Source organism: Lygodium microphyllum, chromosome 7, assembly GCF_053477565.2.
Source record: "Lygodium microphyllum isolate KBCC chromosome 7, Lygodium_microphyllum_v1.1.10, whole genome shotgun sequence".
In the NCBI taxonomy this organism is placed as follows: Eukaryota; Viridiplantae; Streptophyta; class Polypodiopsida; order Schizaeales; family Lygodiaceae; genus Lygodium; species Lygodium microphyllum.
In genome coordinates this window covers 14,948,815-15,020,903 of record NC_141141.1, presented here as the reverse complement: position 1 = coordinate 15,020,903, position 72,089 = coordinate 14,948,815, and the positions used below count along the sequence as shown (strand labels likewise).

Sequence of the window (72,089 nt, the reverse complement as noted above, 5' to 3'; positions counted from 1 at the left end):
AGATTAAGGAGAGATCAGTGTGTATTAGTGGGAGAAGTGAAAGATTAAGGATTCTAAAGATTGCTAGAAATGAAGGGAGAGGAGGAGCAAGCACCAGCACTCTCAAATACGGTGGATTATCCTTAATTATCTTCTTAATAGGGTATAAAATTTTCATTGAAAAGTGAATAAGAAATGGATAGAATGTATGATTTATGGTTGTATGCATTCATTTTATGATCTCTGAAGGTAAAATGGAAGAGAAGAATTAAAGTTCTTGCATTAAAATGATTGAAATGTAGAGAAATGGCTGAAATTAGGGTAAAATTTACATTTTTAGGTCATAAAATAATAATTGGTAAATATTAGTGATAATATTAAGGTATTAGTAGAAATTAAGTATGGATTAAGACTTTTTAAGTAAGTTCTTTCTTTGGTAGAAATCTTGAAGATAATAGAATTTATATATTATAGGTTATAGTTCAAAATGAAAGTTAAAAAGTGATGTTTAGTGAATTGTAAGTATGCAAAGAAGGTTATTAGTTGGACTATTAAGAAAGAGGATAATGTGATTTTTATGTTGCTAAATTAAATATGAAGAATATATCAATATCCACCTTAAACCTTAATTAGTACAATGGCTTAACACATTGCCATTTTGCCTACATATCTGGGGGCTTTCTAGGGGGCCATCATTTTTTGTGTGTTTGCCAAGAGAGGCAAACGTGTTAATTAAAAAGAAGCGGGGTGGTCTTGGCTGGTTTTAAATCTGAACATAAGTTAAAAAGGAAATAAATTCTAAGTCAGAGATAAGATATTAACAACAAGGAACAGAAACGGGGAGGAAAGATTTAATAGATTTTTCAATCACTTGAAAACCACATTCTCTTCAAAAGTTCAACATCCCGAAAGGGGCAGAATGATGATGATGATGGCAGGGAGGAGAAGTGATGATGACGATGATAGGAAGGAGAAGTTGATGATGACGATGATGGAGGGGGAGAGGCCACATGGCCAAGCACCTCGGAGGAGGCCTTGACGCTGGAGAGGGAGAAGAGAGAGAGAGAGAGTGACAGAGACAACGGGAAAAAGAGAGAGAGAGAGAGAGGGAGAGAGAGGAATAGAATATTCCGAGGCTTCTCCTCCCTTTCCCCTCCTAGGAGGGTGGCCACATGCACCTATCTATTCCTCGTACCCCTCACGAGATTGTCCTCCACCCCGCAAGCTCAAATTTTCCCCAATTGGCCCCTGCTAATCAAATAAAAGGTGCTAAAGTCTTGTGTGAATCGCATCCAAAGGAGACAAAGGTCGAGAACTACCCCCAAGCAGAGAATGTCATGCATAGAAGGCAATCCCGCAATGAAAGCCTTGAGTGAAGGCATCACTGCCAATCCAACTATAATATCGATTGTAAGTAATAAAATTCCAAATTAATCAAATGCTTGCCTTGATTCCTGCATGAGATATGTTAGGCTCCGTATTATGCTGCTCAAGGGTAGGTCATCGAAAGGGATAGGTTTCATCTCATATATTCGGAAGGTGGAGTTTGCAAAGCACGGATATCAAGAAAAGTAAATGGCATCTAGATGCTATGCGACAAGTTTGTACATAGCATAAGTAGCATATAAGATTCCAAGGTATTGTCTATTCTCCTTTTCTTGTATATAATAGATATGTTTTGACCTCACTGAGAGTATGTTGTAGCTTGTACGCCTGATGGATTGCATGGCAAGCAACCTAGTCTAAAAGAGAACCATTTTGTTGAAACCCTAGACATTTGTCCAAGCTCTTTACGATAACATGGATTGATAACTCATATTTAATAGACTGCGATCTTGAAGATGTGCATAGTTAGCACAAACAACAATCATAAGGGTTAAAACTAAGATGCTTTAAGATCCATCCGATAGCTACTATGTTTATCAACCCTATTCAAGGTTGGGCTAGATGCAAACAACAACTCCATGCCTCAAAAGCAAGTGGAGAGCTCAAGGATTACGAAATCATCGGACCAAGTAAAGACCAATACTTCTAAACTTGTTGAGAAAAAGGCCAGGTTGTCGATCAATGTAACTGTTCAATAGAATTTACATTCTTGCATAGTTTTATGAGACCTTGGCATGAGTCTTAGCCGAAGTGTTAAGTAAATTTTTCATAGAATTGCTCCTTGATCCCAAGGGGGAGAGCAAATATACATTGGAAAGGTTATTGCGAGTGTTCTTGCAATGTTTGGGAAAGAATAGCATTGTTTTCATTGGTTGATTGAACAATACCCTAAATGCTTCTACAATCAACTGATTGTTGGATTGTGGTTTGGATGATTATTTCAAGTCCTTGCCATTGATGGTGAGGGCTGAAATGATGAACGGGTTGCCTCTTACCCATCCCACCTCCAATCCTCACTAAGAGAACTAAAGAGGGGCACCACCTAGCCAAAGGGAGGATGGGCTAGGACATCCATTTTCTCAAAGAGAATCAAGAGAACCAAGACACAAATTTACAAGAGAGAATATATGTACTAGACACCATATTGAAATATAAGAGAGAGAGATGAGAGGAGAGGGAGACACGAGGAGAAGAGGTAGAAGAAGCTTTCCATTATGCTACATGGAATGAGAAGATGAGAAGAGAGGGAGATAATAGGAGAAGAGGTAGAAGAAGCTTACCATTATGCTACATAATAAAAGAACTCACTCATAGCTTCCCTCAAAGAGATGAGGGTATTCTAGAATGCTCTCATGGACTTGTCATTCTCCTTCCTCCCTCTTTTCTAAAAGAGAATCAAGAGAACCAAGACACAAATTTACAAGAGAGAATACATGTACTAGACACCATATTGGAATATAAGAGAGAGAGATGAGAGGAGAGGGAGACAAGAGGAGAAGAGGTAGAGGAAGCTTGCCTTATGCTACATAATAAAAGAACTCACTCATAGCTTCCCTCAAAGAGATGAGGGTATTCTAGAATGCTCTCATGGACTTGTCATTCTCCCTCTTTTCTAAAAGAGAATCAAGAGAACCAAGACACAAATTTACAAGAGAGAATATATGTGCTAGACACCATATTGGAATATAAGAGAGAGAGATGAGAAGAGAGGGAGACAAGAGGAGAAGAGGTAGAAGAAGTTTGCCATTATGCTACATGGAATGAGAAGATGAGAAGAGAGGGAGATAATATGAGAAGAGGTAGAGGAAGCTTGCCATTATGCTACATGGAATGAGAAGATGAGAAGAGAGGGAGATAATAGGAGAAGAGGTAGAGTAAGCTTTCCATTATGCTACATGGAATGAGAAGATGAGAAGAGAGGGAGATAATAGGAGAAGAGGTAGAGGAAGCTTGCCATTATGCTACATAATAAAAGAACTCACTCATAGCTTCCCTCAAAGAGATGAGGGTATTCTAGAATGCTCTCATGGACTTGTCATTCTCCCTCCTCCCCTCCCTCCATGAACTCTTTATATAGCCTCCATGAGGGATTAGATTAAGCTAATCTTCTTGATTAACATAATCCTAGATGATGTATGGCATCTTTGAAAATATGGAGCATAGTGGATGGGACAAGTCCCCACCTTGGTCATCATGCAAGAAGCCAAGGGTGGTGGTAGACAAAATAGATAAATGGAGCTAGATTACAAGAGGTGGGTGGCCAAAGCACATTATTATAATATATTTACAAGAAGGATAGAGTGGAAAGTTGGTGTGGTGAAAGAGAGAAGAAAATTGCATGTAGCCAGCAGTCTGCGCCTTCGTAACTTCAAATCCGTGAGGAATTTGAAAAAAGTTTCTTCTGCAACTTTGTAGACCAGGTCGAAACCGATCGGCCTTCGCGGGAATTTTCTTGAAATTAGCTTTTTCTTGGGAGTTATTGAGATTATAAAAAAGGCTTCCAAAAGCTGCTTTGACTTTAGTATCCCATATGTATATAAATACATATAAGCATGTGACAAAAGGGGTCCATGCTTGTAAGCTTTTGTGCAAGATCCAAATGACACCATGATGTGGATATTGACTTGTGTGCAAGGGTGAGGTGTCCTCTAATGATGGTGATAGATTCCAAATCTTAGTGATGCAGACGGGGCCCATGTGTAGTTGGAGGCTAGTCCTTTGAAAAAATCTATGCATTCACTCAACTCCTAGGTGTAATCCATTTTCATCTTCACTAAGATAACCATCCCTTTGACCCTTTACATTGACATGCCTTCTAAGAACTTGTTCCTCCCATTTGCTAGAGTTATCATAATCGAGAAGCAATGTAACATACCTAGTGCTTAAAGAGTAAACCCAGAGTGATATGGTAGGCTCTTGATAGGGGCTTTGGCCAAAATTTTGTGGTAATAATCTGGGTTGTAAAAAACCCGGATCAATGGTAAATTCATGGCAGGTGTCTATGATGACAAGTTGCCATGGGGATAAAGGAATGTTTTGTTGGAAGATGATATAGGCTGATTGCCTTGATTGTGCCTGATTCTTAATTGGATTAATTAAGGAAAAGATATTTTGCATGGGTGGATCATCTTCAAGGTCACAACCCCAGCAAAGGGCACTACTGGATTCACGGGCCGAAGGTCGAGTGGTGAAAACACCAACCATGGAAATTGTGTCTCACTCCTAGGCCACTTGGGGTCAAGTGGAGCTCTATGTTGAGAATCAGCAATCACACTCAAACAGCCTCTTTGTATGGAATCTCAGGGTCAAGGATATGCAGGCTAACTTATCCCATATGCACAATGGTGCCTACTGCAGTTTCCTACTTTCCTATAAAGCATTGTACTTGCTTCCTTTCTTAATGCAATGATAGTACTCTTTTCATTTCAGTAAAGTGTCAATGTCATTGTCCACATACACAAGATTGTGTTTATGAGTCCAAGTCTCAATCTTGGAACCTAATTCACTTGTGTAACAAACAGTGTCCATTCCATCATGAGTCTACACTTCTCCTTCCATCCTCCATAGCTTCCGGTTATGTCATGCTCTAGATCCCGCATTTCTAACGTGGTATCAGAGCGGGTTGAGCATGGCTAAGCTCTCCTCTGCTCTCTCTCAGTCCCTCTTCAACTCTAGGTAGCTAAGCTTGGGTACATGACTTCATCTTCAACTTCATTCTCATCTTGGACTGCTTGGCAGCCATAGCCACCCTGCACCCTGCCTGCTTCAAGCTCCTGGATCTCTGTCCACAGGTCATATCTTGCTGTGACTCCTTCTGGGAAAGTATTCCTATGCTTCCATAGCTCCTCTGTGTCAACTCAGAACTCAACATTTCCCTAACCACAGCTCAGCATTGCTCAAATTCTTAATCTCTGTTTTTTGGTCCACCATAGCCAGATTTGACCTGCCCACCTTTGAGCACTCCAATCTCATCATAGAAGCTGAATCATCTTTCGATTCCTTCTAGGGGATTGCTCTACACCTCAAGGCGCTGCAGTGTGGCACCATACACGACGACATTGGAGTCCATACACGACGGCATTGAAGAAATCGACAGATCTGGCCGAAATCTGCGCCCGTCTCTGATTTTCGATTCTGCCCGCCTGCACGCGACGTGATATGGTCGATTGCTATGGGGCTTTGGTAGAGCATCATGAGAGCTACATTTTCATAAAAAAAGTTTTGAAAATGGTCAACCACAGCTCCCACAATCTGTAAAAAACCAGGGCTGCCTCAGAAACCCTAAAAGTCAGCCATAGCCAAAAGCTTCAAAATCTTGACATTTTTCACTGTTTCTCTCACTGAAGTTATCAACAGTGATTTTAATCACTGAGCAATACTCTCTGAAGTTCGTTAAAGTACTGTCACTAAGATCTGAAGACATCAGCATCAAATCAAGAAGGGGAAGATCACTTGGAGAAAAAGACTTTTGTAGATTTGGTATTCATTGACACTCAGTTAGTGCTTTTTAGCACTTGTGTCTCTCAATCAATTCTTCTGTTGCTCAAATCTAATAAAGTCTGAAGTTGATTTGCTACTGTTCCCGTAAATCCAACATGGGTAAAGACTCGCCAAATGCTCGATTCAAAGGAGTCGGATTCCACACTTGGCAAACCCGCATCAAGCTCATTCTGATGAAGAAGGGTCTCTGGGCCATCACAAATGGCAAAGAGAAGAAACCGCGGGACGCGGACCTTGCAACTACTTGGCAAAAGAATGATGACAGAGCCCAGGCCATTATCAAATTGGAGCTAGACGACACTTATATCCATCATGTGGATAACTGTGAGACCTCACAGGATACATGGAAAAGACTTGACACCCTATTCGGTGCACAATCTAAATCATCAAAGTATGGTCTCCTAATTGAATTCTTCAGGCTTGAAATGAAGTCCAGCACATCACTTGCCACACATCTTAATTACATGGAAGGACTCCTAACCCAACTTGCAGGAATCAACATTAAAATGGATGAAGATGTTTGCATTGGTGTTCTACTTAAGAGCTTGCCTCCTGAATATAATAACATATCAACAACTTTAATCAACATGCCAAATCCTGAACTTGTTGATATCCAGGCATCACTGTTAGAAGAAGAAAAGAAGCTAAAAACTAAGGAAGAACCAAGTACCTCTAGAGATGAGCATGTATTATATGTTGGCAACAGGTACAAAGGCAAGAAAGATCAGCTCTTTTGTGACTTCTGCAAAAGGACCGGACACACCGAGAAGTTCTGCCACGCAAGAAAGAGATCCCAAAAGGCCTATCTAGTCGCAGTTAAAGAAGAAGAAGAAAATGAAGCAAAGGAAGAAGAAGATGAAGATCACCAAGATCGGAAGGACAAGACTCATCAGTCCTTGTACTCTCATAATTCTGATAGATTGTTTTAATAGCCTTGTATTTTCCTTACCCTAATGCTTCCTGCCATAAGCTTTGTAAACTCCTTATGTAACTTGGCATTACAGTCCCTGTACACTTTGTGAGGCCCCTGTTACAGCCTCTGGATGTCCACCATGTTTATGGTACCCACACTTAGCTTTTTCTGCAACAGCCTCTGGTGTTTTGCCATGTCTGTGGTATGCCCACACTTTGCAGGTGGTTCTCATTACAGCCTCTACACACTCTGTGCCTTTCCTAGTTGTGATTGAGGAGGGGTGTTGAGAATCAGCAATCACACTCAAACAGCCTCTTTGTATGGAATCTCAGGGTCAAGGATATGCAGGCTAACTTATCCCATATGCACAATGGTGCCTACTGTAGTTTCCTACTTTCCTATAAAGCATTGTACTTGCTTCCTTTCTTAATGCAATGATAGTACTCTTTTCATTTCAGTAAAGTGTCAATGTCATTGTCCACATACACAAGATTGTGTTTATGAGTCCAAGTCTCAATCTTGGAACCTAATTCACTTGTGTAACAAACAGTGTCCATTCCATCATGAGTCTACACTTCTCCTTCCATCCTCCATAGCTTCCGGTTATGTCATGCTCTAGATCCCGCATTTCTAACACTCTAGACACCCCTTGCCTAGTCCGGAACAGAGTTGAAGACTGCCATGAGCCCAACATCTATGGCATTGGAAGATCCTATTCTAGATAAAGGATGGAATTGTGGTGCCATGTGATTTGGACCAGTTACTTTTGCAGGGAAGAAGGGATACATAATTTATCATGTATGGGTAGGAGACAAAGATTAATTTGAAGATAAGTTAAGGAGCTCGTTTGGCAAAAAGACTGCTTGCTTTGTTTTTGTGTCGGTGCCTAAATTACGTGAACGAACCCTCTTCCCTAAAAGGCTTAATTAAGAAAGCTCATTTTGAATGTCACACATAAATGTGATAGGACCTAATTAGAAAACTAAAGCTATCAAGGGAAGTGGGCGGGCAAAACCCTGACGGATTCGTCCTACTGAAGGGTGGTCCCAGAGAACTGGGAGGCTTATCACAAGGTTACCAACATCCAAACCTTAGGAATTGTTAGGTTAGAACCCCCGATTCATGTTGTTTTAGGGGATCGAAATGGGACTGTGCCCTACTGGTAGAGAGGTCAAGTGGCACATCCTCTCATTTTCCATTCTCTTTGAACCAAGTGCAGCATGGATTTGCTTCGGCTTGGGTATCTGTGTGTGAAGTAGGATGTCCAGAACTCGATGCTAGAATGCTATCAAGAGACCTTGACCACTAGAAACTCGAATTTCAGGTCGATCCCAATGGGTTCAGCCGTGAACATTGCGTTGCGAGGCGGACTCAAGAAACCCTAGGCGATAAACCCCGTAACATTCCATGGGAGTGCTGGGCAACGTCGCTTAGATTTGTCTCTTGATGGACTGCTAAAAATGTGCATGGATAGCCAGGCATGTTACAGTTGGTATTAGAGTGAAACTTCGTAATGATGTGGGATTGATTAATGTATGGTTTGTACATATATCCTAAACAGAATAACCTAAGTGGCATGGCTTGATTGTGAGGCACCTTCTACACCCACGAATACTGACATGCAAGAGAAGAAATTCCTTCTCAAGCGGATTAAGGCACCCGAGTTTGATGGAAAAGGAATAGACGTCGTAGTGGAGGCAGAGATATGGATTGAGTCAATGGATGATTATTTCTCTGTCACAGGAACTGCCTCCAAAAATCAAGCAATGGTAGCCAAACTTAAGTTAGTTGGCCAAGCTCGGATATGGTGGAAGCAATGGTGCAAGATCAAGGTATTTTTGAAGCCGTTGTCACTTGGACTCAACTGAAAGATGCTGTACGCAGATGATACCTTCCACCAACCTACCAGACTTTGAGGATGACTGAATTCTTTAAGCTCAAGCAACTGGAATTAACCTTGGAAGGTTACTACTCAAAGTTTTTAACCCTACTAAAATATGCACCACCTATGGATATTGCGCAGCAAGTATCCAAGTTTTGCCATGGCTTAAACACTCCTCTAAACCATCATCTTGAGGCAATGCATCCAATAGACTTAGAAGATGCATTACTTTGAGCAAAGCCAATCGTCCAAGAACTTAAACTAGGCAATTGTGACAAAGAGGATTCCCGAGATCAAGGCAAGAGATGCCACACATGCGGAGATATAGGGCACATGCATAGGAGATGTCCCAACCATCGATGCTACCACTGCAATGAGCCAAGGCACGTCCAAGTAGACTACCCTGACTTAAGTCCAGAAGATATTGAGCCTCTAGAAAAATGAAGCTACACAAGTGTGACCTTCGGTTATATAGAGGAATCATATGAAGACGAAGACCTAGAACCCACTACACCTTTCCAGGATGATTAGCAATCCTAGAAATTCTATTGACATGTGATACAACTTATATTGGGAATAAACCTTACTCATGTACCTATGGTTAATTACAATAATATGAGTTCCACTACTTGAGTCATTACGAGTAGCACAGCAGATGCATGGTGGGTCCTAACCCATAGACCTTCAGCCCCATTAATACTTGTCTTCCCCAATTTTTTCAAGATGAGGGCATCTTGAGTTCTCTAAGCAGGAGAGGATGTAATATCCCCACAGGATCTCGCATAGGAACCCCCCTTTTAATTAAAAAAGACGGCGCGAAGATGATGTGGGGAAAGGAGGAAGAGGACACTGAAAAGGAAGGGGGAGTGACGATGACAATGACGGAGAGGAGAAGTGATGATGATGATGACAGGGAGGAGAAGTTGATGATGACGATGATGGAGGGGGAGAGGCCACATGGCAAAGCACCCCCCTTGGGCATAACAGCCCGTTCGCGTGATAGCTAGGAAGCCCCAAAACTCCCCGCCACCATGCAATATCACACCCCCCCCCCCCCAATAATACTCCTCTCTTCCCTATAACCCCCCCCCCCCCCCCTCGTAAGGGGAAAAAAGGAGGCCTTGATGCTAAACAGTATTGCAGGGAGAGGGAGAAGAGAGAGAGAGAGACAGAGAGAGAGAGAGAGAGAGACAGAGAGAGAGGGTGAGAGAGAGAGAGGGGGAGAAAGAGATAGAGAGAGAGGGTGAGAGAGAGAGAGAGAGAGAGAAAGGGAGAGAGAGGGATAGAATATTCCAAGGCTTCTTCTCTCTTTCCCCTCCTAAGAGGGGAAAGGGATAGAATATTCCAAGGCTTCTTCTCCCTTTCCCCTCCTAAGAGGGTGGCCACACGCACCTATATATTCCCCGTACCTCTCGCGAGATTTTCCTCCACCCCACAAGCTCAACTTTTCCCCAATTGGCCCCTGTTAATTGAGTAAGAGAGAGGGTGAGAGAGAGAGAGAGAGAGAGAAAGTGATAGAATATTCCAAGGCTTCTTCTCCCTTTCCCCTCCTAAGAGGGTGACCACACGCACCTATATATTCCCCGTACCTCTCGCAAGATTGTCCTCCACCCCACAAGCTCAACTTTTTCCCAATTGGCCCCCGTTAATTGAGTAAAAGGTGTTGAAGTCTTGTGTGAATCGCGTCCAAAGGAGACGAAGGTCCAGAATTGCCCCCAAGTAGAGAATGTCATGAACAAATGGCAATGAAAGCCTCAAGCAAAGGCATCACTGCCAATCCAACTGTGATACCAGTCGTAAGTAATAAAATTACAAATTAATAAGATGCTTGCCTTGATTCTTGCATGAGATACATTAGGCCCTGTATTATGTTGCTTGAGGGTAGGTCATCAAAAGTGATAGGTTTCATTTCATATATTCGAAAGATGGAGTTTGCAAAGCATAAATATAAAGAGAAGTAAATGGCATCTAGATGCTATGCGACAAGTTCGTACATAGCATAAGCAGCATATAAGATTCCAAGGTATTGACTACTCTCCTTTTCTCTTAAATAATAGATACGTTTTTCACCTCACTGAGAGTATGTTGTAGCTTGCACGCCTGATGGATTGCATGGCAAGCAACCTAGTCAAAGATAATCATTTTCTCGAAACTCTAGACCTTTGTCCAAGCTCTTCATGATAACATGGATTGATAACTCATATTTAATAGAATGCAATCTTGAAGATGTGCGTAGTTAGCACAATCAACGTCAGTAGATGCAAACAACAACTCCATGCCTCAAAAGCAAGTGGAGAGCTCAAGGATTACGAAATCCTCGGACCAAGTAAGGACCAATACTTCTAAGCTTGTTGAGAAAAATGTCGGGCTGTCGATCAATGTAACTATTGAATAGAATTTACATTCTTACATAGTTTTATGAGACCTTGGCATGAGTCTTAGCCAAAGTGTTAAGTAAATTTTACATAGAATTACTCCTTGATCCCAAGGGGGAGAGCAAATATGCATTGGAAAGGTTATCGTGACTATTCTTGCAATGTTTGGGAAAGAATAGCATTGTTTTCATTGGTTGATCGAACAACACCCTAAATGCTTTTACAATCAATTGATTGTTGGATTGTGGTTTGGATGATTATTTCAAGTCCTTGCGATTGATGGTAAATTCATGGCAAGGGTCTGTGATGACAAGTTGCCATGGGGATAAAGGAATGTTTTGTTGGAAGATGATATTAGGCTGATTGCCTTGATTGTGCCTGATTCTTGATTGGATTAATTAAGGAAAAGATATTTTGCACGGGTGGATCATCTTCAAGGTCACAACCCCAGCAAAGGGCACTACTTGATTCACGGGCCGAAGGTTGAGTGGTGAAAATTCCAACCACGGAAATTGTGTCTCACTCCTAGGCCGCTTCGGGTCAAGTGGAGCTCTAGACACCCCTTGCCTACAAAGTTGAAGACTGCCGTGAGCCCAACATATATGGCATTGGAAGATCCTATTCTAGATAAAGGATGGAATTGTGGTGCCATGTGATTTGGACTAGTTACTTTTGCAGGGGAGAAGGGATACATAATTTCTCCTGTATGGGCAGGAGACAAAAATTAATTTGAAGATAAGTTAAGGAACTTGTTTGTTAAAAGGACTGCTTGTTTTGTTTTCGTGTTGGCGCCATAAATTACGCAAATGAACTCTCTTCCCTAAAGGACTGAATTAAGGAAGCTCATTTTGAATGTCACACATAAATGTGATAGGACCTAATTAGAAAACTAAAGCTATCAAGGGAAGCGGGTGGGTGGAACCCCGACGGATCCGTCCTATGGCAGGGTGGTCCCAGAGAACTGGGAGGCTTCTCATAAGGTTACCAACATCCGACCCTTAGGAATTGTTAGGTTAGAAATCCCGATTCATGCTGTTTTAGGGGACTGGAATGGGACTATGCCATATGGGTAGAGAGGTTGAACAGTGCATCCATCTCGTTTCCCATTCTCTTTGAACCAAGTGTGGCATGGATATGCTTCGCGCTTGGGTATCTCTGCGTGAAGTAGGATGTCTAGGACCCAAGGCTAGAATGTTGTCAGGAGACCTTGACCACTAGAAACTCGGATTTCAAGTCGATCCTAGTGGGTTTGGTCACGAACATACCGTTGGGAGGCGGACTCGAGAAACCCCAAGTGACAAACCCCATAGCATTCCAAAGGAGTGCCAAGCAGCGTTACTTAGATTCCTCTCTCGATGGATCACTAAAAATGTGCCTAGATAGCCGATAAGTAGGCACATTACAATAGAAAAGCTTAGTGAGGACATACCCTATGGGGCTAAGGATAAGGAACTGCATGACATTCTTCGGAAGTTGAGTTTACACAAACAGGATCTCTTATCATAGAGATTGATAGAAGGATGTATTTGATAGGGAAAATCATCTCATGCCAAAGTGAATGAGTGAAAGCCAAAAGTTAGCATAGGAAGAGAGAGCTAGAAGAACATTGGAAAAGAAAATTGAGTGAATACTGTAGTAATTAGAATAATTGAACATTCAACTGCAAAATACCTTGCAAGATGGACTGGATTTGTCATTAGAAACTGGAAAAGTCACTGAAGAGACATCTTCTATTGGAATTGAGTCAGATTAAAATTGGGAGAGGTGTTAACCTCAGTTCAAGATGTGAGAAAAATGAAGCAAAAAGTGAAAAAAGAACAAAAAAAGAGAGCAAAGGCGCAGAGGCGGCTCCTAAAAGCTAAGTTGATACAAAAGCACAATTTTAGATAGAAGGCACCTCAAAAAACTCTAAAAACTCTTGTAAAAGAGCGCCAAGCTCCCTCCTATGCCATTTGTAAAGGAATAGACAGGTGTAGCCTTAAGGCATGAGGCAAGAAAATGGAAATAGGAAAAAGGACATTGCCACAAAGGCCGATCATGGAAAAAGGGATGGGCGCCCATGGAAATCTAGGCCTTGTATATAAAGTTCAAAAAGTAAATGGAAGCTCATTCTTTGGTGTGTGGCTAACAAGAGATCTCTCTCCCCTTCTTCTTCTCTTCTCCTTTTTTGTGTGCGTGTGATAATGAGAGAGGGAGATGGAGAGGGTGAGGGAGTGAGCATGTGGGAGTGAGGGATCAAGAGGGTGAAGCTCTTCACTATTCCTCCTTCTCTTCTTTTGCCTTTTCTCGTGCGCACACGGCCATGGTGGATGGAGCTTGATGGAGGAGGCTTAAGGATGCTTGAGCTAGTATCTAGGATCATGGGGCTACCGGTATGTGTGAAGGAGGAGGCAATTCATTTCAGCATCGAGGTAAGCTCACTACATTTGTAGGTTTGGAGGTACGTCTGCTAGGTGAGAGGTAGCCATTAGAGCTCACTTGGAACGCTTGAAACAATAAGCGGTCCGTGGGTCTTGGCAATCGAGTGAGAACTTCCACATTTTGGTTCCATTGCCGGGACCAACGAATTCAAGCTTGAGCACTTGCGTGCCTCATATCGAGCATTGAAGTAATGGGTTCATCCCCAAACCAAAGCTTGAGATAGGTAGGAAGTTGGGGCTTTTGATCTTCGATACAAGTAAGTATTTTGGTTGTTTAATGATTGGAAAAGAAGGGGAGATCATTTCAGTTATTTGCTTTTGATTCTTGTTGCATTTAGCGTAGGTTAGGATTAAGAAATCAGATCGGAGAGGTGTAGGGTTTACTGCTGTAAAATAGGGTAAAACAAGCACAAATCGCGGTAAATGGGGAAAAAGAGTGGTTGGAATGATTGATGTCGGCAAGGAAGTGATTGGGGATAGCAAGATCTTGCTCGAGAAGGGGTTTAAGGGCCAGCAGACCATAGAAGAGCTCATTTTTCACCCTAGCAGTGAGAGAGAGAGAGAGAGAGTTTCCATCATTGATTCGGTTTGATCTTGCCATCGGGGAGTTCTTCGCACAATTAAGGTATATCATAACCTTCATGCTATGTATTTGTTGTGATCTGGAAGTCAATGTGCTTGGTAATTACGTGGATTGTTGGATTCAACGAGATCATCCTCATCGTGACCATCGTCATGCACGACTCGGCTCATTTGAGTGGCTTGGTTTTGGTCTAAGTCCCAAACTCGGACCACTCAATCCATTCGGCCCTCGGATAACTCGGACCACTCGACTCGGATATGTATCGCTCGGCCTGTCCAAGTCAACGATTTGGACCACTTGGCCCTTAGCCAACTTGACTTGGCCCTTTTCAACTCGGCCCACTAATGTGACTCGGCCCTTGACCACATCTATTCGGTAATTTGAGCTGCAAGTTTGGTCAATGTTCCTATTTGGCCCTCGGCCGGCCCTCAGCTCTCGTCCAAGTCTACCACTCGGCCCCTACAATTTGGATGAGTTGGGCCGAGTTAGACTTTGGCAAGTTTTGTGGAAGTTTGCACCAGACCCAGCTAGATCTCAATGGTGCCAACCTTTGTGACCCAGCTAGATCTCAACCAATGTCGATAGTATTCATTAGTGGAATACAAAATGAGGAGCTTTATAAAGCCTTGGCAGGCAACTTAAACTTGCAGCAAGATGCGCTAGCTAGGGTGTTCGAAGAGGCCATTCGAATCGATGACCAATTGAAGGAGAGGAGCTTATCTAGGAACTCAAACCAAGAAGAGACCAACTCAAGAAGTTCGGAGAGAGCTTCAGCATCCAACGAGTGATCAGGCACAAGTGCCCAAGATAAGGGAAAGGCTGCAGACACCAACCAAGAATTAGCTAACATGAAAACGGAAATAGCCAAGATGCAGGAAATGCTAAGGCGACCAACGTGACCACATGTCCAATGTGTGTACTGTGGCAGGAACCACTTGCCGGCTGAGTGTCAAGACCCTAGGTCACGACCTTGTGCTTAACTGCGGTAGGTTTGGTCACAATGGTGTGCATTGTAGACTGCCTAGAAGACTTCCGTACTCACAACCATACGATCAATCTTACCTAGCGAACAGGCTGCAACAATTCTTCAAAAGGGGAGCACCATTGGCCCTTCCCGTGCCAAACAATGTTAAGCCGGATTTTCCTAGAATGGATATAAATCCTACTAGAATACCCAGACCACCTGGTCCCTATGTGACCCATCCACCAAGTGACACTCCAATCCACTACATGGAAGAGCCAAATGAGGAAGAGCCTTACGTATGCCCTTACGTCTCGCATGACAATGAGGGCAACGCAGTCCTTATGGACTATTGACCAGAACCAATGATGGCATTAGGTAGGGGGCGAGGTAGAGGCCTAGGAGGGAAGACCCAAGATCCAATCATGTGTTGGACTTGCGGTCACCCGAGACACATCTCATCATGCTGTCCTCAAAGGGAGCAACAAAATAGGGACAAGACTGACCCAAGGTGTCCTGAGTGTGGAATTACTCATCTCTTCATTGAGTGTCCAAAGCAAAAACCCTCCTCGAGTGCAGCTAACATGCCATCCATCCCACTAGGGCTATTCGATGTTGAGAATCTTGAAGGGGAGTCTACACCGATCCCATTGCATGTCATGATCCACGCACAAACAAAGCAGGCTGGCATATGCCAAGTCCTAGCAATCTTGTCACTGCCTCGAAAGGGAAGAAGAGACCCAAAGCCAAAGTCGTGCTTAAAACTAAGAGTGCCACAACGCTACCTGCTGGAAAGGAAGCCACTAACGCTGAGGCAGAGACATCAGCTCCAAAGACGAATGAAAAGGGAAGTGCTAGGATAAGGGAGTACCCCCAACCCGAAGCACCAACTAGAGGCCATTGAGAAGGTTGAGTGGGTAAAGGAGGCTCAAGAACACCTGAAAGATGCGAGGACCATCTTAGAGGACGAGATCAAGGATCTCTCCAGCATCGGCATGCCACTCTCGCCCCCTCCACCTAAACTGAGAGATGCAACTGTGCTGCAAGTGGTACCACTTAGGCAAAGCCTTAACTCTATGGGCTAGTAACCCAATCAGCACCACTGGCCAAGACAATCCAGAACAGGAAAAAGACGAGCAGCCAACGACCTCCTTTCCACTCTAGTGACCATCTCGGTGACGTTAAGCCTAGGAGATCTGCTTAGACAACATCCAATCCTATGGCAAGACTTGAAATAGTGGGTTGAAGGGTCACAAGATCAAGCAGCTGCTACAGGCCTACAAGAACATGATGCAAAGACACAGATACTGAGTTTGACATTGCACTCCATGCCTAGATCCTTGCACATTAATGCTTTTTGGGAAGGCACCAAGATGCAGCGGTCTTACCTAGGTGACACAACAAGGAAAGGGATTGTAGACACAAGGACAAGAGTTAGTGTACAGAGCCATGCAGTGCTCCAAACTTGGGGCAACCCACCTATTGAGACTGCTAGATTCAATGTCACATTAGCTAACGGAATGAAAGTGAAGCCATTTTGGGTGCTAAAAAACTGGCCGGTGAAAATTTCTAGAGTCCAATTCTCAGTCAACTTTATAGTCATGAAGGAAGTGGACTACGATGTCCTATTGGGCCGACCCTGGATGCACAATGCTAGAGTGATCGAAGATTGGGGGAATGGTCTCATCTTCCTAGGTAATAGAACAGAAGCCATAAGGGTAGAAATGGACTCCTAGAAAGTTGCACCAGTTGATCTCGATGCCATCTCTGCGATCCTCAAGGGTGATACCCAGATCAAGAAATCCTATGGGCCCCTAACTAAGTATATCCCATGTCCTGAAGACAAGCGATACTGGATGCATGTCCTTGCTACCATCGACATGCCATTCTCGGATGACAAGGAGTATGAACATGCCATTAAGATTATCGGTGAGCCCAAGGGTGCACTCTCAATACCAATCTGCATGATGGCAGGAAACCTCTGCAGAAGACCCAACCCTGTCACCTTCCAAGTGCCAACCAACTAGAGGGAGCTCCAAGGGGTGTTAGAGTATTTGACCGGCAAGCTAGCAAGCAATCCAGCAGCAAACTTCAAGCCACTCCAAGATCTCTTAAATGAACCAAGGTGGCAATGGGCCAAGATGGATATATGATCATTGCAAAGGATGAATTGCCACACTGATATAATTAGATGCTCATTTAGGATTTAGTAACCTAAAATTAGTAGGGTCTCTTTAGGGATGTATCTACTTTATCATGCTATGCAAGGTACTTGTGAAAGTGTAACTAGGAGATAGGTCAAAACTCCAAGCAAGATTGGGTGTTGCTCCACACTTGAGGACCCAACTATTAAGGATTTATTGTGTGGTGTGAATGCTAGGGTAATAGAGCTTTTGAGTACCCTTGATATATCCTACCCCTTGATGTGCCTTAGAATATCTTCCATGAAGCTCTTAGGGATCTTTACTATGGAAGAAGCTATTTCTTCCACCATCGAATAAGCATCAACATGTAGTAAATTTCCCTCTTGTTCCTCTTCTTCTTCAACTTCCACATCTTGAGTAATCACCATGTTGATTTTTGGAGTTTTTTTACTTTGCACTTCAACTTATGAACTTGGAACTACTTCTCTCCACATTTAAAGCACAATCCTTTTGTGTGCATTTTCCTAAACTTGTCATAAGGAAGAAATTGTTGTTGGAGCTAGTTTGGGTGAGTTTTGGTGCACTTTTAGCCCTTGAAATTTTTCCTTTTTTCTCCGCCATATTTCTAAAATTTTATCCCTATTTTGGAGCATAATTCCCACGTTGTTTTGAAGCATAAAAAGTGAAAAAATTTGGCACTTTTCTTAATTACTATTATGACTATTGAAACCCCTATTTTCCAGGTTGAAAATTTATCCATATCTTATAGGTTGATTGGAGGAATTAATCTCCAAACTTCTTTGTTGAAAATTCCCTACATCTATCTTGTATTTCTAAGAATAACTTTTAGCCAACTAAATTGGTTTATGCAAACTTTTGGTTGTTAAGCTCCCACCCTTCCATGACAAGGTGGGGTCAAGACAAAAGATATACTTGTTCAGCTTTGCAAAATCTAAAATGCCGTCAACATATATAGAGAGATTCAAATAGGTATTTGAATAATCTCTAATGGACATACCCCTTTGGGCCCATGCATACTATCTTCTTTGAAGTCTTTTCTTTTCTAAAGGGGAAATGAAAATATCAAGCATGCCTTGTTTGAGCTCTTTCCATATGTGGAAAAGTGTTGGCCAACCTTTCACATATATCGCCACCAAGTGTGAGCATAGCCTTCAAGGTGAAGAGCTACAAAATAAATTTTTATTTCATCACTTTGAGAATAGAGAGTGAAATACATCTCAAGTTTATTTATCCACACCTCCCACTTTCAAGGTGAAGAATTTTCTCCCTTAAGGTTGGTGATATTGATCTTTTTTTAAATACTCTTCCTCATTGTAAAATGGTTGCAAATTGTTATTTGGCTATCCATAAGAGTAGTGTCTCCATGAATCCTTATTCCACATGAATGATGATCAAAATTACACTCTTGGAATAAGGATCATCATCAAACTCTCTGACATCATCATTCATTGCTTCTAAAATAAGATCCTTCTTATTCCTGTCCATTGAAAGAAGAGTGATGTAATAGTGGATTGCATATCAGTAAATCTCTTGTTTCTCCCCAATTATAGCTCCAATCCAAGTGGCCTATAGCTCAATAGGAAGCTTATAAGGTGGGGATATACTAAATTTAAAGTGGTTTCAACTTGGAATGAAGTATTAGGTGAAATAATGACAAATAGTGTTACCTTATTATGTTGTCTGAGTGTTGTCCCAATGTATCCACTATCAATAAAACTAAAATATCTTGAACTTCCAATATTGTATTGATGAGAATTTTTTATTCAAAATGGATCTTAGTATCCCCTCTATTTAGCTATTAATATGTAATTATGGATAAATACATAATTTTTTGTAATAATATTTTGACTACTATGCAAAAATTCATTACATGTTGTCTACTACTTGTAAATATGTTGTTTAGACCTATAGGAGTTCCCTAGGTACAACAAACCTTGCAAACACCTATAGGAGCCTAGAAAGGGTTATTGGATGTGTGTGGGGATCAAGGTAGATTTGTAAAATGGTGGGTACCTATTTTGAAAACTTGTAATAACTATAGCAACATGTAGGTATCAAGAGGATAAGAAATACCCTGCACCTCTTTCACTATTTGTTCCAATGATACTTCAAGTACATGTAGCTCTTTGAATGGGATGAGATACTACTATAAAAACCACTACCAAAGATGATGTATCTACATCTAAACTTCAAATTTTTGTGGTATTTGAGACTTGAGGAGTGTGCCAAGTCCCTCCTCAAGTAGATTGATGCATCCCTTCAGGGTTATAATCAAGAAGGGAGGGTCATCTCTCTATTGTCTTCCTGACTCCTTGGCATTCGCTTTGTCCTCATGGGAATGAACATGGCAATTATATGCTACTTGGTGAACAAAATAGTGATACTATGTATTGATTGAAAAAATCTTTGAATACTTTAATGAAATACAAGTGGAAAATAGGAATTTACTGAATTGAAATGAGCTAAGGATAGGGTATTACCTTTTGCAATGACTTAATGCATTATATGTATCCCAATTCCATATTAGGTACAAAATTTAGGCAATAAATAAATACTTGTAACCAATTTTGACACTAATTTTTAGTGGATAAGATAAGAAAATATGAAATAGTCACCCAAATTGGAATGAAGGAATTTCTTCAAATAATTGCAAGAAGCTCCAATGTCAACTCACAACAATTAATGTGGATGCTTGTCTTCTACTTCATAAGGCCAAGGAGCACAAAATCCCTCTCAAATCTTCAAGAAATTGTCAAAATATGCTTGCTGTCTTGAATGTGTCATAGCTAGGGTTTCCATAAAGCTTCAAAAGATCAAGAGAAGAGAAGGAACTTGAATATAACAATCAAGAGCTCTTTGTTAGGGAGTATAGGTCCTGATTGAAGTAAAATGACGCTAGAGATTGTTTGTCTTGCTATAGATGGAGTATTTGCATGCTTAAATTTAACACAATTCATGTTGATGCATCCTTGGTCCACATGGCATAATTCATTCACAATATGGTGCTTGTTTTGTTTGGTAAGAGGTCAAGAATCATGCTAGTTGAGCCTCTCTAATGGTAGAAGCCATGGAAAAAATATATAATCAACATTGATCTATGAAAGCTTAAGAATAAGCTGAGAGAAAGAAGAGAAATCTTTGTTTAACAAAAGCAATACCTATTTAAGCTTTTTTCTAATCTTCATTAATCCCAATTATACCAAAAACTTCTAAAATGGGCCTCTTCCCATGAATTTCTAAAGTATCCAAGAACCTGTAATTTCTTCTTTAGATCTTCTCTAGGAGCTCTAAAATTAGTCAATACTAATTGCAAGAAACCCCCACTAGTCACAATTTGAATTGTACCAAGTCTTGTAACCAAATCTTAAACCCTAGTTACCTTGGATGGTGCTAGTAACCAGATATGGATTTGAAAACAACATTGCTAAGAATCAAATTCAATGTTCTGATACCATTGTAAAGAAGCTAATTTTCATAGCAAGATTAAATATTTAAAAATTAAAAGAAAACTCTAAAATGCCAAGAGACCCATAGACAAGGTAGCTAGGCTGCTATGAATCACATTACCACTTGATGCAATGACTAAGAATCATTCATGAAAGGCTGCAGCATGATATCCTCCTCATGCTATGGAGGGGCATGGAATCCATCCCAATGCCATGGTGGCCAAAGAGTATGCACACTTAATGGATCGTGGGAGATGGAAATCTCAAAAAATTGGCAAAAGATACTTGGCAAGTTACAACTTAGCCCTTTTATATCAACCCTGGACCTAAGGATAAATATTGGCTAAGGTATTAATTTGTTTTATTACAACATCCCACCATTCTTCCCTAGTATTTGAGTGGCATTCAGTGTTTGTGGGATCTTGGTGCTTGGAGTGAGGTGCATGAGAAATGAAGCTTTATCATGAAGATTGAGTAATTGAGCTTCTTCTTTGACATTAATTCTTGTTATTCCACATATTGATAGAGATACTATTCTCATCACACCATGATCTAATTCTGATTCAAGAATGTGCTTGAGCCATTGAGGCTTAATTTGGGGAAAAAATAGTCTATTTTGGCATTGATTTGGATAGCCACTACTGGCCTAGATGGAAACAAAATGGCTTGGCTTTGGATGCTCTGGAATAGATCTTGGTATCCGGTTCTAATGTATGCAAGCATAAGACTTGTATAAATAGGGGAAAGCTTTCCTTTTAGAAGTAGGCAGTTTGCTTTATTGTAAGTGCAGGGCTTAAGATAGGGCCTTAAGAGGCTCAACTCGTGTCTATAATAAAGAAAGAGAAAGAGATAGAGAGACTTGATAGTTTGTGGAGATCATAATTTCTATGGATTGTACTACAAATTCAAATTCATGAAGAGGCTATTTATGCTTTAAAAAACTTGTGTTGATGCATTTTACTCAATTAGGCTACTCATGAAATTTTTCCATTTTTTTAATGTTTTGGAAGTTACATTACATCTATTTCGTCAAATACCTTTTTATAAGGTCCAAACATTAGTTGATATAGTGAGTAGTTCGCACTTGGATGTTTTGGATTACTCTCGAATTCAAATTGCACCAAAAAATTGATGGATTTTTTATCTTGATGGATCTTCCACATAGGTTTATGATCACTTTCTAGAGGTTATGCGGGCTGAGATTCATTTGTGAAGGCATTTCACATGTACTTGGTCTTTCTTGAGACGATTTTATGCTCAAAAGATAGTCGAAATACTTGGAATAACTTTTTAAAAATTCATATGCCTTTGGGAGTGCATTGCTTGGCTTTGTGGACACTCCTCTCAATCCATTAGTCAATTTTGACATATGCTTGTCATTATGACATCTTCACCAAGTCTAAAGAATGCACTATTCAATATCAAAAAGCTTAATGGAACAAACTTTTCATATTGATAAGAGCAAATATATAGTGTATTAGTCCAAAAAAAGTAGGTGAAGCTAATTAAATGTAGTTGGACTAAGCGTGAGGACATAGATGCAAACGTATAGGAGGAATTTGATGAGTTGGACCATTGCACTATTATGCTAACACTCTCAAAGTCCATTTATTGTAATATGACAAACACAATCGATACATATGGTACATGGAAAAATCTTGATGACCTAAATGAAAAAGAAAGTGCAGCCTCACATGTTTATTGGTTGAAAAAACTTATTGATCTCCAGATGGATGAGAGGGTCTTTGATATCTAATCATATCAATCAATTTAGTATGATTTTTAGCCAATTGGCGTCTTAAAAGATTGTTTTTTATGATCTAGTGAATACTATGTTCTTATTAGTCAACTTTCCTGAGTTAGGATACTTGCAAGACTGCCATTAGTAACTTTTCATTCATGGGTGGTCTTACGAGTGCCAATGTTGAAAGCAATTTTCTCATTAAGGAGGTGAATAGAAAGAATAGTGCAGGGTCAAAGAGCTACAATGCACTTATGGTGAGAGGAAAGTCAAATGACAGGAGGAATTCTTGTGAGAGAGGTAAGTCACACAATAAAAAGGATGTGAAATTCTAGTTCTAAAGAAGAGGCACATAAAAAAGAACCATTGTAAATTGTGAAAAGAGAAGAAGGCAAATCAAGACAATGACAAAGAATGAGGAGATTAATATATGAGGCAGACTTGATGATGGTGATGTTTTACATGTATCCTCTTTGGGTGATGCATTCTTGGTTTCCATGGATAATGTCATGTCTCAAAATCAAAATCTAGATTCTAGAGCATCATTTCATGTTAGCCCACATAGGGAGTGGTTCTGTACTTATGATGCTAGAAAGAGAGGATGTGTTTATTTTGGAAACAGCTATGTATCCAACATTATTGGCATTGGGGATTTTAATTTATCATTACAAAATGGCTCTTCTCTAGTCTTATGAAATGTACAACATGTTTTAGAATTGGCAAAAACTCTGATCAGTACAAGTCAGCTTGATGATTATGGTTATAGATTGACCTTTGGTGATCATGTCCAGAAGATTTGCAAGAATTGGGATCTCTTATTATGGTGGCTAAAGGGCCAAAATCTAGTACTATGTATCCTTTGCATGTGTAATATCCTCCATCTCACCCACATGAATGAGGGATTGAGAGGAGAGGAGTTTAAAAGTAAATATTTGGATATTCTTTTTGAGGAAAATAAGAAGACGAGTCAGTCAATGAATTGATCAACTGCCACCACCTCGGAATCATCAATGCTAGCTCTCCCATTGAAATCATCACCAACTTCCATTCTATTGCATGCATGCCATTGATTAGATCACCAATGGAAAGTATCACCCCCCTAATATACAGATCAGGTAGGCCACAGACGTTGAGCACTTCAACTAGTCATTCATATAATGAGAATGAGAGAGAGGATGGGTGGAAATATCCCCTCTAAGGCTATATAATAGCCTTAGTATTATAGGAGGATAGGGGTATTATATGATGCCTCAAACCTAACTACCCCATCAAGCAAAGCAGCATCTCGTTCACGATACTTATAAGGAAAATGACCCCTAGGTGCTTCATAAATTTTGTTTGACTCTTAATCATTAAATTTTTCTATCAAGTCGTAAATGGGTTTAATTCTATTTGGTTCTATTAAGATAAGTTATGAACCTTAATTTAGACTCTTCAAGATATGAATATACTTCCAAAATAATCACGGGGAGGGTCAATCATTGATGGTATATGGGGTTTCTTGGGATACAAAGGAAACAAAGGGTTACTTTTGTAGTTTAGGAGTAACTAGCTCACGGCCCAAATTCAACAAAAACCACTACTCTTGTAAGTATACTTGCAAGGGTAAGGCCTTTAAAAACTTAGGTATTAATCCTCATGCAAGTGTTGGACTCTTGGGAAATACCACTGCAATGGAGAGAGAGAGAGAGGGGGGGGGGGGGAGGGAAGATAGTGGAGAAAGGAAAGAGAAGAAGGAAATGAAGAGTAGGGGTTAAAGAATGAGCGAAGAAGAGGATAAGTGAGAAAGAAAGAAAATGAAATGGGGAGTAAGAAAAAGATAGTGAAAAGGAGAAGAGATAGAGCAAGAGAGAAGGGAAAGAGACAAATAGAGAGAGGGAGAGAAAGAATATATATATATATATATATATAATGAGAGTGAAAAGAAAGGAGGTCTTCCAAGAAAGATTAATAATGCATGTTGCTCATAAGATTTAGAGTCTTGTGGAAGTACCATTCAGATAGAAAGCTTAACAATAGCATAATGATGCCCCAAACATAACTACCCCATCAACAAAGTAATATCTCATTCATGAAAATTACAAGACAAATGACCCCTAGGCACTTTGTAAATTTTGTTCTACTCTTGATGTGAGGTGTCCGCCAGGCTCGTTCCAAGGCGCACCTTTAGTAGTTCATCAATAGGTTTTCCAAATGACGCCACTCGGCACTACCTTAGAGTGTCACAAGGTTTGTCACTTAGACCCTACTGACTCTACATCACAATGGAAGAGTTCTAGTCAAACCCACTAGGATCAACCTAAATTTTTGGGTTTCTAAAATCAGTCGAGTCTCCTAACAATCAGCTAGCATCAATAATTTTGAGTTTCCACTTTCTACAAGTTTACTCAAACTAAAGCGGACTTGCCATTGCACTTGGTTCAAAGAAAATGGGAGAGACGAAGAGGAGTGTGGTACGTCAACCCTCCTACCCCCATAAGGAAACATCCCATTCTTGCCCTCTAAAACAATGCAAGTCAGTTCTACCTAGCGACATGTTTTTTTCCTATTTCTATTGCTAATTTAGAAAAGCTCCCAACTAACTGGGACCACCCTAGGACCCGTCAGGAGTCACAGCTACCTGCTTTCCTTTGACGGTATCATGTTTAGTTTTTAATCACATACAGTACATTTATTGAAATATATATAACCAGCTTCCTTAATTAATCCATTAAATCACAAGATTTATCTCACAAACACACATACAATTCAAACAACCCTTGAGTTAAAAAAATTCCTCTATTATATTGAAAGTTTATTACAATTTCCATCTTTTCGATTCTATGGAAGATATGTAAAATTCCACGAGGGTATTCTATCCACCAAGATTCCACCCTTGTAACTAGTATTAAGGTTCCAGGATTCCATCCTGGGTCAGGAGGGGCTTGTCAGATTCTACGACTAATCCAAAATTTATGGCTAGAGCCCCCCTTGACATCCACATTTCCTACTACTCAAGACTATCCCCACGGAAAGTCATTTCCATTGGAGTCGATCTAAGCCTCTCGAAGTGATAACCATGACCACCTTGGAGTAGGATCTCGTAGCTAGCTTGGGGGTAGCTTAGTGCGATCTTTCCTTTTATCATGTTTGTTAATGTTTTTAATCAAAGGTCTAGATTCTAGAAAACATAAACAATCCCTTCAAACATATAATGATGCAACGACAATCACACTATCGTGCAACTCACAACTTCACATAGCCAAGGTAGACCTTAACCTAAGGCAACCTTACAATCTAATGAGGATTCTCCTCCCCATAAAGAAGTGTTAAGAACAATTCTTTCAACTTTGTTAAGCAAGACATGAATTTCTTGTTTAGGGCTAACTTACCCAACATAAGTGATACCATTGCACAAACTATTTATGAAGAATATGCAATATCCTTCTATTTCAATTTTCAGGAGTTTGTAGGTAATACGATAGACTTGGAGGGTCTAAGTTGTTCTTCACATTTTTTAGATTCCATCCAATATCTTCTTAACCTTGATCTGTCTTAAGAAATAACAAATTTTCTTGTAAAAATACGGCAAGGAGATGATTTTTACAGGGCTTTTAAATAGACTTTTGCAAGCGTTAATCAATACTTAACCTTGCCATGTTTGACAATAGATATATCGAGTTATTTTTTTAACTAATCTTAAATGTCTATATAATCCTTTACTTATTTTGTGCAATATCCACCTACAATTATTTCCATCATAATTCTATGGATTATAATCTTGATTAATCTAACTATAAATCATAAGTAGTAGTTAACAATTTATGCATGTATTAATATGCTCTCTAGATGAAAGTTGTCATTTTGTATAAGTGTAGATATGAAAGCTAATATTTTATGTACTTAATATTTATATGGATGTTATCCATGCAATCTAACAAGTAGTTCTTGTACCATTTAATGGAAAAGCTAACATTTTATGAAAATTTTGGCAAAAACCTTATTATTTTATGTGGCGATATGAAAATAATAATCTATTTTTGAGCCGTAAATAACTTGGTTTGGCACGACAACATTGGGAATTTTGTCTTTGCTTGCACTCGCATTTGCCACACCTGATGTTCCATTTTTTGTAGTGATAACTCCAGCAACCTCAAGCACTCTTGTATCTCTAGCAATGCGTGTTCTTTGACCAGTGTTGTGGTGGATCTCATGGTCTTTGCAGCTTGTTGCTTTAGAGCCATCATTCGTGAGTGGGTTTGAGAGATAAAGAAGGAGGGATGAACTCAAGATGGGAGAGCATGAGAGAAGATTGCCTAGTTGAAGATTGAGAGAGGGGGTTTTGAGTTAACCCTCTCCCTCTCTAACTCTCTCTCTCTCTTGTAGCCTGTTGGGATATATATATATATATATATATATATATATATATATATATATATATATATATATATATATATATATATATATATATATATATATATATATATATATATATATATATATATATATATATATATATATATATATATATATATATAAAGGTATCCTTCTACCTCCACAACTGAGTAGAGGGCATGCCTTTATAAAGGCAAAAGGGAAGAGTGCATACTGCCTCTCCCTTCCCTTCTCTTTCTCCTCTCTTTATGTCAAAACATCTCCTTCACTTAGAGTGGGAGCTTCTCTCTCTTTTTTATTATTATTTTCTTTTCTTCTTTTTTTAAAGTGAGTGTTCATGAGACTATTGACGTTGATTATGGTGATAAAGATGATGATGATAATGATGATGATGATGACTATAACGATGATGATGATGACGATGACGATAATGATGATGACGATAATGATGATGGTAATGATGACAACGATGATGATAATAAGGCCCGCATCCTATTTGCTTGTTGGAGGAAACACTCTTTTCGGTGGCGAAAACATCCATTCGTTGTCTCCTTTTTGAATCTTTTTTTTCTTTTTTTAAAAACATTAGTCTAATTGTTAGTTATAATGGTTAGTAAGTTAAATACTAACCTTATGACTAAGTTACTAACTCATAACTTTACTAACTAACTTATAAACTAACTTACTTATAAATTTACTTATTAACTCAGTACTAACTAACATTTATGTTTTAACTAACCGAAAATTTATTGGAGGCACGGGAATAGAGCAAAAATATTACATCCTCCTCCCCTTGGAGGAATCGAGATATCCTCATCTCGAGAGAAACCATGGGTATTGTTGATAAAGAACATTCTCATCTATCCATGTATCTTCTTCTTTAGGATAATCTTTCGACAAGGTATTCTCTAAGGGTTGTACTCCGCAATTTTCTCTCTCTTACATCAATTACTCTGTCAAGTTGTAGCTCAAGGACTCCTTGGCTAGGTATTATGACTTGTTGATCGTCAAGGATACGATTAGGGTTAGCTACATATGCTTTCAATAAGCTAACATGAAATACATTGTCAATTTTTAAATTCTCAAGGAGTTGTATCCTGTAAGTGCTTATTGGTCGTAAGCATTTGAGAACCTTGTAGGGTCCACAATATCTTGGACTTAGTTTCTTAAATTCTCCTAAAGACAAGGAACTCTTATTTGGATGGACATGGACGAAGACCATGTCTCCTTCTTTGAAGATTCATTCTTGCCTTTCCAGATCATCATATGCCTTTTGTGGGTCCTTGGCAGCTTGAATATCTTGTCTGATATTCTTGATTTGATCGTCCATTTCTTCTACCATTTTTCTCAAAGCTTCTACCCTTAGAGTAGGATCAGAAAAATTAAGTGGCATACGACAATCTTGACCATATAGTGCTACTTTGATAATAAGAGGCATTATAAGTAAATTCCACTAAGGGTAGATATTGAATCCACATTTTAGGTTCCTAGCTGCAATATGCACGTAGAATATCCTCAATCACTTGGTTAACTCGTTTTATTTGCCCATCAGTTTGTGGATGATAAGCAATGCTAAAACAAAGTTGGGCTCCAATGGCTTCAAATAAACTTTTCCAAAAATGTAATGTGAAAAAAGAACCATGATCACTGATGATCCTTTTAGGTAATCCATGTAACCTAAAAATCTCTTTTACAAAAATTCTTACAATATCTAAAGCTTTGTAATTGGTTTTTGTTGGAATAAGATGAGCAACCATTGTTAGCATGTCTACTATCACCATCATTGAGTTCTATCCTCCTTTCACAGAAGGCAACCCAACTACAAAGTCCATGCTGATAAACTCCCATTTCATCTAGGGGATGTCAAGTGGCTAGAGTTTTCCTGCTAACTTGACACATTCAAATTTTTATCCTTTGGAAATTTAGACATTCAATAACATACTTAAGTACATCACCCTTGAGTCTTTGTCAATAATAGCTTTTCCTAATAGCATTAAGAGTTTTTGCATAACCCGGGTGTCCTAAAAAATGAGAGTCATGTTTTTCCCAAAGTATTCTTCTCTTGAGAGTCTGACTCGAAGGAATGAATTGAAGGAATGCATAGTCTCATTTTGAAATAAACAAGTCCTTCGTCCTCATCTATTGAGAATTCTTAATACTTGGTCTTGGATTTGGAATCTTGTTTCTTATTCTAAACTTTCCAAAGAAATTGTTGATAGTCTCGGTCCTTGTTTGCTTCATTCTTAGTCAACTCAATGATAGGATTAGCCGGCATTGATACCATTGTAGCCAGAGTTTCTTCCCTAGATGGCTCTTCAGTGATAAGAGCATTAAGAAAGGATTTATGACTAAGGGTATCTGTTACTACATTTTTTTAACCAAGTCAAAACTTAATTTCAAAGTCATACTCCTACAAAATTTTGATACACCATTGTTGCCTCATATTAAGATCAGGCTGAGTAAAAATCCACTTAAGACTTTTATGATCTGTGATTAAGGAAAATTTATTTCCAAGGAAATAATGTCTCCATAATTTGAGAGCGTAAATCACAACTAACAACTCCAGGTCATGAATAGCATAACTCTTTTCATGGACTTTCAACTTTCTCGAATAGTAAGCTATGGAATGACTTTCCTACATTAGTACACATCCCAATGCAAGAGAGTTTGCATCTATGACAACCTCAAATTCCTCGCTTAAGTTAGGTATTCTTAAGATAGGAGTAGTTATCAAACTATAATTTAGTTGCTTAAAGCTAGATTGTTCAATTGGCATTCAAATAATAACTTGCTTTTTGAGTAGGTCTGTAAGAGGTACTACAATTTGGGCATAGTTTCTGATGAATATCCTAAACCATCGTATTAGATCTAGAAAACTTCTCACATCCTTGATAGTGGCTAGGGGTGGCTAATCTTAAATACCCTTGACCTTGGTAGGATCTACTAATATACCTTTAGCAAACACTATGAATCCCAAGTATTCAATCTTCCATTTGAAGAAGACACACTTCCTCTTCTTGCCATACAACTTGTGTGTTCTCATTGTCTATAGGACAATGCAAAGATCTGGTTCATGATCTTCTTTCTCCTTAGAATACAAGAACAAAATCATCAAAGAATACAAGAACAAAATCATCGAGATGAGGTCTCAAAATGTCCTACATTAACCTGTTGAATGTGGCTAGAGCATTTGTCAACAAAACATCACAATGAATTTGAAATAATTGTATCTTGTGTTGAAGGCAGTTATAGGAATATCTTCATCCTTGATTCTAATCTGATAATATCCTATCGATCTTAGAAAGATCCTTGCTTCTTATAGACAATCAAGAAGCTCATCTATCCTTGGGATCGGGTACTTATTTTTTATTATTACCTGGTTTAGCCTTCGATAGTCAATAGAAAGATAGAGTTAGCCGAATATACCCTTGATCTAGCAGTTGTTTGAGTTGCTCTTTCAGTTTGATTTGCTAAGATTTTCAACCATGTGGTCAAATCCTATTTAACCAAAGAATGAGATTTAGTCCAATATGAGATCCACCTATATATCAATGTGGTTATATAGCAATCTCACAACTCCATTTGGCCCAAAGTTAACATTTTAATTATTGTACGTGTAAGTTTCCCTTCAAATGAGCCATATTGTACAAACTTTGCCATTGGTATTAGCCATGTGGTCAAATCCTATTTAATCATAAGACTTATCTATGAGATTTAAAACTTATGGTTGTTAAAGGCTAGTTAAATAAAGGATGTGGTTTATAGCGATATAAGACTTACATATAAACAAATGTGACTATATAGCAAATCCCATGGATATCAACATAAGGTAATGCAAAAAATAGATCACTAATGTTATTGTTACCTCTTCACAATCATTGAGTCCTCACTTTCATGGCATTCCTTCTAGCTTGTAGTAGTGCCATGCATCCCTATCATCTCCCTAGTATCTATGTGAACTATCCTTTTACATATGACATACCCACTTTTCAAAATATATGGAAATCTAGTAGATAATCTTCCTAGCTTTGCTAACCCAATCCATGCACTCTTCCTTTGAAGTTAAATTCTCATTTAGTGATGGAAAAACCCATCATACTAATGTGGATCTGCATCTTGAGATAAGTATGTACATGGTTTACAGCAAAGCAAGCATTTGCTGAATGTTCTACCTTTATGATTCTCCACTCAGACCTTGATCATGTAAAAGTATTCTCTAAAGTATGCAAGCCATTCATTTTTAAACAACTTATATTGCTTGAATCATAAAGACACCACTAGGACATTATTATTTAAGCCTCAAAGACGTTTTCATGTTCTCAATTGTTAGTAAACTAGTGCTAGTGCCAAGTTCGGATCCAATGGCCTTTACTAATCATTAACCTAACAGCTAGAAACTCATCATAGGTTTTTTGATGTTGCTCTAATGCATTCAAGCATGACCTTTTCTAGTCCAAAATAAAAACTGCAATGTTTATATCATGTCAAGAGGCCTTAATATCAAAGTGAAAAAGCAATTTACTTACAAGATTCCACATACAAGATTTAATCAGAATCAGCTCAATCAAAATTTCATCTCACTTCTCACTATATTTAGATCACCCAGGCCAGTCCCTATATTTAAGCCTCCATGATATGCCAAAACTCAGACAGAAAACCTGAGACAATTAAAACCTAAATCACCTGAAACAGAAAAAGCATGGTCAAACAGTTCATCTCCAAAATAAAATTGTCACTACATACAAATACCCTTAACAGATGTCCAACGAAGTACCCTACTAGGCTGATCAAAATTGAAATATGCAAGGACACAAAATCTGCATGTAAAGAGCAGCACTACTACCATATAGACCCAGCTTTACAGAGCATTATCATAGCAGAGTTTTTCTCACTCCCAAAGTCCAGACTTCCAAGCTTACACTTGTTTCGGATACACAAACATCATGATATGAAACATCCAGCAGGAGGGGGGAACTGCACACATCTGTTATGAAAAAACTGGGAACAAAATCATAGTGATGGTAGGTAATTTTGTTCTTTACGACCGATGTTTACATGAATTTGCGACCTGTAGACCTTAACAAGCTGCAATAACAACACAATTCGAAGGAGTAGAAACCTAACTCTGCAGATATAGTACTTCATCAGTGCTAGTTCAGGCCAACATTCAGATCTCAATGCCCTCTTTTATAGTTGTTTCCCCTTGAGCTTTTACTTCAATGTAATTATTGCTCTCTTCATCAAATCTATACCTAGACAACATATTGCAAAGAGTCGATGTCAATGAGTAAAGAAAGTTTGTATTGCTGAAATACCAAAACCTGAACAAGCTTTCCTCATCAAAAAATGCACACCCACAAGGCAAGCATAATACAAACTGGCTAACTCTACTGTTAACTGGCAAGACACTCGTTAAAATACAAGCTTTTTACATAAACAATCGTTCTTGTGCATTATCAACATCCATATGTTGCATAGAATGAAAATGAAAGTAGACACATTTGACAATCTACATCTCTTGCTCTGGGCAGCCACATCAACCACACAAACAAGAAAAAAAACTGAGGTTTTACCATATTCCTGAAGCTGCATTACAGAACAACCCTGAACTCGGATCATAATAATACGCCAGTGCACTGTTGTAGTAGTACCTACATATAATTGGTCATGTACATCAGATGCTGTACACCAATACAGAGCATTGTGAAAAAGATAGGATGGCAAGCACATGCTTAATATTTTGCGAAAGCCATTGTTTTATTAGCTGAATTAAAATGACAACGAGCCTCATTTTAAGGAAAGCTGATACAAAAAGAAACAGTGGAAATACAAAGAATAATTTTAAAAAAGTGCAAAAGGCAGATGATAAGTTCCAATGTCTCTCCCACAAGATCCACCCCCACTGTATATCAGCAAAAGGAACTTTTCTCTGCAAGTTCAGCCACAACCTTTTTTGGTTGTGGAAGTTACAACAAGCTTGCCTTAGTTCTAAGCAAAGAGGGCCAAAATCCTGCATGTCAAGAGTCAGTGGGTCTAGGGTTAAAACAATATTGTGGCATTTTCGGCTTGCCATGTGGCTTTGTACAGTTGTGTGCATACATTGAATTTGCATTGCCCAGTATTTGGTCCATGTAGCATCTTTCTTGACCCCAATTAATCAAGCAAGTTCCGTGTGCTCATTACTCTTGGAGGTGCACGAGGGCTTGCTGATCAAGTTCTTAGTCTCTCATTCTCCTCTCTCTGACCATAGCATATTTCATCTTCCACAGAGTTTTGGAGGTTACGTTCATAAAGTCATCCACAAAGGATAGTGACCAATCATCCACCATTCTGTAGTAGATATTCAGGTCATATTCCAAAAACCTTGAAGGTCTGTGCTCAAGGACGAACTGACCTATCCACAGGTATCCAGCTTGAGAACTGTCTTCCAGGAGATAATGGGCCTTTCAAAAGAAAGGATTGTTTCTATAATCCTGGGGTACTAAGTTTACACCATTGAGGAAGCCAACTTTACATCCATCTGCTTAAAGGGCCACTGGTGTGCCAGAAAGGCAGCAAAAGGAGGAGCACACAATTGAAGAGCAAAGAGAAAGATGACAAAGAACTCGGATAAATGATGAAAAAGGCTGAAATGAGGAAAGCCCTTGCATGTGCTACAGTCTAGCTGCAATCAGGGTGTTGGTAGTGATGAGGATTGAAGGTGGGAGACAGACTGAAAAGAAGACTCCCAACTGACAGTCAGCCTGCGTGCACAACTTAGATCACCATAGAATATGTCTTGGGGCCCAAACAAAGGACATGGGCCACAAACTAACCAAAAATGGATCAAACTGACCTAAGTGTATGGTTGGACAAAGCTCCTAATGTCCCTTACTGGCTGCTACCATTCCTTCTTGGATTCTGGGTATGCCTAAAACTACCTAGGACCAAACAAGGAAGAAGTAAAGGCAATGGAAGAGTATTCATGAATATGCCCACCACATGGTCCATCATAGGACAATACTCCAACCACAACCCTTGACCCAAGATCCACACTTAGACACTCAGACACTCAGACATAATGCTACTGGAACTCAATGTGCTTCATGCAAGCATAAAGCAAAGGGTTCCTGGCTATTGCCAAGTAGCTACAGTCACAATGAAGAACAGGGTTCTTGTATTTGTAGAAAGTGATCTAGACTAACATCCACCTCAACCATACATCCTCATGAGCCACCAAACAAGTAGCTCTATACGAAGCATCTATATAACAAAGTAAAACAGTAAGCTCTCTAGTGCTGCACCAAGCAATAGCAACTCGTTCCAATGTAAAGTGAAAACTAGAGTGGATCTCCGAGTGTCCAAGTCATCTGCCCGATTTGAATTAGTCCTACTTGTCAGCGAGACTCCCTCTCCGTACATGATTCTAAGTGTCGTGGTACCTTGTAAGTACAAGCAAAACTCACAACCCACCCCATCGTTGGGGGTGAAGGGGGCCCTACATGAAAGAATTCGCAATGACAATTGAAGTACAAGCACATGGTCGAGTAGAAACAAGCCAAATCATGGACCCAGCTGTTGGGGGGGGGAATTCAATAAGGGACATCTACTTCATTTCCAGGTCACAACAGTAATCTCCTTTCAATGTCAATACAATCTAGAAAGGAAAATGTGAAGGATCTAGCATTGACCAGATCCCACAAATCACCCCTATCCAAAGAATCACTATCTTCAAGGTCAGGAATAGTATGTGGAATCAACTTGGTGATGACGAACATAGCATATGTATTGAAAATGGACCAGGCCTTCAGATTCCAGAAAGCGATGAGTATGGATGGAGCCTCTAGGAAGCTGGGGAGGATGGGATTCCGCAGCACAGTTGCAAGCAAAGAGCGGCAGGGCTCACCCCACTGGGCCACGATAGAAGGCAAGAAGGTAGAGGTAGAAGCTTCGTCAAGAATCATGACCAAGAACTCAAAATGCATCTTCTAAATACTACACAAAAATGCTAGAGTCTCTCACTGCTATCAATAGATGTTCCACCAAAATGCAGCTATGCCAATGTCATATTTCTTTAACATAATAAAAAATGTGCACATGGAAACAAGGATCTGTTGTTCTGTTGCATCAGAATTAGGGTTTTCTATGCTAGATACAACATAATCAGGGTTTTCTAGGGCAGCATCTAGCAGAGAGAGTCATTCCTGACAAATCTCTCTATTTTGCTCTATTTCAGTTAGGAATGGACTGTTAGCTGCTCTGCAATTGGGGGTTTTTCCTTGATTTGCATGCACGGGCTGCAGTAAGCTGATTTTGACGCACGTTTCTGAATAAAAATCTCCTGTTCTTGACAACTCTCTCTCCTTTGCTGTATTTCAGTTAGGAATGGACTGTTAGCTGCTCTGCAATTAGGGTTTTCCTGATTTGCATGCACTTGCTGCAGCAAGTTGATTTTGATGCCCATTTTGGCAACCACAGAGGCAGAAACTACATTTCTGAATTAAAATCTCCTTCCATTCTCGACAACTCTCTCTCTTGTGCTGTATTTCAGTTAGGAATGGAATGTTAACTGCTCTGCAATCAGGGTTTTTCCTTGATTTGCATGCACATGCTGCAGCAGGTTGATTTTGATGCAAATTTTGGCAACAGCAGAGGCCACCACACCCATGCTTTTTTGGGACCCCTACCCCATGCAGACTACTCCAAAGCATGAAAGATGGCCTTAACAAGATCTGCAGACCTGCTCTAACAATTGGAAACTTGTGAGCAACTCTCTAACCATGCTTCTCCATTGATAAAATAACTTGAAGGATTTAGAATGCACTAAACAAGTAAGAGTGAACAAAATCAGAGAAGTCTATCAACTATCTGTCCCATTCATTGCCCATTATAAGAGGAGCATTCCTAGCTCCCAACTTCCAGGTCCCGTCCCCCCTGGCTGAGTAGTGGTGTTGGCACTATCGACTTGTCATCCACAACAAATCACCCTCTGTTTTGTCTTGTAGTCATTCCCAATCGTAGGTCATATGACTAATAGTTCCACAATAACCTGATCTGGAGCAATAAAATAATGCTGGCGGCCAATAAAATGCTGATCACAGCCTGCATAACCTGATCACCACCTGTCCAGTGTGAACAAGTCATCCAACCACTGAAAAAGAAATGCAAAGGCTTTGAAACTAACCTCTTAACAGTGTGGACACACCCAAAACTCACTGAAAAAGAACTGCATACCACAGAATGGGCTGAAACAATCAAAGCTCCTATGTCTCCATCAGACTCAGCAGCAAAGCTCACAACTAGAAGATGATAGACTTTAACAAAATACAAGCTAACACCCCCTCTCAGATCTTGGGGAGTGTCTAAAAGCCCAAATATCTCATGTGTTGAAGCATAGAAGCCTAGGTTAAAGGATTCGTGGAGAGGTCTGTTGCATTGTCCTCTATTGACAGCACCTACTGCTAGCTCCAAATCCTCGATCCACTCCCAAAAAACCTGGCACTACACAGCTGAGTGGGTCCTGCCTCTAGAAAACCAATCTCCACCAAACTAACGGAGCCAAACTGCCTCATATATGCTATAGAACAAAGAGCTAGGTACTTTGCCTCCATACAAGATAATGCCATAGTAGGCTACTTCTTACTGCTCCATTAGATAGCTCCCAAGCCAAGGGACAGAGCAAGAATGGAGGAGAAATCTGCACTGAATTTGAAATGAATGCTGAATACAATGATGGACCGGTCCCTCACAGCTACTACAATGTACCCCAAAAAGTGAATCTCACACAAAAAAAATTCTCTACAAATCTCGAGGAGAAGTGTACCCTCACCTTCGTCCGGGAGCGAAGGATGGCAGTAAAATATTTGAGCCCTCCTCTACTTCTTCAACAACTGTTACCCATGAGTTTGTGTTTCTTCATATCCATGAGATAAAGGAGCCTTCTTCAACAACTACTTGGACTTCAAAGAGCCCTGGCTTATTGGCAGTAATGCTTCAAGTCATATGACTCCTCCAGGAGATTTGTTGCAAGACGTTGTTGGTGACATCTCATTGGTGCCTATTAGTGGTGTTGGCACTTTGCCAACTATTGCCATACTGTTCATCGAGCTCCAACTCAGAAGTCCTACATATTCCTGGCTTAGGGTCTTAACTTCTTTCATTTTATGGCCTGCTAGACTCATTACTCCGGCTGTCTTCACTGAGCAAGTGTCTTTGTCAAGGATTCTTCTTCAAGAACTACTTTAGCAACAAATTGGTAACAGAGATGGCTTTACAAGCTCCATTCCCCTTTTGTTGTACAAGGTTCTCCAAAGCAATCTTCCATAGTTGCACCCATTCTCAATTATGCACCATCTATCTCACAAGTTCCATCCCATCCCTCAACATCTCCTCTAATGATTCCCTCGTACCTACCCTCCCTTTCAAAGCAAACAATATCGGCAACGCAGTTGTGGATTCCCTGGCCCCTTGTGTCTTAGAGGGAGTGTCCCAAGATGGAGAGTCAAAGCATCCCTACTAGTGGTAGGTACATGGGACAGAGTACGATAGACAACCCTAATAGAGTTTTATCAGGGGCAGCACTGGTTCAGGGACATATAGATACAAGATCTATGAGACTAAGAGGAATATCCCTATAGAGGGCACACGAGATTAGCATTGCACGACAACCTAGTGCTTTTAGCCAAAGGCGACCTACTCACACTAGAGAGGCCACCCAAATTCGATAGCAACATGAGATGTACTTGGCCCGCCACACCAGCCCTTGTACCCAAGAGATGCTCAACAACCGGTCCCAAGAGTCCCCCCCCCCCCCCCCGGAGCTATCACATCTTACATCCCCCCGTCCTCACTAGATGGAATTACATCTACATGGCATTGTTGTACCTTATATACATATAGTCTCACATCCCCAAATGGACACATACTTATATACATTGATGACTTGCCTAAATGACGAGACACACACTCATTGCACATTAGATAGGATTTTTCACTTTTCACTTTTCACTTTCCTAATACCATGAGGATAATCTTTGTACATGGATATGTCTCATGTGCTGATTTGCTCTTTAGTAGACGTTAATATTGTTAGCTTGCCTATGTTAGTTATGTCAGTCTATCATCTCCTAGTTGTGAGCTCCTGTCAAAGTCTGACGAATGCAAAGAAGCTCTGGAAGTTTAGGTGCATTTTCTTTATTTGTCAACTTCTTGTGTATTCCTAGGCTAGTTATTGCTTTCCATAGTCTGCCTACACCTACCACACATTGTTGTTGTCATCTGGGATTTTTCCCAGGTCACCCCTATTTTTTCTAGCATTTTTCTTTAGTGACCAGCATTAAATGCTGGTTGGCCAGAATTTATGACCCCTACAGAAGCAGGTCAGCCAATTTTTTAGTAATTTGGCTTTATAGCCAACCCCCCAACTTGGCACACACACACTCTTCAATCTTCAATCTTCCCTTTGCAAGTGCACACTCTAACACTCCAACTCTCCGTGCTTGGTGCTACCATCATCATCAGCCTAATCCAGTGCCCTCATTGACACTTTGGGCTGCGTGTGAGGACTGATCAGTACATCATCATTGTATCAACATTCTTCTTTAGTTAGTGCACTATTCTTCCTTTATCTCTGCTTCCTCTCTTTTTCTCTCTCTTTGCTTCTCTCTGTGTTCGTGTTTCTCTTCCATTGCACACTCTCACATGGTATCATCGCCTACGCGAGGACACGGTCTAGAGATTTCTTGCAAAAGAGCATTGCATTTATGGCCCATACAGGTGGTACATTGCCCATCCAACCTACCAAACAACGAAGCAACAATCTCCAAGTCCCAGCGCTAGCATTCAATCATCAGGCGGCATCCATTTTTGCATTTTGCAAAAAACACAAATTTGCGTTTTGCAAGTCCCACATCCTAGTGCAGGCAACAACATCCTAGTGCAGATGACAGCTTTCTGGTTTGCAGGTGACAGCTTTTCTATGGCAAACAACGCATCTACAATCTGTGTAGCTGACTGCCTTCTATCTTTCTGTTGTCTCCATCAAAATGCAAATTTTTGGGTGATTGCAAGATCGAAGATGCCTTACCAGTTCATGAGCTTTGATGACTCAAAGGAGGAGCTTCTTTCCAAACACTCTTCTGAGCAGAGATGTGATTATCATGATTATAGTCGACAACAAGAGTCTCCCATTCGCACCCGTCTCCCTTCTATTCATGTTTCATAGAAGGATGAAGATGCCGTCCTTGATACCCTCGGTGCAGATGCATGTCTTACCTTCATTACCCAAAAAGACAAACTCCTAGTTCGAACTATTCAGATCATTGGGCTCTTGTTTCAGATTCCATTCCTCATCTTAAGGAAGATCTGGTAGATGTGACTTCTATGGACCGTGCAGCCTTGTGGAATTGGCTCAACTCTCGAGCCCGATCCTTTCTCTTTACGAGTTTGCAAGACTCTGTCCTTGTGCATGTTCACAATTTGAAGACCGTGCAAAATTGTGAAAGAAGCTTGTGTCTTTGTATCAGCACAAGACATTTGTCCACAAAATTTCCCCTGAGAAGAAGTTACAAATGCTCAATCTTGATGATTACTCCTCTATGAAGGAGCACATCATAAACATCATAAAGATGGAGGACATGAGAGGTGAACTTGCCTCTCTTGGTCGGATGATATCCTTTGAAGACATGGCTATGATCCTTTTGACTTAGCTGCCATCTCCTTGATTTGATGTCTTCTACACCAACCTTATCACATCAAGGATCTGCGAGACACTCTTATGGGAGGAGCTTTCACCACTTGTCTTGAAGGATGATGAGCAACTCAGAGAGGTTAGGACCAATAGTTCTAGCTCCATCAAGGCATTTACTATTGGTACAGATGGAGGAAAAAAGAAAAAGGAATAGGCCAAGGACAAGAAGCAAGAGGAGAAGGATGAGAAGAAGGAGAAGAAGCCGAAGTGCCCACATTGTGGGAAGGGCACTCATCCAGAAGAGAAGTGCTAGCAAAAGTACCTCCATTTGAAGCCAAAGAAGAAGAATTCAAAGGATTCGAATGTTGTTCCACGACAACAAAGTTTGTCTTTTTGCATTATTCCCCAAGAAGGATACATCTGTTGCTTCTTCCAAGAGAAGCCTTGGCTCATTAACAGTGGGGCCTCTTCTCACATGACCTACAAATAGAATTGGCTTCAAGATCTAAGTATCAAAGGGGACACGGTCACCATTGGTGACAACTCTACTATTCCCGTTTGAGGAGTGGGGACAATTTCTTTGTTGCCAGACAGGAAATCTTCTTCAGCCAAAATTCTCTATATACCAAATTTAGGTTTTAACCCATTGTCTGTTCATGGTCTTACACGGATTGGTACCCATGTGGTATTGACACAAGATACAATGATATTGGAGGATGCTTCTACAGGTGTTGTCAATAGAATTGGCTTCAAGATCTAAGTATCAAAGGGGACACGGTCACCATTGGTGACAACTCTACTATTCCCGTTTGAGGAGTGGGGACAATTTCTTTGTTGCCAGACAGGAAATCTTCTTCAGCCAAAATTCTCTATATACCGGATTTAGGTTTTAACCCATTGTCTGTTCATGATCTTACACGGATTGGTACCCATGTGGTATTGACACAAGATACAATGATATTGGAGGATGCTTCTACAGGTGCTGTCCTTTGGACAGGATCCCAAGAGAGTGGGATTTATACACTCACAGCCTTAGCCGCGAGGTCTTTCCACATGCTTGGGCTGCTTCGGCATGCTTGTTAGGGTCATCTCAATTTTGACGATATATGACCGGCTTCTCAGAAGATGGTGAAGGGACTTTGTAACTTCCCTCCTATTCACACTCTGTGCCCTAACTGTTTGAGGAGCAAGCAACATAGGCAGCCACATCCCCAGGTTGCCACTAGGAGGGCTTCTACCCCGCTTGAGTTGGTTCACACCGACCTTTGCAGACCTATGGGCATGGCCTCCCTTGATAAGGCCAAGTATCTGATGCTGATTGTAGATGACTTCAATCATTATGTGTAGCCTTATTTTCTAGAGTACAAGAGCAAGACATACTCTCGTTTCTGTGAGTGGAGGGTGTTTGTGGAGACACAGACTACTTCGAAAGTTTGTGGCATACGAGTAGATCATGGTGGAGAGTTTACTTCCAACCTCTTTTCTCAATTTTGTAGGGATCATATCATTCGGGTGGAATATACCCATCCAAACACATCTTCAGAGAATGGTATGGTGGAGCATGTGAATCGGACCATGCTAGAGATCGCCCGATCAATCTTGGAGCATTAGGGTCCTTTGGGGTGAGGCAATGGCTACTATAGTTCACATCTGCAACCATTCCCCGACTTTTGCCTTACAGGACATGACTTCTTGTGAGGCTTTAGATTCATGGATGAGGAAAAAATAGTAAGGGTTCATTAAGAGGAGATACATATTGGACTCAATCATTGCACCTCCGTGTCTCATTTCCGCATTTTTGGATGTGATGCATTTGTCCACGTGAACAAGAAAAAGAGGAAGATGAAGCTTGACTCGAAGTCCAGGAAGCTTATCTTTGTGGGCTACAACACTACCACGAAGGGCTATCGATTCTACGACCCGAAGACTGAGCAAGGATGTGATTTTCGATGAGGCTTCAGCCTCCGAGGATCCTATTAATGGTTCTATTCCGCTTAATTCTTCATCATTGATGACTGACCCTCACCTACCCTCAATATCTCTCCTTCCTTCCAAGTTGCCTCTTTGTACCCCTTCCTCGTCTTTGGCTCCTCCCCCCTCCTCCTCCACCCTCTACTCCAGCTTCCCTACCACCTTTGATGGATGTGACTACTTCCTCCTCCTCACATACTTTCACCCCTTCAACCTCCCTTCGCAGTGTTCTAGAGCTAATCAACCGTCAGAAGGGAAGCCTTCTTCAAATGAGGAGGATTTACCTTCCCTTGGTGAAGGGAAGTCTCTACCCCAAACAGATGCACTATAGGTACCGGGCTACTCAATCTTTGTCATCATGAGGATTTGAAATTTTGAAATGCTTTAATCTTGCTGATAACATTTGATTATGTTATTAATCAAATGTGCAAGGTTGTTAGCACATGTGATACACATGGTAGTTATTTCATGGTAACAGACCAAGGACCTTGAGGATGCAGTGTGTGCCAAAGAAAAAAGTTGTTATAAGTTATACCTGACAAGTACTAGGTGGTACCCAATGTCAAATTTGGGTCTAGACCAATTTATTAGCTACTAATGTCGGTGGTAACATTAAAGACTAGACATTAATTAATTAACTGATGCCAGCCTAAGGGCTAATAACTACTCAGGGATACTTGGAAGACAAATTGGCCTAGCCAATTTAATTATTGGCCAGTGAAATTAATTTTTTAAGCATTAGCCATTGTGAGAGAGGAGGAGGCTGTCAAAGAGCAAAGAGAGGCTGTGAATGTGATTTGCAACCTCCAAGGATCAATCCTACAGCATGTGACAACAGTTTGGAGCCCTCCAAAAGCACATGATAGCAGCTTAAGATCCTTTTGGTGTAGATGACAACATACAGGAGGAGGCAATAGTCTTTCTAGTGATCATAAGCTGTAGGTGATAGCTTCCATGGTTGTTTAAGCAGGGAGCAAGGTGAAGGTCAGTCCCCAAGCAAAACAAGGGAAAAATTGGTTTGAAGGCTTGCTGGTTAGTTTTGACAACAAGAGGCACTTGAATTAGCAGAGGAGATCAGAGGATCTCAGTTATACTCCTTTCATTTGCAATATAAGATAAAGAAATATCACAAGTGGCGCCAATTTTGGAACCAATAAGCTGTCCAATGTCCAAGATTGTATGGTAAAGTGTGCATTTTAGTTTATGCTATGTTATTAATTGTTATAATTAGTGCTTGATCTAGAACAGCAAGCTATTAGTGCAGATTTGTAGGCTGAACAGCTAGCAAACCTTGATCATTGGGCCCGTAGGTCGACCAAAATGCAGAGACAACCAAATAGGTTTGTTCCTGGTGTAAATTATGTGGCTGATTATATCATATTGACTGATTGTGGTGAGCCGTCATGCTTCAAGGAAGCAATGGACAAAAAAGACAACAACAAATGGCATAAAGCTATGCTGTCAAAGATGGAATCTCTCATTAAAAATGGCACTTGGGATTTGGTGCATTTATCTAAAGGGCAGAAACTGCTACCATACAAATGAGTTTACAAAATGAAAGTCGCTTCTGATTCTTTGCCAAGGTACAAAGAACAACTGGTTGCAGAAAGGTACAAGTAGGAACATGGAATTTTGATGAAATTTTTCTCTTGTAGTCAAAATGACTACTTTGTGAACAATTTTGGGCTTGGTTGCATCTCAAGATATGGAACTCATACAGATGGATGTAAAAAAAAAACTTTCTTACATAGTGATCTGCATAAGGAGATCTATAATAGGCACCACAAGAATGGTATCATAAATTTGATATATTTATGCAATCTCAAGAATTTCATAGATCTCAAGCTGAATACTACTTATACACCAAGAAGATAGCAGATGGCAGCCTTATTCTCTTGGCTTTGTATATGGATGGCATATTGATTTGCAAGCAGGGATGTTCATGCTTTGGACTCCTTGAAACAAAGCCTACGCAGTAGCTTTGATATGAAGGATCTTGGCGAGGCCAAATCGTATACTCGGACAGATCGCAAGTTCTCTATCACAACAAGAGTATGTTACTAAGGTTTTGCAGCATTTCAATATGGAGGGGGTAAAAGCCATTGGTGTACCATCGCCTCCATATGTGAAACTTATTGCAGATAACAGATCTACATCTAATGATGGAAAGGGTGAGATGGCCAAGATTCCTTATGCTTCAGTTGTTTGGTAGCTTGATGTATGCTATGGTTGCTACACGTCCTAACATTGCATTTGCAATGGGAATGGTTAGTAGGTACATGGCATATCTTGGCAAAAAGTATTGGAAAGTGGTGAAGGGTATCATGAGATACCTTAAGGACACAAAGGACTTGTGCATCTGCTTTGGGAAACAGAAGTCATCTGTTGTTGGCTTCACGGATGCAGACTATGCTAGTCATCCTGATTGCAGAAAGTCTACTTCAAGATATGTATTCACGTTCATAGGGGGGGTAGTCTCTTGGATATCCAGGCTGCACAAGTGTGTTGCATTGTCTAGTATAGAGGCAAAGTATGTGGCTGCCATTGAGGCATGAAAGGAGGCTTTATGGTTTTCATGTCTCGTGAGAGAGCTTGGCATTACAGAGGTTCTTATCCTCCATTGTGATAGTCAGAATGCTATCAAGCTAGCACGGAATCCTATCTTCCATGCAAAGACAAAGCACATACAGATAAAGTATCATTTTATCAAGGATGTACTTAACAACAAGAGCATTGAGCTTGTCAAGGTACATACCGATGATAACCCTACAAACCTTCTCATAAAGGGTCTTTCAGCAGAGCAGTTTACTTGTTGCCGCCAAATAACAGGGGTTGGATAGTATATGTGTATTTCAACTTCGTACATACATAGACTTAGTTCATTCTTTCCTCTACCTTCAGATATGTTGCCTTTAGGTGGGAGGTTGTTGAGAATAAAGGGTCACTGTGCCTTTTACGGTCTTTGGGTGTGCATGCACCCTTACACATGTACTATATATATAATATATATTATCAAAAACCTAAAGTGGTACTTGGAGATTGTACCCACATTGAGTCTAATGCTCTTTCTCTCTCTCACTCTCTACTCTGTACTCTCTCTCTCTCACTGTGCAAATCACAGCATCGCGTGTCTCGATCCTCACACACTCCACTGACACTTTCTACAAAGTGGCTTCCATCGATCAGCTCGTGACCCCAACCTATAGTTCAAGGTTAAGGGTGACAAGTGTGTTTTGCTCTTCTTGTATGTGGATGATTTTTGTGACAAGAATTTGACATGATGAATCTTGGGATCCTCCACTTCTTCCTTGGATTGGAGGTCTATCAGATGGCACAAGGTATTTTTATTTCATAGAACGTGTACATTTCCAAGTTTCTCTAGGAGCTTGGTATGGCAACTTGTCGGCCTATTTCTTCCTCCATAGACCTAGAGTCCAAGCTTTTAGCAACCGCCGCTCCCCTTACAGCTGCCACTCGTTATAGATGTCTTGTTCGCTCCCTCATCTAGCTTATTCACACTCGGCCAGATATTTATTTTGTTGTGGCCTTGTTGTCTTCTTTCATAAAGACTCCTACTCATGAGAATTGAGGAGCGGCTATACGCATTCTTCATTATTTACAGGGGACTCAATCCTATTGGATCATGTATGGAGAGAGGGTTACTCTCTTTGGTTGGAGTGATTTTGACTAGGCGGGTGATGTGGATTCGCAACAATCCACTACAAGTTATGCCTTCTCCCTTGGATCGGGAGTTATCTCGTGGAGCAACAAGAAGCAGCCTATTGTCCCCTGTGGCCCTTTCTCCTACAGAAACAGAGTATCCTGCATTATGTTCTACAACTATGTAGCTCTAGCAAATATCCTTGTGTTTCATACTCGCATAAAGCACATCAAGGTTCAGTACCACTATGTTCGGGAGTGGATCCTAGACTCCGAGTTAGCAGTGGCCTACTGTCTAAAGGAGAACAATGCAGCAGATCTCTTCAAGAAGCCTTTGCCCGAGGCTTCTATGCTTCATCACATGAGGTTGGATCTTCAAACACTCCCAAGATCTAAGAGGGAATCTTAGCCTACCTATGTTAATTATGTTAGTCTATCATCTCCTAGTTGTGAGCTCCTATCAAAGTCTGATAGAGACATAGGAGCTCTAGCAGTTTAGGTGCATTTTCTTTATTTGTCGACTTCATGTCTGCATTTCTAGACCAATTACTACTTTCTAAAGTCTATCTACACCTGCCATACATTGTCATTGTTGTTGGTTATAAAGGCCCTTCGTTACACTTCTCGTGTATATATTTACTTGTACATGTGAAAGCACCCTATTTTGGTGGTCTTCTTCACCCTATTTTGGTGGTCTTCTTCACATCATGTCCTACTGTAGGCACCAGATGTCATCATCATCTCAGTCCCTTCTTGCTCATGACTTTACCAAATGCATGGAAACTGTTGTCTCTTTGAGCAACAACCCCAACTTGACTTTTGATGGTGTGCGTGATTCTATTCTCAACGAGGAGATTAGACACAAGGCAAGTGTAGGCAGCAATTTGTCAACTTATAATGTAAGAGGAAGGATTGAAAAGAAGTCAAATGCTGCAAATAAACACAAAAATCGCAGCAAAAGCAAGGAAAAACAGCAAGATATCACTTGCTACCAGTGTTGATGCCGGCATAAAATGCCCGATTGCAATATTGAAACAAGAACACAAAAAGCAAATAAATGCAAAAGGCAAAAAGAATGAGAAAGATAGCAACTCTATCCCTAAAGAAACAGAGAAGAAAAATGTGGTACTAGGGTTGTCATTGAAGAGATAGCAGAAAATGAAGATACTGCAGATTTGCTGGTTGCATCTTCAAATCCACGTGCTATGACAATAGAAAATATGAATATCACTAAAAAAGGATGTGATAGATGCCTTGTTGTCTATTCATGATGGTTTGTTGCAATCGTGGATTGTTGACAGTGATGCTTTGTTTCATGGAACTCCATCTTCGGAGTGTTTCTCTTCTTATGCAGCAAGTCACCTAGGGAAAGTTTTACCTAGGGAATAACTACGCATGTGACATAGAGGGAGTTGGCACCATAAACCTGGCTCTTGAAAACGACAAGAAATTGATTCTTCATGATGTTAGGTATATACCTAGCATCAAGAAGAGTTTGCTTTCAGTTGGGTAGTTAGACAACAAGGGTTACCTTCATTACTTTTGGTGGTGGAATATGGAAGGTGCAGAAAGGATCCATGCTTGTCACTGGAGACAGTAAAAAAGAAACTTTGTATCATCTACTCTGCAAGGCACTTTCTGGAATGTTTATTGCAATTGCAAAAGTGCATTCACACATGGAGTTATGGCACAAGCATCTTGGACACATGAGCCAAAAGGATTTGTAGACACTCTTCACTTAGAAGAGTTGATATGAAAAGATTCAAAGCTTGTCTTTTGTGATGACTGTATTTTGGGAAAACATGTAAAGAGTTCATACTCTCATGGAGCCTCTAGAAAGGCGTGTATTTTGAATTTAGTCCATTCTAATGTATATACCATGCCAATAAAAATTCATAGTGATTTTGATTATTTCATGTCTTTTATTGATGACCACTCTAGAATGCTATGGGTTTACTTGCTTAAGTTGAAAAGTGAGACATTGGACGTTTTTAAAAGGTTTTATGCATTCATTAGCACTCAAAAGGGTTTAAAACTAAAGTGCATAAGAACAAATAATGGGGGAGAGTTTGTATCAAAAGAATTCAATCAATTTTGTGATGTAAACAAGATTAAAAGGAAGCTCTCTGTCCCTTATAATCCATCATCTAATGATGTGGCTAAGCAAATGAATCGCACTTTATGTGAGAAGATTAGGTGCATGTTATCCACAGCTAATCTCCCGCAATCATTGGGGGGAGGCACTTAAAACTGTGGTGCATATTTGCAATCAATCTCCACATCATGCACTTGATAGTGGCATCCTTGAAGAGGTTTAGTCTAGCAAACTTGCTTCATATGACCACTTACGGGTCTTTGGTTGTGAAATATACAAAGAAGGCTGATGATGAAAGCCTTATTATTCTTATGCTTTATGTGGATGATATACTTATTGCCAGTAAGCATAAGAGCCAGGTTAATGCATTGAAGGCAACTGAATTCAACCTTCTCCATGAAGGATTTGGATGCAACTGAACTTATTTTGGGCATGTGTAACAAGAGATAGAGAGCAGCTGCTCTTATTTCTCTCACAAGAAAAGTATAGCAGCAAAGTACTTGACAGGTTTTCTATGGCTAACACTAAGCCTCTTGGTGTACCATTACCACCATACACTAAGCTTAGCAAAGCAGATTGCCCAAAAGATTATGAGAAACAAGGCAACCAATACTATGAAGGGTGTTCCCTATGCTTCAACTTGTGGGTCACTCATGTATGCTATGGTTGCCACTAGACCTGATATTGCTCATGCAGTAGGAGTCGTGAGCAGGTTTATATCAAACCCTAGCAAAGCCCATTGGGACGCAACTAAATACATCTTCCAGTAACTTAAGGGCACACAAAGAAGATGTATATGCTATGGAAAGGGTACATTGGATCTGCAGGGATATTGTGATGCAAACATGGTAGGTGACTTGGATACTCATAAGTCTACTAGTAGGTACATTTTCACATTGACTGATCAGGCAGTTTCATGGTGCTCTAGATTGCAAAAGATAGTGGCACTCTCTACCACTGAGACTGAGCATATTTCAGCCATTGATGCTTCAAAAGAAGCTATTTGGCTTGGCCACTTGGTCAAGGATTTTGGGCTACCCACCAAAACATCTATACTTGGATGTGACAGCTAGAGTGCTATATGCCTGGCTAAGAATGCCATGTTCCATACACATACCAAACATATTGATGTGCAGTGCCACTTTGTCGGACACAAGTTCTGGATGATGATCTAGTCACACTGACTAAGATCAAAACATAGGATAACCCTGCAGATGTTCTCACTAAGAGTCTTGCAAAGGTTTGACATGAGCATTGCATTCAACTAGTGGGAGTTGGTTAAAGGTTCACTCTGGACCTTTAAGTGGGAGGTTATTGGGTGCAAAATACATTCTTTTATTCTTTGTGTGTATCACACTAGTACACACCCTACTCACATTTTTGCTCTCTCTACACTTTCTAATACTGCACACACTGCACTTCTGTAAATTGTGATTTTTCCAAGGTCATCCCTATTCTTTCTACCATTTTTCTTCAGTGACCAGCATGAAATGCTAATCTGCCAGCATTTATGGCCCCTGCAGGAGCAGATCAATCAGTTTTTTGGTGATTTGGCTATTTATAGCCAGTCCCCCCCCCCTTTTGGCAGACACACACACTCTTCAGTCTTCAATCTTCCCTTTGCAAGTGCACTCTAACACTCTGACTCTCCTTGCTTGGTGCTGCCATCGTCATCAACTTGATCTAGTGCCCTCACTGACGCGTTGGGCTGCATGCAGGGACTGATCAGTCCATCATCATTGTATCAGCATTCTTCTTCAGTCAGTGCAGTATTCTTCCTTCATCTTCTGCTTCTTCTCTTTCTCTCTCTCTATGTTCGTGTTTCTCTTCCATTGTGCACTCTCACAAGTATATCTTTGTTTCTTTCTCTCTCTGTGTGTAAGGAAGAAAAGGAGAGAGAAGAGTGAGAGATGATGTGCACAGCTGTACAATGGGCTAAAGTAAACTAGATTATTTAATCTCTTGTTAAAATCAGTAAAAACAGGGTATCCAGAAGGAGTTGCATGTTCAAGTAGCCTTACCCACTTGCTTCATCATAGATGTAACCTGAGTCGCTTGGAAGACCTTCACCTGTATTCACTTTCATCATAAAACACAAACTCAAAACAGCTCAGACGCATTGATAGGTGAACTGACATCATAGACTCGTAATAATAAACAGCAGGTTTACAAGCTGGGATTAGAATTTGCAGCTTGAGTCAAACGCCAGAAAAAGAGAGTAATACAGATACCTTGAGTAGCTTCATGATTGTTCTGCTGAGTTAGATCAGCTTCATTCTCATCATCAGCAAACATGTCAACCGATGCTAGTGCTTCACGCCCATTTACCTGACCATAAGTAGACATTCCCGAAACAGATAGATTGGTAAATAGATCGCCTCCATTGCTTGTGCCAGCTTCTGTATGCACACACAAGCAAGAATCTTTAAAATGAATGTGCACAGAAACATCAAAAAGCCTCATATTTCCTGAGTGACTACAATGCAATATATCCTCTTTGAAGCCATAAAATGAGAGCATTTAGATCCCACAATGCGTATGTAGTGCTTCAGCAAACAGCTCTCTCGGGTCAACCAGTTCTTCTGGTTTATTCAAGGTTGTGAAGACGTTGAGATCAGGACAATCACTAGATCTAGCTAGTAGCCTAGTAGGCCACATAAGATGATGGCTCTTGTAACCATAGTTGAGGGTTCTGTTTCTCTGCCCTGTGGACATATGAAACAAGCCATTCATGTTTTCCTAGACTATTCTTATGACCATATATCAAAGAGAAGGCTCTGTTCGGGTTGCATAACATCTCCAAGGCAGGATAAAAACTAAAATTATGGATATATGTTCAACCCTGATGCTCCAAACACTCCTGTCTTTTTAAAAATGATTGTGGTCAGCTTTGGCAAAACGGAGCTCAACTGATGGCCAGCATAAATGGACAAAACTAGTACCTCAAAATTGCACCCGAGCAGAACAACTGATTAAAACCTGGACTATGTCATCATAAATTACCTGAATCACCTTCAAAAGTCTCCTTTGTCTCATTATAAACATCTGGAAAAACGCCAATATACACTTTGAGCCATTTTTAAAGAAATCAGGTCATTCCATGCTCTGCATTGCTACAACCATGGTACATACTAATCTGCTCTCTTCTAGACCAGCATGTAGCACAGCTATAAATGGCTATACATCAGATGTTCATCAAAAGGCATGCTTAACTGGTAGATTTGCACTTACTATATTCACCATGATCTAGAAGTTTCATGGCATCTTCTGTCAGCATATCAAAGGCTGCCTTTGTTTCATTGGACATCTTTGTTTTTGCATGCTTGTCCTTCTCTGTAGATGTTGCTTTTAATCTCCTTAATGCCTGCAGCACCTGCAACAATAGACTTCTTCTTCTCACACTTGCTGATGCTCTCAGAACTCTTATTTAGCCTGTATGATTAATTTCTACAAACCCCTGAAAACTCCTCCAAGAGTAGAGTATGCCCTGTTATGAAGTATGGTGGAAGCGCACACTAAAAGAACTCACAATCGAAAGATGCTGGACAAGATGTGCACCGTTTCTCCTGGTTGAAGAGCCTTGGCAATCCGCCGCTTTATTGCAGCCAATTCCTTGGTCGACAATGTAAGTTCAATCTCCTCATCTGCATAGCGTTTCATGTGTTTCTCAGCTAAGCTGGTATCAACCTCCACTGTATCCAACCAAGCATCCTGGTAAAACAAATGCATCAGCAATGGAATGGCCAAGCCTTGTAGAATTGGCCTCCTTGGAAACAGAGTGCAGATAATACAACGTGTCAACTCTATTCTAAATAGCAACTACTGTGGCAAGGACAGCTGCAGAACCAACCTTCACATCATTTTCATTCCTGTATTCAACATAGTTTCCATCTGCATCAAAGTAACCCTCCTTCCTTTCCTGTTTTAAGTTGAAAGGCTCCAAAGGAACCTCATCATCTTTTTCTTCTCCCTGTCCACCCTGAAAACAGTAACCATGTGAGAGTCGACAGAAAGATAGGATTAGACTCCACGTGTTAATCCTATGAGCATCTGAGAAACTAGACTATGCCTTCATGTATGCATTCAGCTTCCTGTTTCCACAAAGAGAACTTCATTTCATTACCACTTAAGCAGCTCTTGTCTACTTAGAGAGACATGGATACAAACAAGGCTACCTCATATTCTTCTTCTGCATCCAATACATCATTTGGAAGGCATGTTTCATCTAGCTGCTCAGCCTGGATTCGTCTGACAGCACGTTCTGTAGCAGCAACACGAGGATCTGTAGTAGTATAGGGCTCACTCCCAAAGACATCCAATATTTCTTCTGCCGTCTTACTGTCCTTGTCTTTCTTTTCCTTCTTCCCCTTTGGAAAACGCACCTTTTTCTCTCTGGAAAACCAGCATCATCAAAAGAGAAATAAATGTGGTGACTGAAACACTCAAATATTAAAAGCATGATGCTTTAGGAGCCAGAGTTGTAGAAGAAACTCCAAGAATTACAACGAGCATAGAAATACTGCAAGAAATCCAAAGATTGTTCTCCTGAAACAATTCCTGCCATCTTCATTTCACAAACAGAAAATAATGCTACTTTCAGCTCAAATGGAGGAGCTCCGCCAACACAAACAGAGCAAATGAACACATACAAGCAAAAGACAAAGCAGTAGAATAAAATTCTGGACATTACAATGTTGCATCAGGACTGCTATTACAATTCAACAGTATGTAAGCTGAAGCATTCTACTCAAGCCTCGTAACCCTACAAATGTATGCACAAAACATGACTATAGAAGAGAAACAATAACTCATCCTATACTCTAGTGAAACCCAGAAATAATGGAAAGCCCTGTATTGGTGATTCCTGTTGAAACACTGACTAATTTATAGTATACCTCAGAAACAATCGCTCATCCTAGATTCCAGTAACCTTGAATTGATGATTCCTACCAAATCATCATCAAACTACTGCATACCCGATTCCAAAAATATAGAAAGAAAGGAAAAACAAAGCTGATGTGCTTAAATGAACCTCAAAAACCAGAAACAACCTATAGTTGATCGTTTCTAATGAATCAAAAGAATGCATACACAATTCCAAAGTCATAGAAAGAAGGGAAAAACAACGCTGATGGGCTCAAGTGCGCCTCAGAAACCATGAAAACCCAGAATTGGTTATGACTGTTGAATCTATCATCAAAATACTGCATACACCATTCCAAGACGATACAAAAGAAAGGAAAAACAATGCTGATGCGCTCAAGTGAATCTCAGAAATCATGAAAACCTAGAATCGATGATTTCTACAGAATTTATCATCAATATACTGTAAATGAAATTCCAAAAGTGTAGAAAGTAAGAAAAAACAATGCTGAATGGGAAGAACGAAACTAATCCGGAGGAAAAACATGGAGGAATGGGAAAAACACAGACTCGTCCAGAATTCTATGACATCTAGACCTGAATTACATCCAGGAGCTATGCAGGAGGAGACGCATACTTGCGGATTTCATCAGGATCAGGCTCGTCGTAAGAGAACTTCACTCGCTTGCGGTTAGAGGGCATTTTCCCATCCATAGTCGTTGACGGTGCCAGCTCCCTTTCGCAGAAACTGTACAAGTTTGCTGTCACTAGAAGCGTTTTAGCATTCAGACGGGGAAAATAGCACAAAATGCATATATATATATATATAGACATCACATTATGTGCACTCTTTCCTTTTTCATTGGAACATTTTGAATTATTTTTTATTGAGGCTCAAGCTCAATCTCTTCACCCCAAAGAGTCTGACACAATGGAGCCGCTCAACCATAGTTTTTTGAGCCACTGACCTTCCACTGCTCACATACCCATCCTGTCGATTGAGGTTCCACTAGTTGGTGTTGATGTATGCTCTAAGATCAAGCAATTTAGATTCTATCAAGTTATAAAAGTTGTTGACTAGTACAAGTGACATGTGTGTGTGTGTGTACAAGTGACGTGTGTGTGTGTGTTGAGGGGGGGGGGGGGGGGGGGGGGGGGGGGGGGGGGGTTGAAAATGAGGCCAAAGAATCTAGGAATGAGAAAGTAGCCCTATTAATGGAAATCCAACAATAGAAAGAGGAGGGTGTAGCACTCAAAAGTAATGGACGAGAGGAAGGGGAGATCCAAGAGGACATGATCACCACTATAAAGGAGGAAAGCACAAAGGCAGTGGATGTTGAGCTCAAGGCTATGCAACGAGGATGGGTAGAGGTCATGAAGAAGAATATCAAAAAAGAGGTGGAAAAAGATAATCAAAAGGAGGAACTATATATATCATCAATGCCATGCTTGAAGAAGAGAGACAATACAAGTGAGGCAATTGAACATAAGGGTAAATGGCATACTCAACAAGGAGGGCTCATCACCCAAAGAGGATGGTAAGAATTTGTACATACACCTTGAATACAAAGAGGAAGATACACTTCTCTTTGCTTGGAGAGTTGGGAAAGAACCGCAAAAGCGCACACTCATCCTAAGATTCCAAGATGAGGTGGCAAGGATGACCTTCATGAAGAAAAAGGCCATACTACATAGACTCCTAGTAGGGAATCCCATTTATTCGGATGATGATCTTACTAGGATGCAACTAGAGCATAGGTGTGCAAGTATGCCCAAAATAATCAAGACTAGAAAGAAGGGCAAAAAAGCAATGTATCGAGGCAACCAATTTGTCAGTGACAGCAACAAGGCATTAGATAGGGATGCGCCACCTATGAGACAAATACCTTAAGAGGTGCAAATAGTAGTATCGAACAGTGATGGCTGATTATGGACACACTGAGGGAGGATAGAAGAGATGATGAAGAACCATGAGCTGCTTTTGATCACAAAGACACACCAAAGTCCCAAGAGGGGATTGCCTAGAGTACAATTATATCTATGGGAGTCCACATACAAGAGTTGCACAAGACATCATGCCACCACCCAAGGATGAAGAGTAGTGGTGTTGATCAGACCAAAGCTATAAGATAGAGTCTCCACCGTGGCATGAGACCTTAACGCACAATACATGTGGATCAAAGTGGTGATCTCCTAGGTCGAATACTGAGGGCCCCCTAGAAAGCCCCCAGATATGCAGGCAAAATGGCTATGTGTCAAGCCATTGTATTAAATAAGGTTTAAGGTGGATATTTATACATTTTTCATCTTTAATTTATCAATATAAAAATCATATTATCATATTTCTTAGCAGTCTAACTAATAACCTTCTTTGCATACTTACAATTCACTAATCATCACTTTTTAACTTTCATTTTGAACTACAACCTATAATATATAAATTCCGTTATCTTCAAGATTTCTACTAGAGAAAGAAATTACTTAAAAACTCTTAATCCATACTTAATTTCTACTCATACCTTAATACTATCACTAATATTTACTAATTATTATTTCAGTTTTGAACTATATTTAACAAATGAAGTACATACAAATGAAGTCCATTCTTAATAAAATTTTATGAAAAATTTTTGAACAATTAAAAAACTAGAGCTTTTTTCCAATATTTCTTCTAAATCGCTTATTATCAAATGTTATTGATTTTTTATTACTACTATCTAAAAAATAAAAATATTTATAATAATTAATATATAATCGTAATACATCAAATCCTATTAACCAGACATTCCTTATACTAAATGTAGTTTTAGTACCAATTTTCATCCATAAACTTTTCCAGTCACTCTTAATATTTACTAATTACTACCCAAAAACATCTATTTTTACCATTAAAATTCAATAACTTTAATTTCAAAAGTCTTTTTAAGTTAATAATAAATACATCATGACCTAGTGTAACTCTATTTTGGGTCCTCATCTTTAATCTTTCACTAATACTCTTAATTGTCACTAATTATAGTCAAAAACTGTCATTTTTTATACTATATCTTTTAGTAGATTCATCTCTAGCACATAAAACTTAATTTTTCAGTTCCTTTCAATGCATTCTAACTCTATTTTGATTTACTTCTTTCAACATTATACAAAACTCTTAATTTTCTCTAATTATGGCCTAAAAATACAAATTTTATCCTAATTTCAGTCATTTCTCTACCATTTCAATCATTCTAATGCAAGAAATTTAATTATTCTCTTCCATTTTATCTTCAAGGATCATAAAATGAATGGATACAACCATAAATCATACATTCTATCCATTTTTTATTCACTTTTCAATGAAAACATTCATACCCTATTAAGAAGATAATTAAGGATGATCCACCGTATTTGAGAGTGTTAGTACTTGCTCCTCCTCTCCCTTTACTTCTAGCAATCTTCAGATTTCTTAATCTTTCACTTCTTTCACTAATATACACTAATCTCTCCTTAATCTTATTGAAAACTTCTCTCTCTACACTCAAGAATCATGATCAAGAATGGCATGAGGCTGAAGGAGATGTAAGAGAGTATCAAATGCAACCAATCCATGCTGGAAAATGAGGCAACACTTGTAGCAAATCAACAAGAAACTCCCAAAATGATGGCGCCCATTTTTTATTGTCTTCTTTCTCTCTCTACAACTCCCCTATTCACTTGATAGTCCCCCCCAACTTCTTGAATAACCTCTTTTAAAAAATGACATTTAATCCACCACCTGAACCGGTTTCTTTGACATCTCTTCACATCTCTGGACCTAATTTGTCCTTGCCCACCACAGCTTCTTGACCCAAACTCCATGTATGCATGCTAAATTATACCGGTATTTCTACCCGCCTCTAAAATATCTATGCTTTTCACTAGAAAATTTCCCACATTCGCCTTCTATCACTTATTATTTTTTCACTCCCTAAATTCTTCATCTAAAAATACCCCAACTCTCAACTTCTGATTCCACCTCAGCACAGCCCAAATACGGCTTTACAACCTTATTTTTAATTAAATTTTATGAAAAATAATGTATAATATAGAGCCAAAGCCCTTCAATTTTGCCAAAAAATAGTGTAAAAATTGCACAAAATAAGTAGTTATCATTCCTCCCTCGCTTGAGTGAGCTCTCGCGAACTAACAAAAGAACAACTATTCCAGTCTTCAAAAATAACTTCAACAGCAACAACATCCAAGAAAGCTTCAACAAAGTCACGTGAAAAAAAATTAATTATTCTCCCTCTTCAAACCGCAAGCGTCCCCATGAGCACAGCTACATTAGCAACAATCCTACAAAGGAACACAAAGGAAACAAGTATATTCCAACAAATAATAATCTCTAGCTTCTACAATTAAGAACTAACTTAATGTGACAATAAAACCAGCCCCCAAACCACTCTATCCACTGACGTACATGACATTGCAATTCCCAAGTAAGAATCCAACCAAAAAGAAAACCATAAGTGCTACTAAGAAACAAAAAATCTCTCAAAGCAAAGAAATGCTATACTACTCTCCTTCCAGATATCCATAACAAAGACTTTGCTTACTCTTGCAAGACCAACACTAGACCTCAGCAAAACTGATATAGGACACTCCACAAGATAGAGGCTCTAGGGCAGAATTGCTAACCCTCCATGAAAGAAGAGACAATGTGTCTAGCTACTAACTAGTTACAATATAGAATATAAGTATTAGTACGCCTCTATCTTCTTTTATCAAAGGTTTTTTTTTTTCAAATAGTTATTTTCAGCCATGCTCAAAAGGTTCCACCCCAAAGAAATGTAAGTCATCGGTTGCAGGGCACCTGTCAAGAAAATCCCTAAAGCCTACCAAGACCTCAGAGGTGATGGATATCTTCTTTTGAGAGTTTTTTTTTTCTTTTCCGTCATGGCTTTGTTTTTTTTTTCAAGTCTTAATGTAGGGGGTTAAATATACTTAAGAGTTTAAAAAAAAAAACAATACTTACATGGTCAGTATTCAGCATTGAACCTTCAAACATTTTAGCTCAACAACCCTCCTCGAGAAACTTAATCAAGAAAGCTATACTAACCAGTTAGCTGATAACTAGGCTAATCTTACAAGACTCAACAAAAGTAACTTCATCACATACAAACTAGTCAAAATTTCACAGAGAGGTGGTTTGCGACTCAGCAAATCCGAACAAGAAATGAAACAAATCCATAGGGTATCTAGTGAGTTTCTAATCAGCCAGTTCAAATTGGAAAAATATGCAGTCATACATGAGTCAGGAACCCCCCCTTTAGAACTTAACATTCATAAGTACAGCATTCTTATCGTAACAAAACAAAACAACTAAAAAGTGAAAATGCAGTAACAAAATTTTCAAAACAAAATAAGAAAAGGAAACACCTTGTAATAATGCATCGTAACTTGGTAGTGCCCACAACTAATGGAAAAGAAAACTTGCACTGAAAGGTAAACCCAACCGTGCATGCATCTAACTATTGAACTGAGTGAAAGTTAACTAAGCTAATGTATGAAAAACTAAAAACAACAAAGGAAACCTTACATTAAAAGAGAATTATATATATATATATATATATAAATTTTTGCTTTGGTTTTTGTTTAAAATTCATGTAAAGCAGAACACAAACTAAGGAAACAAAGAATCTAAACAAAAAGCATCGCAATTCCATACATCCTCTAAAACAAACAATAAACGTACCCTGAAATCGTCTAAACTGTCAACATCAAATCTATCAGGCAAATCACAACATGCAGGATGACCCTGAAGAATCCCTAGCACCATCACATTAGATATATTAGAAGAATTGACAGGTGCATCATTAGAATTCTCCATCGTCTCATGGAGGGGAGCACTAACTACCAAACTGTAAGGTGGCATAGGTGCCACATGAAAATTTCCTAAGGTACTACCCTCAACCAAATCCATGTGAGCACAAATATAATCCCAATATGGACAACTATCGTCCAACTCAAGATCAAGATAAGAGGGAGTAAAACGATAAACAATAGCCTGATAACGAGCAAACTCCTGTTGCTCTCTATCCACCCTATATTGGGCAATACCATGCTTAGGAGAAAATACACTAGCATAATCGTCGTGCTGATAATTGTACCCAATAGCTTGATGCATGGCACTGGTATCATAATGTCAAAAATACATTCAACACTGCCAACACAGTACCTAGGCGTGCACATAAAGATGCCGCTGATAAGGCCAACAACTAAATTGAGGATGGTACTATAAACAAAAGAGAACCACAAAAGATGTACAACAACATGCCTCATTTCTCAGAGCATACAAAAACCTGTTATGTGTCTGAAAACAAGGAATGCTATAAAGCCCTGTATGCATAAGATCAGTATTATCATCATCAAGATGAGGTCTAAGGGCATCCATTCACAAAATCTCCTTTCATTTATCCCATAAAGAATATTTTTCCCCCAAAAAACAAAACAAAACACCAAAATAAGCAAGAAAAACGTTTTAATAATTTATCTACACCATTCAACCCAATGAAGGGGAGCTACGGAGCTCTACCCCGAGACCTACAGACTGTTGAGATGGCAAGCTCAACACATGCGGACATTGATGATGGACTGCCTGGTTAGATGGGTCCACACGTCTACACTTAGCACGCCAGTGGTCATTATGACTCTCACATGGCCACTGACTCATTACTTATTATATTCAGGTTGTTACACCTATTTACAGCTGGCATAGTTATAGCGCCAGTCGACTAGTGTAGTCAGTTATGCATTGTTTGACTTAGTAGGCCACTTTCCTTTATGTTGTATCTTATCTATACTTTGTGTATATTGTAAAGTGTGTGGAAGAAGAAGAAACCACCAGCAAGAAAACGTTTTGGCATCCATCTCTCTTCTTGTCTCTTGAGTGAGCTTCTCCTTGTGCATTTTGTGTGTGTTCGGCGCAGCATCTTGAGCAAGTCCCCCCACCACGCGATTCATGACATGGTATCAGAGCCGTGCCACTGAGAGAGGCTGATTTTGAAGGCTGAAGTGAAGGAGAAGAAGCAAGGTTTGAGCAAGCAAGCCACGTGTAAAAAGCTCTCCCATCCTTCCACTCTCTCTCTTGGATAGTGCCTGTGGAGGCATTGGAAGCAGGGCAGAGCAAAAATCTCAGATTGCAGTGAGATTTGGTGTGCGCGAAGAGCGTTGTCTATTCTGCAGATAGGCCCCTTAGGGCTTTCTCGCAGTTATTTTGGGCATTTGAGGTCGTTTCAAGCCCCGTTTTAGAGCCGCAAGGGTGCGGACAACAGTTCGAGATACCCTGCAATTTCAGTTGTGTCTGCCGTATACAGGTGCACAGGTTATAGATTTCAGATCTGTACATTCAAAGGTGTTTACCAGCAAATAAACACAAGGTTTATCTGCAAACTGGTTGCAGATTGCATGTATTGTTGAGTAGACAGTGAAAAAGGCTGTCTGGTGTATTGCTGTCCACTACAGGTCGAGGGTTGCATAAGATTTGCTTGCTTTTTTGTATTAGTTTTGTGATAATGGCAGAGAACAGTGGAAACCCCATCATTGAGAAGCTTGACAAGAACAACTACCCTTCATGGAAGTTCCGTGTCACGAACTTCTTATTGGAAAAGGCCTCTACGAATTTGTTTCAGGTGAAGAAAAGGAGTCGGAGGTGAGTGATCCTCCAACTGCAGAAGAGACAAAGGCACGAAAGGAATGGAATGCAAAAGACAAAAAGGTCACGTATTGGCTGTCTGCAGTAATTGAACTCATATGCAGCTTGGACCATACTTGAAAGTATGTTTTTCGTAAATACAAAGGCACGAAAGATTCAACTCAAGCAAGAGTTGAATACATTAAAGAAATGGAAGATGTCTATCAATGAGTATACACTAAAGGTAAGGAGCATTGCAGATGCCTTGGCAGCGATTGATGCAATGCCCGATGATGATAATTTGGTGTCGTCTACCTTGGGTGGACTTAACAATGAAAAGGCTTGGAAGTCTTTTGTAACCTCCGTATATGTCAGAAAGCCATTTCCAGATTTCGATGAGTTGGTCTCCCTGAAGAGATCAACATGTAGAGTGAGACATCTGAAAGAAGTGGTGAACAGGTCCAAGCTTTCTACTCCAGTTCAAGAAGGGGACGTGGCAAGTTCTCTTTAAGAGGCCGTGGTACAGGATGTGGTAGTGACAACCAGCAAAACAGATTGAATCAGTAATTTGGCGATATGCAGGTTTCAGGAGGTCATGGTAACTTTAGAGGCAGGGGGAGCTTTAGAGGAAGAGGTGGATGGCAAAACAGAGGTTCTAAAAACTCTAGTATTGTGTGTCACTACTGTGGCAAAACAGGTCATATTGCAACCCAATGTTATGCTAAGAAAGATGATATTCGCAATGGTAAGTTGCAGTAAGGAAACTATGCATCGTCTTCACAACAGAATGAAGACAAAAATGAACATCTGTTTGTTATGCAGCATATGCTAAATGCTATTACAGAAAAGGGAACACATGATGATGTTTGGTATGTTGATTCAGGTGCATCCAATCATATGACCAGCCATGCAGAATGGTTTGGAGAGATGCATGATTTGCAAAATGCAGGTTATATGTGCAGACGGGTGATGATTCATGCCACCCAATTTCACACATTGGAAAAGTTCCCTTGTCCTTGCATGATGGTAAGACAAAGAGTCATTCAAATGTATTACATGTGCCATCTATTACAAAGAACTTGGTGTTAGTTGGTTAGATAGTAGAGCAAGGGTTGCAAGTCAGATTTAATGCAAAGGGCTACTTTGTAGAAGACTTCAGTGACAAGTGCAGGTTGGTTGCAAAGGGAAGTAGAGTTGGACGTATGTTTACTCTGGATGTTGGAATTCCTACTATGAATGCTGCTATGTATGCTAAAGGAAAAGGTGTTGTTGCAGATATTGAAATTTGGCACAAATGCATTGGACATGCAAATGTACAAAGGCTGAAATTAATGCAGTCCAAAGGGTTGGTTATAGGTTTGCCTACATTTAGAGTTGTAGAATTTCATAAGGTATGCGAAGCATGTCAGTTTGGTAAGCATGCAAGACAACCCTTTTCACATAACAGAGATGAAAGCAGAAATATCCTTGATGTTGTGCATACAGACATTTGGGGGCCTACACAAAATGTATCTCTTGGAGGCAGTTCATACTTTGTCACATTCATTGATGATTGTTCTAGAAAGCTGTGGGTATATTTTATGAAGGAAAAGAGTGAAGCCTTTGAGCACTTTAGAACTTTCAAGGTGGCAGTTGAAAGAGAAACAGGCTTGAAAGTAAAGTGCTTGAGTTCAGATGGAGGGGGAGAGTACCTCTCGAATGAGTTCAGTGATTTTCTGAGGTCTCATGGGATAAAGAGACAGTTCACATGCAGGTATACCCCACAGCAAAATGGGGTTGCAAAAAGGAAAAACAGGCATATTGCACAAGTTGCACGCACCTTGATGGCTGAAAAGAATATGCCTAAGCATTTTTTGTCTGAGGTTGTTTATACTGCTATTTATATTATGAACAGAACTCCCACAGCTGCAATTCATGGGATGACTCCTGAAGAATGCTTTACTTGCAAGAAGCTTGATATATTACACTTGAATGCATTTGGATGTGTTGAATATGTTCATATGCCAGATGAGCTACAGAAGAAGCGTGATCCAAAGGCATAAAAATGTGTCTTTATTGGATACTCTTTAGAGCAGAAAGGGTATCGCTATTATAACCCTGTCACATGTAAGTTCTGAGTGAGTAGGGATGTCATCTTTGATGAAATGAGTAGTTGGTATGCATCTAGTGGGGATGCATTGGATGATGATGATGATCATGACACTCATGTGCGGGCTGAAAAGCAAGAATCACAGACTCTTAGTGGATCGGAGACATCATCTAGTAGTCCTTGGTTTAGGAGACTAAGGAGTAGCTCTACATCTTCAGGTGCATCTAGTAGCACTACAGGTAAAGACAAAGGAAAGAATAAAGTGTCAAATGGCATTGATGCAGTTCTTGATGGAGACTCTAGTGGCTCAGAGAGCTTGGATGATGAGCTTGGCATTCCTTCTGTTAGGACACCAGGTGTACAAAGAGCTCATAGTAATGTAAAGGCTCCATTGAGTGATCCGGTGGTACGCAGATCTAGCAGGGTCAAATACCCTGTTAAAAGATTTGGTTTTGAAGGTTATGTAGCTCACCATTATGCTTATATGGTGAAACTAGTTGAGGATGTTGAGCCCACTTGTTTTGAGGATGTTGTTGGTCATACTCATTGGGATGTAGCAATGGATGAGAAGATGGCTGCATTATAGGCCAATAAGACTTGGGATCTAGTATCATTGCCGAAGGGCAAGAAAGCTATTGGATGTAAGTGGGTTTATAAGATTAAGCACAATGCAGATGGTTCTATTAGTAGGTACAAAGCTAGGCTGGTTGCAAAAGGCTATGCCCAGACATATGGCATAGATTATGAACAAACCTTCAGTCCAGTTGCTAGGATGGTAACTGTCAGATGTGTGATTGCTTTGGCAGTAGCCAAAGGTTGGAGGTTGCAGCAAATGGATGTGAAGAATGCCTTCTTGCATGGTGATTTGCATGAAGAAGTGTATATGGATCAGCTAGCAGGTTATGAAGTTTTAGAGCATCCCACGTATGTGTGCAGGTTGAAGAAGGCGCTCTATGGGCTCAAGCAAGCACCTAGAGCATGGTCTGACAAGATCGGAGAGTATCTTGTCAATATTGGCTTTTATGTTTCTGATGCTGTGATCACTCACTTTATCTGAGAGAGAGATGCAGGTTTGGTCATCATAGTCATCTATGTGGATGACTTGATTATTACAGGTGATAGTGATAGTGGGATTGCTGAAGTCAAGGACTTTTTGAAGAAGAAGTTTGAGATGAAGGATTTAGGTGAGCTAAGGTACTTCCTTGGCATTGAGGTGATCAGATGTCATGATGGTATATGGCTGTCCCAAAGACAGTATGGCTTGGATATGTTGTCCAAGTATGGTATGATGGCATGCAAACCACTTTCAGTCCCATTGGAGCAGAATGTAAAGTTGAGTGCTGATGTTGGGGATGAGATAGAAGACCCTACTATGTTCAGGAGGATAGTGGGGAGTTTGATCTACATGACCATTACAAGGCCAGACTTGAGCTATGCTGTTGGTCTTGTGAGTGAGTTTATGTAAGTACCTAGAAAGCCACATTTGGATGCAGTCAGACGCATATTGAGATATGTGAAGTCCACATTACATTATGGACTTTTCTATGAGGAAGGTACAAATGTACAAGTGTTTGGATACACAGATGCAGATTGGGCTGGTAGTATGTCTGATAGAAGATCTACCAGCAGATACATGTTCTCTCTTGGTGGTGCATCAGTTACTTGGAGCAGCAAAAAGCAACCTACAGTTACTTTGTCGAGTACAGAGGCTGAGTATAGAGGTGTTGCTGTAGCAGCATGTGAGGTAGTATGGCTACAAAAGTTATTGGCTGATTTAGATGTGCAGGTGGAAGGTCCAGTTGTCATTTATTGTGACAACATGAGCAGTATACAGTTGGCTAGGAACCTTGTGTTCCATGCCAGGACAAAACATATTGAGGTACACTACCACTTTGTGAGAGAGAAGGTACTAGCAGGTGAGATTGACTTGGTGTATGTCAGCACATAGGATCAGATAGTTGACATCTTCACGAAGGCATTGGGTACAGAGAAGCTTCAAAAGTTTCGAAGCTTACTTGGAGTTGCAGAGATGCAGTTGAGCTTGAGGGGGAGTATTGAGATGACAAGCTCAACACATGCGGACATTGATGATGGACCGCCTGGTTAGATGGGTCCACACATCTACACTTAGCACGTTGGTGGTCATTATGACTCTCACATGGGCACTGACTCATTACTTATTATATTCAGGTTGTTACACCTATTTACAGCTGGCATAGTTATAGTGCCAGTCGACTAGTGTAGTCGGTTATGCATTGTTTGACTTAGTAGGCCACTTTCCTTTATGTTGTATCTTATCTATATTTTGTGTACATTGTAAAGTGTGTGGAAGAAGAAGAAGAAACCAGCAAGAAAACATTTTGGCATCCATCTCTCTTCTTGTCTCTTGAGTGAGCTTCTCCTTGTGCATTCTGTGTGTGTTCGGCGCAGCATCTTGAGCAAGTCCCTCCACCACGCGATTCGTGACACGGACTGCTTATTATTGATCAAGCGTTTCAAGCCGAGCCTACATAGCCGATGCGCAATGCCTACCTTACGGGTATAGTGAGCTTACCTTGATGCTCGATTGAGTTCCCTCCTCTTTCTTGCACTCCGGTAGCTCCACGATCCTTGCGGCAAGCTCAAGGAAGCTCAAGCCCTCTCAGTCGAGCTCCATCCTCCATAGCCGCGGGAGAAAAGAGAAGAGAAGAGAAGAAGAGAAGATGGGGAGCTTCTTCTCCACGATCCCACACTCTCACACACTCATTCCCTCACTCCCTCATACTCCCTCAATCCCTCACTCAAGCACAAGCAAGAAGGCAAGAAACAAGAGAAGAAGAAGAAGAAGCTTTGGCCACACACAAGAATGATCTTCTCATTCACTTTTGAACTTTATATACATGCCCTACTTTTTGGGTGGTCATCCCCACTTTTTACATGGCCGGCCATTAGCCTAGGCCCTCTTTTCCTATTTCCCACCGTTCTAACTTATCCCATTCCCAACTAGTGCATACGATTTGCACAGGAGTGAGTCTGGCACTCTTTTACAAGGATTCGAGAGCGCTTTCACAATTTATGGTGCGCTTTTACTCTTTTCTTTTCTCGAGGCGACATTGAGGCCTTCTGGAGAGGTCGTCATTCAAATTTTTTAGGGTCTGACTTCCATCCAGGGCGCCTTTTCCTTCCCTTGTCCTGTGCCCTTTCGGTTATCTCCTTTTTTCATTTTTCCACTCCTCTGCTCCATTTTCCCGCTCCTCTATGCTGCGGTAAACATTACTCCCCTCCTAGCTGAGTGCCAGTCCCATGGTGCTGTGGTGGGGAGTAGTGGGGTAGTTGGGGTTGTTGCTAAGTGGAACTGGTGGATAGATGACCACAATCAAACGGTGCTGTTGTGAATGAGAGGTGATGGAGTTTGATTAACGATGACTGGGAGAGATTTCGGCATGCTTTAGACTTCATGAAGATGCTCGGCATTTCTCACACAGTTGTAGCTCCCATTTTGCAATGGTTGATAAAGGTTTTACATGGTCATCTCTAATCCTTTTCATTGCCAACTAGCTGTTGAGAACCATGTAGCTGTGCATCCCGTGCTGATCCGAAAGCACTTAATCAATAAGCAATCTGCAGGTCTAGGGGTTTGAACATACATTTGGAGAATATGAGGTTCCAAAATCTATGCCAATGGTGAGTCCATCACTGAGTTTTCCTTCTGCTTGATTTGGTTCAGTCATGGTAGCCATCAACAGGTAGATGGTTGGCTACATCAAGCATGTTGATCCATCCAACTATCGGAGTATGCAAAAGCTCCTGAAGTTGCTATAGTGGTATCCTGTCCGACTCAGGGAAAAATTCCTGGTCATTAGCGAATGTTGTGGATGATCTTCTTTAGCTGGGTAGCCATTCACTGAGTCATAATCATAGCCTGCAAGAGAAAGTTGTGCACTCCCTAAGGGGTGTATCTGTCTCACGGTGTGGTGTAAGTGCATGTGTAGTGGAATTGGGAGATGGGTCTAACCTTAGGTAAGCCCTTGGTAATGTCCCACACTTGAGGACCCAGTTCGTGTGTTGTTGGAGGTGTAGTGCAAAACTTAGGGTGACAGGTTTGGAAGTCCTGCCCTTTATGTGCCCTAAGCGTGAAGTGGGGGAGAGGCTAGATGTAAACCCTAGGTGTAGTGAGTGAAGTGAGCCCTCGTGTTTTTTTCTTTTCTCTTTTTCTTTTTCTTCTCTTTTTTTTTTTGAAGAATTGCATACAAAAGATGTCCTGGTTAATGCCTATCACCTTCAGCTGGATTACGAGGTGGTCGCAACCATTGGGATAGGAATGCACAACTTTGTAGATATTGTTTAATACCAGCCTGGGCCTTCAGAGGTGTGGATGACAAGAAAGGATGATTGCACCTCGTGAAGCGGGTATCACTCATATCCTCTAAGATTTCTAGGCAAAAGGAGGGAAGTAGGGTTGCCCTCATCATTAGTCTAGTCATGGCTCTACTATCTATCCCTAGGTTGATGTCAAAAAAGAGTGAAGGGAGGTGGGCTTCCTCGGCTGTGGGTTTCTGCATTAGTAGCAACTTGATAAGCCTAAGATAATTACAGGTAGTTAAGAAGGCTAGATTTGAGCAAGAAGAAAATTTTGCGAGGAAGCGGTTGATAGATGGGAGGAGATCCTCTAACCTAAAGACTAGGCATTCCTTGGGGCTTCAGGCATTAATATTATATATCTTAGGAAAGTCAAAATCCCCATGAATATTTCGGTCATAGTCAACTCCATGCCTACGGGGGTAGGGCATGTAGATGGGATCGTTGCATTCTTTAGGGAGAGAGCTACAGAAGGCGGTCTAGGCATCAAAATTGGTATCCCAAATCCTCCTCCGCCACTTCGGCTGTGCCTCGTAGCCATGGACGGTTTTGGGAACCCTGATTACCTTGTCTTGCCAGTAGTCTTCAGGCTCTTGCCTCCATCTGGTTATTATGAGGCTTCTTTCCTCTATCCACCTGTTTGCAAGATCATTAGCCAGATCCTTGATCTTGGCTAGAATACCTAGAGGCAAAGCACGGTCCAGAGAGCGTGGATAAGCAAATGAAAGTTCAAATGGCCTCGTCTAGAACTCCTGTTGATGCCATATGACCAATTCCTAAGGCCAATCAATAGGATGGGGATCCCCTCGTAGTGGCACAGGCTCTTCAGGGAATTGTCTTGGCAATGATCATGCTCTGCGTTGGCTTCCTTTGCTAGTTCTTGTCTTCTTCTTCTGGCTGCCACAATACACTCGAGCATATGGGCATCTTCGGGCTCTTCAAGCGGGAGGTCTGGTAGAAGCGGACTGGGCATTCTTTGTTGCTCTTCTTCAGCATCCTGCTCAAAGTCCGGACCCTCTTTGACATTCTGCTCGACAACTGATGGAACTGCTTATGGTGGTGGTGGTGGCTGCTCATGCTCTTCAAACCCAAGTTCCTTAAGCTCAACAGTGGAGAGGCCAGCACGGCGTAGGTAGTGAAATTGCTGCTCTTTTGTGATTCCTGTGCATGTTGCTCCCGTTCTTGAAGGCCATACATTAGTGCTCGAGTGGTCAGTTCTAGCTTTCTTCTTACCTTCTCCACTGAATCATTGCCCTCCGCCTGGGTGACGTGTAGTACTGTGATGAGGAAGGCTTGCCTTTGTGTGTTGGCACATACATCAGCAGCTTCTGCCCTGGACTCTGCAAGCACTCTCTCGCACTCAGCCACCGCCAAGCATTCTGTTAAATCCCTAACTCTTTCAAAATTGTTTCTTTCCCACTCACTGGCTCTCTCATCCATCTTCTTTCTTCCCTCCTCCAGCTCACTTGCCAAGGTTGTCACAACCTACTATTGCTCATTCGTTAAGAACCAAAGTTGGTTCCTTTCCCTAGATTTTCGAGCCAGTCAGCAATTTCTTTTGTCTGATTTGCAATGCTAAATATTTTTTCTGCCTCAGCAAATAGCTCTGACTTTCCTTGCACAAGCTGCTCGTGACTTTGGATCTTTGCGAAGTGTAATCTTCTTTGGGTGAAGGCCATGGCCATGAGGGCCTCTATGTCTCCCTTGGTAATCTCCAATGCATCTTGCAGTCGTTGTGCCTCATTCTGTAGCCTTTGTGCTTCTGTTGCAGGAACTCACGGCCTTTCCTGTTCTAGGAACTCTATTTCCCTCTCCAATCTGTCTTGTTCTTCAGGTTCATACCATAGCCGGAAAGCTATGGCATCTTCTTGTTGCTCAATTGCCTCGCCCTCCTGAGCTTCTATCTATCTGTACCTTTCCAATTCGGCAGTTCTCTGTTGCAAGTCAGCATACTGCTGCACTAGTAACTTCAAGCTTCGCTATTCTGCCACCACCAGGTTTTGCTCTTCATCTTCCAGCCTTTGTCTTAGGCAACTCTCATTGTCTTAGGCTTCCTTGGTCTTTGCTTCTAGCTGATCTTGTAGAGTTTTCACTTCCCTTCTTTGGTCAGCTCCTTGCTTTGAAACTTCTAGCCTTAAGGCTGTCGAAGTTTCCTTTTCTTTCTCTAACTCCATCAGGGCTATCTTCTTTTGCCTTGTCCAATTGTGCTAGAAGCTCAGCCACATAAGCGTCATAGTCGGCACCAGATGGCATGGGAGTAGGGGCTGTAGTGGTTGATGCCTCTAGCTTCTGTCATTTTGGATCTTGCCTAGACTCGACATCTGCAGGCCCTTTTGCTCCGTCTTCTAGTACAATTTTAGCCACTTTATTGACAAGTAGCTGCATCATGTTCATCAATTGGACCGTGTCTAGAGAGGGTGTGGGTTGCGGGGTGGTTGTGGTTGTGGTGTCGGTTGGTACTGGCACAAAGGAGGAAGACAAGGGATGCAGTAGGGACTTGCCCTTGCCTACAACTACTGGGGCCATTTTCACACTGCCACTTGCTTCAGCTTCATGGCGGGGACTCAAAGGATCGATCTCTCCTCCCCTATGGGTTTCTTCGACAGATTTATGAGTGGCCTCTGCCAACTCAACAAGTTCTTTCATTCTTAGTTCTTTTGCTTCCTCCTCTGCCCTTCTTTGCCTCTCTTCTTCTGCTCTCTTTGATTCTTCTCTAATTTTTTCGAGTTCTTCCTCTTCTTTTTTCCTTCGTTCCTCCTCCACCCTTCTTGACTCTCTTTGAGCCCTCTTCATCTCGGCTCGCTCTTCTTTGCTCAGTCTTTCTTTCTTCTCCTTCTGGCTCTTGTCACTCTTCTTTTGCTCCCGTGGTTTAGCCGCTTGAGTAGGTGGTACCTCCGGCTCTCCTTTGTCACTTATTGTCCTTTCACTCGAGCCTTCTTCCTTATGGTGAGGTGAGCTTTGATGCATAGCTTGCTCTTCACCTACACCAGCATCCTTGATAGCCTCATGGATGATTTCCGTCAGGACACCACCATATTTGATTGTGGAGGCTTTCGAGGTAGGCTTTTTCCTTGCGAATCGTGTAGTAGAAGTAGGAGACTCCCCACCAGCTAGTGCTGCGGCTGGAGCCAGGAGCGCGGCTGAACTCTTGATAGTTTTCTGCACAAACTATTCCAATCCACCTCCTTTGGAACTCCTGTAGCGATGCTCTCTAGTAATGGCACCCCGATTTTGTTCATTAAAGCATTGTATCTCTATCCTGAGAAAAGGGCGTGGACCATTTTAGCTTGCATCTTTGTTGCGGGGTCTGTAATATTAGCCAAATTGATTCCATCCACTGTGTGCATGTTATCTTTTTTGACTCCCATCATGGTATATACATCTCTTCTTGGGTGCCTCTCCTTCTTGGACACAAGCCCTAGGGCTTTCTCAACGATAGCTGCATTAAGGGGCACTTGCACCCTTCTTTCCTGGTCATCAGTCCTTACTGTGACCGTGCCATAGCTCCTACCTTCATCAAAGCTCTTTAAAAAGTCAGCGCACATGCTGTAATCTACAGCCTGTTTGACCTTTTCCACATACTTTTGGAGGTTGCATTTATCCACCAACTCCTTCACTACCGGCTCTTCCAGGATGGCATTGTCTAAATTCAGGGTATGTTTGAACGTGAACTGGCTAAATCCATACGTCTCAACACTGATCCCATACTTTGTCAGCTCCTCTTCAATGAATGGAAGTTTACCCCCTTTTCTTGTCCTGCCATGGTAGGTGCCTATCATTACACCATGCCAATATTAGCGTTATGAATTGACTCATCACTAACAAAAACCCAAGAAAGAATGCGTGTGACAATTTGTCGTGCTGCTTCAGAGGTATGAAACTTGGAAATAATTCAAAAGCAACATATATTTTCTCCTTACATTCTTTCCTATTTAAATTCAGTTGATCATTTTCATCCATCACTACACCTTGCTACATCACTTGGCTCTCACTTTGCTCCACTCGCTCCCCCTTCCTTAAGTTTTAAAGGAATCCTTCCTAAGATTAGCAAGGGAAGAAGGAGGACTCACGTGGACTTTGTGGGGCGAGTTACTTGGCCAACAACCAAGTATAGAGGTTAGGGTTATATTCAAGCTAGGCATGACGATCAAGTTCATATGGTCGTATGGAAGCTTGGGTGATATAGGTCAAGACATCATGAAAGATGTCCCCAGAGTTGAGATGACTAGCAATGTGCAGTTCCTCTTTTGTAAGGAATTGGTCAATGCAAGGGTGGGATAACACATGGTCATCTAAGTATATGTTGCGTGTAATGGCCAAAACCCTAAACGAAAGAGATGCCACATAAGTAGGGCCGTGTTCAATTGTTTTGATTGCCCTTCTTTGCTCGGTATTGGTCATGATGTGGCAGCCTTTTTTCTCCCATTGGAGTCGCAAGGCATACCACAGTTGTAAGAACGAAGAATCAGAGCTGGCAAGCTGCGTGAGCTCCTCTAGTTTTTGTTCAGGTGCAGAGCGAGCAGGTTTGCGGTACGAGGTAATTAGTCTTCTAAGAATGGCTTGCTCCTTTGAGATTTCTCCATTAGCGATTAATTCCGCTGCAATTTTGGGAAATTTGATGGTCATAAATTCGTAATCTTCCCAAGTGCATGGCAACGCACGAACATCAGAAGCAAGGGGCTCATCGAGAAGTCCTAGATCAAGCCTCTCATAGCTCCTAGCGAATGTGGTGAAGGTGTTATCTAACATCTTGATGCATGTCACTACGTCATCTCCCGAGGTCTCAGCAAGATCCTTGGCCACTGAAAGGAAAGATCATCTTTCATAAGAAGGCCTAAGACCTCCTGGTGGTGGTGGTGCAATTGGGCTGGATAGTGTCACAGATGGGATTTTGCACTCAGAAGCACTTTGAGATGCTGCAGGGGGCTCCAATGGCAAAGGAGGTGTGCTGCATTCTATCTGAGCTGGCATGGGGGTGCTCAACTCCTCTCACTTGGATAATTCTGGGGCATCTAGCTTTGGACGATAAATGTGTTGGGATTCATTAATCACAACCATTGCTGGTCTAGCTTGCTTTGCAGCCTGGGCTCCGTATGTGCAAGCCTCTCTAGTTGGGGTGAGGTTGCTTAGAGTTGAGCCTCTTGAATTTCCACTCTTAGGCACCCATATCCAGGGGTTGCCCTCATAGTATCCTTGTGCTTGCAAGAGATCTTTGGGGATCCATCGCGGCATGGTCGTGTGCCTACGTTGATAGCGTCTAAGCTGCCTCTTAGGCTATGACTGATAGTTTTTGCGTTTAGAAGCACGTTTCTACGGTTTACAAGGAGGTGGCCCTTGTCATTTTGGCACCCCTATGAGCATGGACTCCTTGGCCTTGTGAATGGCCATGGTGGGCTTGGTTCTAGCAGTTTGAGCATGGGGTGAGATATCACAGCCCTTCTCCCTAGGCTTGGTCATAGGCGTGGTTGTAGGGGTCTCTATCGGTGGCTTTGCAATTGTAGAAGGATCAAGATAACCCTTGCTGAAAGTAGTCACTATGCGCACATTGCCTATAGCAAGATGGATGCGATCTAGATTATAGTCCACATTGCAGTTCGTCTGCTTTTTAAAAGTGTGACCTAGTAGTGACTTATTACCAGCCCCTTTAGTGTTTGGCAACACATTAAAGAATACTGGTATACTTTCAGACTCGATAGAGACAGCCACTTTGCATTTTCCTAAGAGTGAGTAAGTGTTGCCCCCAAATGGGCTGAGTTTAGCATTTGTGGGCTGTAATTTAGGTTGACCAATGCGTGTCCAATGGTCATGCGTCAAGATATTATAGTCGGAACCTTCGTCAATCAAGGCATCGAAAGAATATGTCCGTTCTGCAGTGACCATGATTTGTAGGTAGGCGGGTGCCACTGCTTCTTCATCTTGATCTGCCAGTTCGGTAATAGTGGCCACGCAGACATTGATAGGGGCTTCAAGCATAGGTGGCTCGTGCAACGGATGGGAAGGAGGATAGTACTTTTTCATGCGACTGCCATT

General features: G+C 40.7%; 1 protein-coding gene across 2 annotated transcripts; it reads right to left on the bottom strand.

Moving 5' to 3' along the window:
* Positions 1-31,543: 31,543 nt before the first annotated feature.
* LOC148033203 (CD2-binding protein-like protein) lies at positions 31,544-52,767 on the bottom strand. Of its 2 annotated transcripts, none has more exons than XM_087681081.1 (10): positions 52,619-52,767; positions 51,294-51,510; positions 50,969-51,097; positions 50,677-50,829; positions 50,350-50,491; positions 50,122-50,163; positions 49,350-49,517; positions 49,140-49,197; positions 32,299-32,376; positions 31,544-31,977 (listed from the first exon to the last, which is right to left on the bottom strand). In XM_087681081.1, the coding sequence occupies exons 1-10, from the start codon at positions 52,693-52,695 to the stop codon at positions 31,893-31,895; spliced, it is 1,149 nt and encodes a 382-aa protein (XP_087537207.1). In that variant the 5' UTR covers positions 52,696-52,767; the 3' UTR covers positions 31,544-31,892. The 2 variants fall into 2 exon arrangements, with proteins under 2 accessions (XP_087537207.1, XP_087537208.1); XM_087681082.1 differs by having other exon boundaries at positions 49,140-49,188.
* Between the last annotated feature and the right edge of the window lie 19,322 nt (positions 52,768-72,089).

Coding starts and splice junctions, on each gene's coding strand:
- LOC148033203 (XM_087681081.1), bottom strand. CDS start 52,695: ATGGATGGGAAAATGCCCTCTAACCGCAAGCGAGTGAAGTTCTCTTAC. Junction 51,511..52,618: donor GATCCTGATGAAATCCGCAA/GTATGCGTCTCC, acceptor CTGGTTTTCCAG/AGAGAAAAAGGTGCGTTTTC. Junction 51,098..51,293: donor ATGCAGAAGAAGAATATGAG/GTAGCCTTGTTT, acceptor TACTGTTTTCAG/GGTGGACAGGGAGAAGAAAA.